General features: G+C 37.2%; 3 protein-coding genes across 3 annotated transcripts; 2 read left to right on the forward strand and 1 right to left on the reverse strand.

The window, feature by feature from the left end:
* The first annotated feature begins 6,770 nt into the window (after positions 1–6,770).
* On the forward strand, positions 6,771–34,107 carry LOC136253614 (ankyrin-3-like). Its single transcript, XM_066046280.1, has 19 exons — positions 6,771–6,906; positions 8,756–8,838; positions 9,549–9,833; positions 17,542–18,281; positions 19,372–19,485; positions 22,036–22,134; positions 24,368–24,466; positions 24,519–24,617; positions 24,681–24,779; positions 24,833–24,931; positions 24,983–25,081; positions 25,610–25,708; positions 25,797–25,895; positions 26,562–26,660; positions 28,739–28,837; positions 32,192–32,299; positions 33,687–33,771; positions 33,832–33,906; positions 33,999–34,107. The coding sequence occupies exons 2-19, from the start codon at positions 8,814–8,816 to the stop codon at positions 34,001–34,003; spliced, it is 2,427 nt and encodes an 808-aa protein (XP_065902352.1). The 5' UTR covers positions 6,771–6,906; positions 8,756–8,813; the 3' UTR covers positions 34,004–34,107.
* Positions 34,108–39,879: 5,772 nt separating this feature from the next.
* On the forward strand, positions 39,880–49,553 carry LOC136253416 (uncharacterized). Its single transcript, XM_066046089.1, has 2 exons — positions 39,880–41,633; positions 48,296–49,553. Exons 1-2 carry the CDS (start codon positions 39,909–39,911, stop codon positions 49,337–49,339), a joined length of 2,769 nt encoding a protein of 922 aa, XP_065902161.1. The 5' UTR covers positions 39,880–39,908; the 3' UTR covers positions 49,340–49,553.
* Positions 49,554–51,371: 1,818 nt separating this feature from the next.
* Positions 51,372–54,339, reverse strand: LOC136253418 (uncharacterized). The gene is made up of 2 exons (XM_066046090.1): positions 52,555–54,339; positions 51,372–52,506 (listed from the first exon to the last, which is right to left on the reverse strand). Exons 1-2 carry the CDS (start codon positions 54,295–54,297, stop codon positions 51,448–51,450), a joined length of 2,802 nt encoding a protein of 933 aa, XP_065902162.1. The 5' UTR covers positions 54,298–54,339; the 3' UTR covers positions 51,372–51,447.
* Between the last annotated feature and the right edge of the window lie 3,871 nt (positions 54,340–58,210).

A 58,210-nucleotide genomic window follows, 5' to 3' on the forward strand; every position in this document is an offset into this window, starting at 1 on the left:
GCAGCTTGTGTCTGGGACCCTTATCATGAATACTTAATATATGACATAGAAAAAATCCAACGACATGCTGCAAGATGGGTCCTTTCTGATTTTAGTTGGTACAGTAGTGTGACAGATATGTTGAACTTCCTTGAATGGCCAACCCTACAAGAGAGAAGACACATTAATAGGTTAAGCCAATTTCACAAAATTGTTCATCAGCTTACTCCTTTCATACAGCTACCATCTTATTTCTTACCAACTCAGTATCCAACTAAACAGCTTAATCAACATTGATTTATCATCCCAGTCAGTTCCACTGTATCATATCAGAAAAGTTTCTTTCCGAATACTTTAAGAGAATGGAACACTTTACCTAACAACTTTATTGAAGAGCAATCCACAGAAATTTTTACCAACCACCTTGTCATCACACAATAAATAATTTTATGTATGCATGTATCAGATGTATGTGTTAAATGTTTTCTTTTGTTTGTAATTACCTGGGTCAATTATCAGCTATGCTGTCTCGACCCAGTATATAATCATAAAATCATATTGAACAAGTAAAGCCTAATGTGAAGGGGGAGGGGACTTCAGCCCCCAAAGCCCCCCCCCCCCCCCCTTGATCCGCCCCTGGTTTGGTGCAACTAATTGTTGCCAAAATTGATAATCGTGTTAAAAAAAGAACTTGCAAATTCTGCCTCCGAGTACATCAAACAATTTTAGGTTATTCAAAGGCAGTGCGAGTGGAAGCATTCGGTGGACCCCGAGTTTTGCAGTTCAAAGAAGTGCCTATTCCCAAACCAGCTGACAATCAGGTGTTGCTAAAATAAAATCAACTCCATAGTGACTTACATTCATGCTGGAGCTTACACGAACAAACCTAGTTTACCTTTCAGTCCTGGGAAAGACTGTGCTGGAGTTATAGAATCTGTTGGTGGTGAGGTTACACAAGTTAAGCCATGAACCGGGCGTTTACGGGGGGGACCTTACTATAAAACATACATCCAAAAATTCAGTAGAAAAAAATCCAGCAGAAAAAGCAACTAGAATGATCAAATCTATAAGAAATCTTGACTACGAGGAACGATTGAAAGTACTTAACTTGCTATCATAGCATTATAGAGGTTACATGATTGCTGTCTACAATATGCTACATGATAAGTATGATATAGACTATTCTGACTTTTTTACTTTTTCACCCATTACCCATACTAGAGGTCATACATTTAAGCTATTTAAATATTTTTCAAGAACAGTTGCCAGGAAATATTTTTTTACAAGAAGAGTTGTTGAACCATGGAATAACTTACCCCAAGAAGTAGTATGTGCAGCGTCAGTTGATGATTTTAAGAAATTGATTGACCAGTATTCATCTAACACTATGTATAAGTGTATGTAATTAGTCTACTTGTACTTTTTTACCGCTTTTAGCCTTATAAACTACCAGTAATAAATAATAAAGCTATCACTGGTGCATATGCTGAGTATGCTACTGTAGATGCTAGTGACATTTACAATCTTTCATCATCACTCACATTTCAACAAGGGGCTGCACTAGCTGGCCCATATCTCACAGCATACAGAGGTCTGTTTCACAAGGGAGATGCCAAACCCGGACAAACTGTATTGGTCCATGGAGCTAGTGGAGGTGTTGGCATTGCAGCTGTCCAGCTTGCTAAAATACATGGTGTAACAGTTATTGGGGCTGCAGGAACAGACAAGGGTACAGAGTGTGTGAAAAGGGCAGGTGTTCACACTGCTTGAAGGTTCTTAGTTTACTAATTTGTTAAGCTGCTTTACTGTAGTTGTACTCAGTTATACTGACAGTAAAATGTCAGTAACTTAAAGTATATACATAATTGTTTTACTAAGTTTTAAACTCTCAGTAAAACATCAGTGAATGCGGGTTTACTGAAAAGCTACCAAAATACCAATCAATTAACTGTTCCATATACTGGAGATAAACTAAGAAACTTCAAGCAGTGTCAACCATCGTGAGGGAGACTACATGAAGAAAATAGTCGAGGCCACAGGTGGAGTGGGACCAAATCTTGTTTTTGAAAATGCCGAACACATCAATTTGGGTAAAGAAATAGAAATACTTGCACCTGCTGGACGTGCTGTCGTGGTTGGAAGCTGAGGTCCCATCGAGGTCAACCCAAGAGATACAATGAAAAATGAATCATCTGTGGTTGGGTAATGTTGTTTTGAGCTACCAATGACAAACTTGCTACAATGGTACCATGGTACCACCAGTTTCCATACAATAGCCTGACAAGTTTGTTTGACAATTACACACACTGTACACCTTGTTATTCCAAAGAGATGTGCTATTGTGCGGTATTCTGATGGTGTGACTAAAACCCAAAGTGTGATAGCCACACGCCTTGCTACTGACACAGGTCTTTTGCTTTTTCAGACTAATAATATAATGCTGTTCCCAAAACAACCAATACAAAGAATATCAGAACCGTTAAGTATAGTGAAATTTCCATTCTCTGGATCACAACAGGCCATGGTCCCCACACGTAACTGGCTTTCGTTCTTGAGGTATAAATCACACAGAAAAAGAATTTTGGAATCATGATAAATTGGTGTCATGTTTTTGTCCATCATAGAACCACCGGAAAAAGATTTGATACTATGCAGTGTTGTGCCTGTGTCACCAACCGGCTGCAAATCAATTTCTTTATCAACTTTAATTGTGAGGTTAGTAAGCACAGATCTGGAACACAATACTCCCTACATACACAGAAGCGGTATGTAATCTCACTCTACAAAATATACGTTACTTACCATGTGAGGAATCAAAAGATCTTCATGCAACATGTTGTACTGATCTTGTACTGCTCTGAGCTTGTCTTCACCTTCAATGACCTCTTGCTTTAAGGTTCTTACAGTATCAATCCATTGGGTATTGTTTTCTTCCAATTCACTTCTCTTGGCACAGAGTTGTTTATCTTTATTATCCAATTCAACCGACAGAGTAGATATTTGGGAAATCAATTTCTCTACGATGTCAGAAAGGCTTTCCTTTTCTTGTGTCAGCGCAAAGCAATGCAAGTTAGCCTCACGTTCTGCATCTATCAACTGCTGCGAAGTAGTAACATGTTTTTCTGTATGTGCACCACTGGAAGGTTTTTGGCTTTCATTTTGTTGATGTTGAATAACAGTACGCAATATAGCAACCTCTCACGCCAATTCAGTCTTTTCATCTTCAAGTAGCTTGTTGGTCTCTCTCAAATCTTTAATGCAAGAGGTTTCAATATTTTCCATCTGTAATTTCTTGATAAATTCTTCACTAGATTTTAGATCTCTAACGATGTCAGCCATTGTATCGATCACCATTATGTAGTTCCTAACATTGTATTGAATTTCCAAGAAGTTACCACCTTCAATATCATATTTGGAGGTTGCTGCTTCAACTTGTGCAAGAATTTCACATGCATTTTAGCATCAGATAAATTCGTTAAATTCTTTCTTCCTGTCAATGTTATGTTTCGAGCTACCAAAGATGAACTTGCTGAAAGCCATGCAGCCATTCAGGCTGGCATGAAAGCTGGTTGGCTGCAACCGATAGTACGAAAAGAGTTTCCACTCGCAGAAGCTGCTGCAGCTCATGAAGATATCATTAATGGACAAGGTGCTATTGGTAAACTGGTACTTAACGTATAGTAAATGGCTACAACTATTTAACACAAAATAGATTGTAACAACAAGAACTGTATATAATGTTGTGTTATGCCAGGTTACATAATCATGTGCGTTTATTACATAACTAAATGTCAACAATATCAACACTGATCACTTGAAAAAGCTATTCAAGTTGTCAGTAATATGTTTCCATCCACATCAAGCAGAAGAATGCTGGTGTAACCAGCCATGGAACCCTCTGGTCATGTCAGGAGTATTATTTTCTGTAATTCCATCGGACATCATGTTCTGTCAATGTATTAACTGGACATACATGTTGTCTGAACAGTGGTAGCAATGGCGGATCCAGGATGGGGCATTTGGGGCAAATTCCAAAGGTGGCCCCATGAATTTTGGTGACTGGTTTCCAAACTTTTGCTATACACAAATTTAAATCTGAGGGTATGGGGCAAGATTTTCCAGAAAATTATGTAATTTTAAATTGAATCTGGTAGCAATATTGACAGTTTAAAATAGAATTATGTTAAGTATAATGTAAGCTGCTTAATTGTGCTTGCTTCTGGTACAGTATCAGGTGCAGACTAAAGAATTAAAGGACAGAACAAATTTGACATTTGAAGCGTACAACAAACATGGATCGATGTTGTTCTAGGGGTCTGGGGCATGCCCCCAAGGAAGATTAATTAATACTCTGTTATAAGATTTTTCACTATTTTTCACTGTGTTGGGCACAGGTAAATAAAGTAGCTAGCTACGTAGCTACTTACAGTTCTTAAGAGAAATACAAAATGTGGCTGTTCTATTAGAGTGAATGATTGACTGCTCTATTAGAGTATTTCAATCTGAACTTTTGCACCATTGCAAATCGCTGTAAAATATAATTTTGATTACCTGAATACACTTGACCAGTTTCTGGAAACATCAGAAACTCCCCTAGATCCGCCCCCTAATTCCCCCCCTCCCCATCCCTCACCTTGTGGAGGAGCCAGCCATACTTCTGATTAAAATAGCTATTAAACGGCTTTATGTCATGCAGGCCAAGAAACTCATGAAAATATGCACATTTTACTAGCATTTATTACAAATTCACCTGAAACCAAAGCGAACCAAAGTCAAACTAGTGTGATCTAACTGCCAATTTACTTTCCGAGGTCTGTAACAATGTTGTCATTGAACCCCGCCTTCAGCCTCTTTCTGGTGAGACCCTTCAATACAAAACAGCTAATCGTGATGATAACGCAAGGCTTGACATTGCAGCTAATGGTTTTTGGGGAGGACGATTTGAGAGGTCATACTTTGATGTCAGAATTTTTAACCCTAGTGCACCCTCAAATCAACCCCTACACTCTGCATACTGACGTCATGACAAGGAAAAGAGACGTGAATACCAACAACGGGTTCTTGAAGTAGAGAATGCCTCATTTACTCCCTTAATTTTTACTACTACTGGTGGATTGGGTGATGCTGCTACTCAGTTTTATAAGAGATTGGCCAACCTTTTGAGTGCAAAGCACAGTCTTTCTTATGGAATAGTGATGGGATGGCTGAGATGTAAGTTAAGCTTCTCTTTGTTGAGGTCTGCAATTATATGCATTTGCGGTGCCAGGTCCAGTTTGCGCTGTCCCATTGCTGAGGCACCGATTGCTGTGCAGGTCGCTGAGGCCCATATTTAAGATAGCTTGTTTTTGTTTATTATGTTCTGTTTTATCTTATGTCATTAATTAGAGTAAATTAAAAATAAATAAAAATAAGTAATTGTCACCCAGCACCTTCGTACGCACTAAGCGCCTCTAAAAATAATTATCGTGTTGCGGTTGTTTAATCTATGGTTTAGTACAGCTTTTAAGACCTCACAACCATCTGGAAAAGGCCAAAATGGCAAAAATCAACAGTTACACACTACCAAGAGGTGATTATTTGCTGCTTCAAAAATGCAGCACTGAACTAGAGAATCTGGCTCTCCCCAACCACTTAGCCTGTTTGTGCCCCTCCCCTTGCCAAACTCCTGGATCTGCCCCTGGGTAGAGCTTAATGCAGATGCGCAAAAATGTAGCATGTACCTTTTAAGGTTTCTTGAGTTGTAACTTTCCTCTACTGACTTGGATAGTGCCTTGTAGTCTGGCGCCGCCCGCCCCTTCGCATAAAGTAAGGGTCTGGTGAAATACAGATACTATCATTTCTAGCGCCCAGATTCGGCGCTAGCCAATTAGTGCATGCCAATGACGTTCACACAGAAATCGCCTTGGCAACACAATGCTTTTGTTCGAATTGAAGTGCAATCATCTGACGTAACAAGCATTACAGTAATGCGCTGTCTAATTGAATTCCTTTTGAAATGATTAGGTATTTGTATTTCACCAGACCCTTACTTTTTGCGAAGGGGCGGGCGGCGCCAGACTAAGTGCCTTGATGGTCACCTGCATGGCCTTTTGTATTTGGCAATGGCGGATCCAGGATGGGGCATTTGGGGCAAATGCCCCCCCTCACTTTGTGGAGGAGCCATACTTAATTCTGACTAAACTTTATGCCAGGCAAACATCAGCTTATAAAACTCACGAAAAGATGTACATTTTACTAGCATTTATTACGAATTCACCTGAAACTAAAGTGAACCAAAGCCAAACTAACTACGAAACTGTCACCCAGCACCTTCGTGAGTACTAAGCACCTCTAAAAATAATTGTTGTGTTGCTGTTGCTAAGATATTCAGAGCCTTTAAACAGTTTTTAAAGACTTCACAGCCATCTGTAAAGGCCAAAATGGTAAAATCAATAGTAAAATACTACTAAGGGGTGTATTATTTGCTGCTTCAAAAATGCAGCAACTAGCTAACAAGAGGATTTGGCTCTCCCTAACCAACTACAACTTCCCTGTTTGTGCCCCTCCCCTTGCCAGGTGTTGGATCCGCCCCTGTTTGGGTGGGGGAATCCCCCACCCAAATGCATATCACAAAAGGAAAAGGCGATCTGGGCACGAGACTAGTCCGACCGCGGCACCACCCCATAAAAAAGAATCATAACCGGCAGGAAGAAACAACTTAATTGGTCGCCCATATCGAACGCATGGGCGGCTGGGGAAGAGACTACTGTGAAAATTAATTTGCTCTAGCCGGTATAGTCTATGTTGAAAAGGGTTTGAACTGAACAGGAGCTAACAAATACTCAAACATCGTGCAAAGTAAACGCTAGGCTTGTAGTTGGGAGAAGCAGTACTGAGCTGGTACGTATACGCCCAAGCTGGTAGATTTGGAGATCACACTAGTTTCATGTAAGTGTAATACTGTATAGCACAGTCTGTTTACCAGACTGATGTCTTGCCTTGATAGGCCACGAGTGGCATGTTTCACGGATACGAAGGATCAATCAAAAGGCAACCTCAAAAATAAATGTAAATCACGTGATCTCTTTAAAAGTGCTAATATGGCTGTAGACTGTTTAATATTGTATCAGGTGTGGTAGCAAAGGGAACGAAATGGAGACTTATGGATTTCCATCACTTTATTTTAGGAGGACATCGAGATACTCTAATAGAGCAGCCATATAAACTCTAACAAAACAGTCAACTGAAGCTGAAATGATTTAGCTACATTTCTATTAATTTTATTGTCTGACCTGCCGACAATCTGTGAAACATATGATTAATTTGGTATGGCCTTAGTTGTCTGGCTTTTTTCCAAATGCAATTATGGGATGCCGGTGTACAAGATGCAAGTTTAGTAGACCACTTTTTGTATATCGCATTATTATGTCTCACCTCCTAAATTTGGTCATCATTATGACATCATGCAAGTTTTCATCATTATTCCATCATCTCTTGTATAGAAGTTATAACTGCAAGTTTATAATAAAGATTGGAGTGCTCTAATAGAACATTCCACTAACTCCAATAAAACAGTTGGGTGCATGTAACTAATAATGAGCTGCCTGCCCACATTGATTTAAGTGAGAGATAAAATTAACGATAAATAGCTAACTGCTTAAACTATGAAGGTAGAAGTATACATACAGTAAAACTTGATGATTACAGGGCATATATAAACCCATGGTACAACCTAAAATGTTTTGGTGACCAATGGTAGGCTTAACTGAGCAGCTAAGAGCTTGCATCCTACAGGCTCTGTCTTCTGTGTCCGTCCTCTGCTGCCTAAATGACAAAGATGCATGACAAATAAATATATAAATAAATAGTAAATCCTGGCTGGGGTGAGACCCACCTAGTCACTTTTTTTCTTAGGGGACTTATTAAACAAAAAGTGGACTTTTATTAATTACTATGCACCAATTATCGTAGTTAAATCTATCTTGAATGTAAACTATTGTACTGATCCCGGTGGTACTATGGTTGAGACTGACTGCTTACAAGTACAAGGGAAAATCAGAACCACTTTATTCTTTCACTGCTTTTCATAGTTTCTAGACACAAAATACTACTGTTATAAAAATTTAAAAATGGTAGCTGTAGGTCACTCTAAGTGGTGCATATTTTTTGTTCCTCCTTTTGTCACTCTAAGTGGTTCATATGTTTTTGATGTATATATCAGCAAAATCCCTCGTAGCCAAGGTATAACTTATTACATTACATACATATATATAAATATATATATATTATATAAAGAAGTAAGGATTAATGTCCACTGCAGGTATACGTGACCTCCCTTGTTTCCTTATTTTTTGTGATCCCTAATCAAACTTGAAATTCCTCTTATACTTGTCTAATTTAGATTCTGTATTGTTTTTAATATTTGGCTTTTTCGAATCCAATACATCATGGAAAGGTACAATGTGTGATAAATATACTCTAATAGAACAGTCTTTAAGCTGTAAAAAATTAATACTCTAGTATTGAACCAATGCTAGAGTATTTTTATAGTTCGCTGCTCAATACTATTAAGAAGTTACTTTACTGTAACTGTGTCACTGAATTCTGCCCTCTCACATCTAAAACTGAATTTCATGGAACAGAAACGTAATAAGTAAATACCAGTTGGAGTGGTTTTATAGATTATGTGAGTCTCTATTGTATGTGCATGCTGTCATGTACAGTGTGTGTGTGTGTGTGTGTGCGTGCGTGCATGCGTGCGTGTGTGTGTGTGTGTGTAATGTTTTTCCACTTGTAGTGATGATGTGATTCATTGGAACAATGGCATATAACCACTGAACCATACACAGTGTAGCATGGCAGAATTTGGAGGAAAATCAAGTTAGTTGTGCATACATTGACAGTCAGTAGGATATGTTACAACTTGTTTGTACATATCTTATGTACTTACTATTAGGGACATGAAAGTCATGCGTGCTTAAACAGACCATCACACTGAAATGGAAAATTTCAAGAGTCACTTTGGCTATACATGCATATAGTCAATTCTAAATTGGCGGATGCTGTTTTTCAGTCAGATTTGCCTTCATTTAGTAAATATAGCACATTACATTATGTAGCATGAATTTCTGGTTTTAACACTATTTGTGTCAGTAAAGTTTATCCTGTAGACAAAAATGATCATTTTACATTAATTTTGTAATCAGATTTACACTGTACTTATCAATTCCATGAGCATTCAGTATATTAAGTATATCTACACATAAAACTGCATGCAGCTCATATGTATTATGCAACTGTCGATATATTGCCCTACTCAAGCATACGTAGGTGGAGCTTTACAGGGATGAAACTGTTGCCCCACATGCACCATGGAGCATTTGATAAGTGTCCAAGTATGTTTTGTCACTACCTACATCAATTCCCCATATTGCACCTGGCATATTTGACATGCTAGGTTTGTTCTATATGTATACTATAGGGCATTTGAAATTTAGGGGTGTTGACTCCCTACCATAGCGCCATATATGCTTGAGGGTAGTGAGGCTGTACATTGATAGGTACATTATATTTGTATGCTGTAATATCAGGCCAAGACAAACTCAGTTTAAAAGATCTGAACAATGTAATGCGACATGAAGCTAGTGGAGTAGCTACCAGATGGTATGATCTTGGAGTGGAGTTGCTGGATAGTAACACTGCTGTACTGGATGTGATTAAAACCAGCCATCAACGTGATGATGATCGGTGTAGTGATATGTTTAAAACATGGCTTGAGATGAAACCTGATGCCAGTTGGAGTCAACTAGTTGCAGCATTGACTAATATTGGAATGAGAACTGCAGCAGATAACATTCAACACAGGAAAATGACAGGTATACAATTACTCAAACATGTACTCTTTCTAATCATGTATCCTTCGGTACAGTAGTACTGTGTATTGGAAGTTAGGGTTTTTCTGGCCAAAAATATCATCCCAAAATGAGCTTCATCATCCTGGTGCCTTGGCAGTATTTGTTAGGTATTACCAAGTCTAAACATACCTCCAGTATGTCCCTAAATGCTTCCAATGGATTGTTACACAATATTAAAATATTTATTCAATGGAATTTTCTACGAGCTAATTGATGCCTTCAGGCAAGAATAATTTGATAATGGCTAAGGCTATGGGCTACTATTAGACATTACTTCATCCTGAGACATGCTTTAATATGCCATAACAAGAGTAACATGTTTGTAGGTGTCAATTTGTCAACATCCATAGTGTTAAAATGTCAATTAAAGGTAACGTTAAGTGTATAATACGTACATACAAGTACATGGTGGGCCATTAATCCCATATACTCCACCTTGCTTTCTGACATACTCTGAACCTTCAGGCACACAAAGTAATAGGTTTAACCAACAGGTATGCATTTCTTATATGCAATAACATGTTTGCCATAGTGTTGGTATTGTTGTGAGATTCTACTGCTTTGTGAATGCTACCACAGATTCATTTCAGGTGTAGAACTATGGAAGAGGTTACAATAGTGTAAAAGACCGACTATTGTTATGCACATACAGTGTGGGACTTAATAAAATAAACCATTAGTCCTATAGCACCATATCAAAGCTGGGCTCAAGTAAATGCTACAAAAAGTTCAGCTACAAAAACAAATCATTCTGTAGAGAGTTCAGCTACAACAAATCACCCTGTAAAGAGTTCAACTACAAGTAAGTCACCCAGTAGAGAGTTCAGCTACAAATAAGTCAACCAGTAGAGAACTCACCTAGTAGAGATTTCAGCTACAAACAAGTCACCCAGTGTAGAGTTCAGCAACAAACAAGTCACCCTTTAGAGCAATCAGCTACAAACAAGTTACCCAGTAGAGAGTTCAGCTACTCACCCTGCAGAGAGTTCAGCTACAAACAAGTTATCCTGTAAAATGTCAATCTATATACAAATAAGTCACCTAATAAGAGAGTTCAGCTACAAACAAATCACCCAGTAGAAAGTTCAGCTACTAAAAGTCACACTGTAGAGAGTTTAGCTACAAAAAAGTCATCTGGTAGAAAATTCAAGTCACCTGCAGTGAGTTCTGCTACAAGCTAGCCACCCAGTAGAGAATTCAGCTACAAACAAACAAGTCACCCAATAGAGATTCAGCTACAAACAGTCTCTTGTGGTAAATTCTGCTACTTGTCACCTTGTATGAAAGTTCAGCTACAATTAAGCCACCTGGTAGAGAGTGCAGCTACAAATGGACTATAGTCAACCTTGTAGAGGGTTCAGCTAAAAACAACTGAATTTGTAGGAGAGATTTTTTTTACAGTAGTAAAACTATTATCTACAAATAAAATGTCTGCTCTGGATCTCTTCCTTCATTCTGTGGTAAGAAAAAAGGTAAAAAAAAGTCCCAAACCATATAATCAAGACACACGGTAGTGTGTCGTGCGGCCCAAGAAGCCGGCGCGTAACACCCGTGAGTATATTGACAGGAAGAAAGAAAACACAATTTTCGCACCTCCGTAGCTCTGTGCTGCCTTGATGAAACAAGACGATTTTTGCTGTGGACACTCCCTCCACCTTCAGCACTCCACATTCCAAATTTGAGCGAAATCGCTTCAAGCGTTCCCGAGATATTCGACTTCAAAAATTGGCTTAGTTTCTTTTTTCTTCTTCTTATTTTTCTTCCTCTTTTCGCACACTTACAAAAACTGCTATAAAACGCGAACGCCATATCCAATCGCCTTGAAATTTGGCACACAGAAGGGGGGTATAAAGGCGCATCTCTGTACCAACTTTGGCTGGAATACGATAAACAGGCAAAGAGTTATGAGTGATTAATCACGAAAAATAACACCAATATGTTGTCACGCCTACAGGGTAAACCGCGTATGGGAAGAAGCTGAAAATCGGTGGGCGAATAGGTTAACTACTCAGGGGCGTAGGCAGGATTTCCAAAAGGGGGGTTCTGCCCTAAGTATAGAATCTCCACAGCGGGGATCTGGGGCCGTGTACACGTGTAAACATGTGTATTCTTATAAATTCATTCGCAATAGCGAGTAGAGGTACTTGAATTCCTCTGCCTGAAGACCTGTAGCTACCCATTTCAGTGGATTTGTGTAAGTTAATTCAGTTCTAGTTAACCAGTATCACGATTTAAAAAACTTAACTCTGAAAAGGGGGTTCGTCCGAACCCTTTGAAACGCCCCTGGCTACGCCCCTGCTACTGAACCTCAAACCTTTTGTGGTTTGAAAGAAATCGCGCTAAAAACCAGGAAGATACAACGAAAAAACCAACAGTGTGTAACAATTATGCAATCGAGATTAGCTAATAAAAAACGACTGCTTGCCAAGCCTACCAGTAAGCATTCCAGACTGATTTTAAAATTTTGGAAAAATGGGCTTTTTATATGCTCAATAGATAGAGTATTGATTGCCAATCTCAGAAATATATAGTTTGTTGGGTTGGAATTAGCTACTTTGGCATGCACAGTGCTTAAAAACTGAAAAAAGGTACATTTTTTCTCCAGGGCTCCCCATACATTTTACAGGGGAAGATGGCACAATTGAATCAGGAAGCCATTTAGCAATCTGGACTATCTTGAAACTGCAGTTGCTTCTAGCTGCAAGTTTGTACATGTAATGAGAGTAACTTCAGGTCTTATTGGATCTCAGCGATCTTTGTATGCTTTGTGGTGAGCAAATATGTTTCACCTACTGCACACTTCTCAATACAATGGTGTATGCCCATAGGCAAGTGGCTATCTCAAGTTGGTAAAAACATCAAGTTAACAACTTATAAAGGTAAACAACTAAAGTGGAGGTGCCACAATGATGCAACAATACTTAAGGTGGAGTTGTGGTTTCAATTATGGCATTGTTATGCCGACTTTGAAGTGGTTTATACTTTGAGCTGATGACACAACCATCAGAAAATTGCTCTGGAGCTGAAAATCGCTAACCCGAGCGAAGTAACTACGCACTTTAAAGTAAGCACCAGTGACTACCTTCCACCCGACCGTACGTTTTTCAAAGTTTTAAAGTATTCTACATACATTACAAGGCTTGAAAAGATTACAAAACAACACAAAACTTACTTATATGTAACGCGCACGATAAAACTAAGATTTTCATGATGATCAGCGTGTGGACAAACCCCACAGCGATTTTCACCCTCATTGGAGCTCGGACGACGGAGCAATCCCAAGTTCAACACGAGTTGTCATTTTGTACCAGGGTTCTATTGGGGAATATACGGAGAATTTTTTTATTAAAAAATCTCGGATACTGGAATGCCTACTACCAGGTAAACCGCTTGGGGTAATGCTTTGAAAATCGCTGTTAAGATGGAGTTATCATCTTAGAAAGGCTCTTCAATGGTGTAGAAGAATCAGACTTAAAGCCACGGACGAAATCCAACTTGGTGTAGCAAGTGCGAGATCGAGATACTCTAATAGAGCAGTCATCCTAATAGAGCAGTCATCCTAATAGAGCAGTCATCCTAATAGAGCAGTCACCCGAAGAGAATTCAAGAGATCAGTTAGAAACAAGTAACCTGTATAGAGATCAGCTACAAACAAATCACCCTGTAGAGAGATCAGCTAGAAGAAATTACCTTGTAGGGAATTCATGCAACTATAAAACGAGATAATTCATCTAGAAGAAATCACCTTGTAGAGTTCAGCTACAAAGAAACCACAATGTAGAGAGTTCAGCTACAAACAAATCGCCCTGTAGAGAGATCAGCTAGATGAAGTTACCTTGTAGAGAGTTCAGCTACAAAGAAACCATCATGTAGAGAGTTCAGCTGCAAACAAATCACCTGTAGAGAGTTCAGCTACAAACAAATCTCCCTGTAGAGAAATCAGCTAGGAGAAGTTTCCTTGTAGAGAGTTCAGTTACAAAGAAACCACCATGTAGAGAATTCATTTACAAACTAGTGACCCTGTAGAGACATCAGCTAGAAGAAGTTACCTTGTAAAGAGTTCAGCTACATAGAAACCATTCTGTGAAGAGCTCAGCTACAAACAAATCACCCTGTAGAGAGATCAGCTAGAAGAAGTTACCTTGTTGATAGTTCAGCTACAAACAAATCACCCTGTAGAGAGATCAGCTAGAAGAAGTTACCTTGTAGAGAGTTCAGCTACAAAGAAACCATCATGTGGAGAGTTCAGCTGCAAACAAATCACCTGTAGAGAGTTCAGCTACAAACAAATCTCCCTGTAGAGAGATCAGCTAGAAGAAGTTTCCTTGTAGAGAGTTCAGTTACAAAGAAACCACCGTGTAGAGAATTCGTTTACAAACTAGTGACCTTGTAGAGACATCAGCTAGAAGAAGTTACCTTGTAAAGAGTTCGGCTACAAAGAAACCATTCTGTAAGGAGCTCAGCTGCAAAAAAATTCACCTTTTCAGAATTCCACTACAAACAAATCACCGTATGGAAAGATCAGCTAGAAGAAGTTACCTCGTAGAGAGTTCAGTTACAAAGAAACCACCATGTAGAGAATTCATTTACAAACTAGTGACCCTGTAGAGACATCAGATAGAAGAAGTTACCTTGTAAAGAGTTCAGCTACATAGAAACCATTCTGTAAAGAGCTCAGCTGCAAACAAATCACCTGTACAGAATTCAGCTACAAACAAATCACCCTGTAGAGAAATCAGCTAGAAGAAGTTACCTTGTTGATAGTTCAGCTACAAACAAATCACCCTGTAGAGAGATCAGTTACCTTGTAGAGAGTTCAGCTACAAAGAAACCATCATGTGGAGAGTTCAGCTGCAAACAAATCACCTGTAGAGAGTTCAGCTACAAACTAATCTCCCTGTAGAGAGATCAGCTAGAAGAAGTTACCTAGTAGAGAGTTCAGTTACAAAGAAACTACCATGTAGAAAGTTCAGCTACAAACTAGTGACCTTGTGGAGACATCAGCTAGAAGAAGCTACCTTGTAGAGAGTTCAGCTACAAAGAAACCATTCTGTAAAGAGCTCAGCTGCAAACAAATCACCTGTACAGAATTCAGCTACAAACAAATCACCCTGTAGAGAGATCAGCTAGAAGAAGTTACCTTGTAGAGAGTTCAGCTACAAATTTAAAGAAACCATCATGTGGAGAGTTCAGCTGCAAACAAATCACCTGTAGAGAGTTCAGCTACAAAGAAACCACCATGTAGGGAGTTCAGCTAGAAGAAGTTACCTTGTAGAGAGTTCAGCTACAAAGAAACCATCATGAAGAGAGTTCAGCTGCAAACAAATCTCCCTGTAGAGAGTTCAGTTAGAAGAAGTTACCTTGTAGAGAGTTCAGCTACAAAGAAACCATCATGAAGAGAGTTCAGCTAAAAAACAAATCACGCTGTAGAGAGATCAGCTAGAAGAAGTCACCTTGTAGAGAGTTCAGCTACAAAGAAACCACCATATAGAGAGTTCAGATGCAAACAAATCACCCTGTAGAGAGTTCAGTTAGAAGAAGTTACCTTGTAGAGAGTTCAGCTACAAAGAAACCACCATATAGAGAGTTCAGATGCAAACAAATCACCCTGTAGAGAGATCAGCTAGAAGAAGTTACCTTGTTGATAGTTCAGCTACAAACAAATCACCCTGTAGAGAGATCAGCTAGAAGAAGTCACCTTGTAGAGAGTTCAGCTACAAAGAAACCACCATATAGAGAGTTCAGATGCAAACAAATCACCCTGTAGAAAAATCAGCTACAAACAAATCACCCTGTAGAAAGATCAGCTAGAAGAAGTAACCTTGTAGAGAGTTCAGCTACAAAGAAACCACCATGTAGGGAGTTCAGCTAGAAGAAGTTACCTTGTAGAGAGTTCAGCTACAAAGAAACCATCATGAAGAGAGTTCAGCTGCAAACAAATCTCCCTGTAGAGAGTTCAGTTAGAAGAAGTTACCTTGTAGAGAGTTCAGCTACAAAGAAACCATTCTGTAAAGAGCTCAGCTGCAAACAAATCACCTGTACAGAATTCAGCTACAAACAAATCACCCTGTAGAAAGATCAGCTAGAAGAATTCACCTTGTAGAGAGTTCAGCTACAAAGAAACCACCATGTAGGGAGTTCAGCTAGAAGAAGTTACCTTGTAGAGAGTTCAGCTACAAAGAAACCATTCTGTAAAGAGCTCAGCTGCAAACAAATCACCTGTATAGAATTCAGCTACAAACAAATCACCCTGTAGAGAGATCAGCTAGAAGAAATTACCTTGTAGAGAGTTCAGCTACAGTAAAAAGAAACCACCATGTTGAGAGTTCAGCTGCAAAGAAATCACCCTGTAGAAAATTCTGCCACAAACAAATTGCCCTGTAGAAAGATCAGTTAGAAGAAGTTATCTTGTAGAGAATTCAGCTACAAAGAAACCACCATGTATAGAGTTCAGCTAGAAGAAATTACCTTGTAGAGAGTTCAGCTACAAAGAAACCATCATCTAGATAGTTCAGCTGCAAACAAATCACCTGTAGAGAGTTCAGCTACAAACAAATCTCCCTGTAGAGAGATCAGTTAGAAGAAGTTACCTTGTAGAGAGTTCAGCTACAAAGAAACCATTCTGTAAAGAGCTCAGCAGCAAAAAAATCACCTGTACAGAATCCAGCTACAAATAAATCACCCTGTAGAGAGAACAGCTAGAAGAAGTTACCTTGTTGATAGTTCAGCTACAAACAAATCACCCTGTAGAGAGATCAGCTAGAAGAAGTTGCCTTGAAGAGTGTTCAGTTACACAGAAACCACCATGGACAGTTCTGTAATAAATATATGTATTATATATATAATTTGTACATTTACTGATTTAATCAGAAATATTTATCTGCTTCATCTTTTCTTCTTCCTGTGGTAAAGAAAAAAAGATAGGTTAAAAAAGTCCCAAAGCAGACCATAGGCCGGCTTTGGGGTATACAAATACAAAAAGAAGTGAAATCTAATCCAAAACAGCCAAGCTGTAAAAAAGTGTGCGGCCCTCAAAAAAGGCTATGGTGGAAAAAGATGTGAAATCCAAGGTGGCGGCCAAGAAATGGCTGTGATGGTAGGTTAATGGTAAAAATTTTAATAACGACAATTCAGGTGAATTTTGTGCCAATTGACCAAGTGGCACCAAAATTCGCCTGAATTGTTGTTATTAAAATTTTTACCATTAACCTACCATCACAGCCATTTCTTGGCCGCCACCTTGGATTTCACATCTTTTTTCACCATAGCCTTTTTTGAGGGCCGCACACTTTTTTTACAGCTTGGCTGTTTTGGATTAGATTACAATATCTCCATAAAAACAGCCAAGCTGTAAAAAAATAGGAAAAAAAACCATGGTGAAAAATGTAAAATTCAAGGTGGCAGCCAAGAAATGGCTGTGATGGTAGGTTATCAGCAAAAATGTGAATTCAGCTTTTGCCATTAACCTACCATCACAGCCATTTCTTGGCTGCCATCTTGGATTTCACATCTTTTTCACCATAGTTTTTTGGTAGCCACAGCTATTTGTTTTAGAGTTATCTGTTTTAGATATATATACACATATCCCAAAGAAACCCCAGTGATGACATTGAATACTTGCTGACATATCTGCACCCTTGCTGATTATTAAAAGCTGCACCTCCTGTAGGTTCCATAAGCAAAGCAGGTTCAGATGCTAAATCTGGGTCCTCTGCCAAGGCCATTTATACAACACCAGAACAAGCTAGTGTGGAATTTGGTATGCTTCTACTGGAAATATTGGAAGAGTTGCAGAAAAATGAAAGTAAAAATTTGAAAAGGCTAAAAGTCATGGCATCCACTTTAACTGTGAAAGACATGTCTGGGGTTAGAATGTTTAGTGATAGTGAACTTGAAGCAATACATGTTTGTAATGACATTGAGACACTTTTAACAATCAAACTACGTCACTGCTACAGATGGGATGACCACTCCATGTTGACTGTACTTATGTCATCGTTGAATGCAGAGAACTGTGTAAGATTGCTACATACATTTAAGATGAAAGTAGACATCAAGATGAAACTACAACAGATACATGAGCATTGCTTAAATGAAAGCCAACAATTTCCAGAAGAGTACCACAAAATGGTTGCAATTGTGGATAACAAAATATTTTCTGCCATCACAAAGAAGGAGTATGATGAGCTAAGGCAGTTTATTGCAGAACATTGTGGAGTGGAGCCCTATGTGATGTCTCCATTTTCCCAAGCATCGTCATTTAACTCAATTGTCATTGAGTGGTTTATACCAACAGCTGCAATTTCATACATGGTGCAGATAGCTGAAGCTAACATCGACAGCTTTAGTGAGAACACATTTGTTTATTTAAAAATATCATCAACAGTAATATTTGATCACAGGAGCAGTGTAAGTTAGGGCCAGGGTGTAATATAATGCTTATAAATAAAAGTAGTGAAGCAAGGGAGGTCGTCTACACCAGAAATACATTGGTGGACGTTTAATCCCCATATACTTCAATCTATACCTGTGACTGGTTATATCACAGCAGTAGAATACCTCAGTTAAGTCGCACTGAGGACAAGTGTTAATAACTAAGATATTCTGTGACTGTTGTGATATAATTGGCTTATATCCAAGTAAAAGACTGTCAATACTTTGATGTGGCTTCATATACAACCATGGAGACTGCTAATATCTATGACTGCTGTATTATATTGAAGTAAAAACTGTGGGCATTTTAACACCTTACTAGACAATATGTCCAAGTAAATTCTTTGAAGTATGGCTTTGCTGGGATATAATTAAGGATATCAAACGTTCACTAGTATATATGTGACCGGATTTGATAAAACCAGGCTTCCACACACATCCAGATTTATGGCTTTAAAAGTTCATAGCTCAATGTAGGAGTATGCTATCAGTTTCAAATTTGGATCTGTTATTATATAATGCAATGAAAGCATTGTGTGAAAATTGTCAGTCAATAGCATACTGCATTGTAATGTTACAAGTGATTAAAGTCAAAGAATTGGATGTGTGTGGAAGCCTGGTTTTGTCAAATCCAGTCACATATTTAGGTTATTATTATTATTATTATTATCAATTTTGTCAAAAGACCGGGTTGTACAAAAGGACAAGCCTGTAGGCGTACTTCCCACAAAAAGCACATACACACCAGAAATTACAAAAACAATGACATAAGCAAATACACCTGTGAAACAAAACTACTAGAAGAACAAAAATAAATACTAACAAAACAAGAACATTAAGTATACAGAAGATTCAAAAAAGAAAACGACACTAGGTGAGATGACCTCCTTTCTTCACTACTTTTTATTTCTATGATCCCTAATCAAACTTAAATTAATTTCTAAAGTTTTTCCTTGTACTGGCACTCGTACATAATAATATACATAAGCATATGTCTTGGAAAATTTATTTTGCTGGAATTTTCATGCTAGTTTTATCAGAATATTTTGTTATAATGTTTCTACAGCAATTTGAATATGATCAGCTACTATCAGCAGTTCAAAAGGGAGATACTACTGCAATGGAGAGATTGGTGAACATCAGATACCTTGATGTGAATGCCTTGTTTAGGCACTTTAAGGTTAGTAGCTATTTAAAATGTGTTAGTGTACATGTGTGCATGTGTGTGGGGTTTAACAATGCAGTCCTTTGGTGTGGTTAATTTAGTTATTGATAATTTAATTAATCCACACTAAAACATCCAAGCTGTGAAAAAAGTGCAGCCTTAAAGAGCCTTGGTGAAAAAAGTTGTGAAATAAAAGGTGGCGGCAAACAAATAGTTGCAATGATGTTAATGCTAATAAATTTTAACAGTGCAGACGGCCATTATTATAATTTATTAGCATTAACATCATTGCAGCAATTTGTTGGCTGCCACCTTTGATTTCACAACTTTTTTCACTCAGGCTTTTTTTAAGGCCGCACCTTTTTTCACAGCTTGGCTGTTTTTGTGCGGATATCACTTCTTTTTGTATTTGCAAGTTCCAAAGCAAGCCTATGGTTGGCCTTGATAATTATCTTTTTTTCCTTTACTACAGGAATTGTCGATGACTGCGTGGCTATAAAGAATTGAAATAAGATGAATTTTGAATGCATGTATACCCCCAATGATAGCTGAGCAGATTCAACTAAAATTAGGAATGGGAGATGCCCTATCCTGAGGAAACTTCCACAGCAGAAATGGTTAATTAAACCGTTCAAGCACTATGGAGTAACAGATGCATGAACACTTTTTTTTTAGATTTTTTTATTATTCCTGGGGTTACCAGCACCCCTTGCCACCACCCCTAGCACTAAAGATGTTAAAAATGCTAGACAAATATTAAGATCAAATTTCAATCAATGAACTGGAGCCACCTGACCCTCAGCTAGTGCAAGGTCAGGTGCTCCTAGTGAAAGTGGACAGCCCTGGTTGATGTGATCTAGCTCCTCTCAAACACATAACAGTAGAGTGTAACAAAGAATAGCTAATCCTGCAATGCTGCCATGACATCACAGAACTATATAACAACTCCTGGGCAAGTCTTCTGTACAATACAGCAGCAGCATGACCCATACCACCCCTTAATGTTGAAAATACAAGTGGGGTAAAGCAATCCATTTCTAATACGTTGTTCATACTTCTATTGTTTCCGAGGTTGTTTCTAAAATGTCGTTAAAGTGAGGATACTTGGATTGAATACTTTGACATCAAAAATGCCTTCTGATGTTACTTTCCCAGAATCCTGAAGCACAAACATCTACACGAGTTCCATCCTCATTATTAGCTGTTGCAATTTGAAGGGTCTCACACCTGCAACGGTTATATGAAAACGGTATTTTCTGGTTTTGTAAAACAAGTATGTCGCCCACCCACACTGTCTGTACTTGACCACACTACACTGTTGCTGTTTTCATAATTTTTGTATTACTCTAATAGAACACACATTTTTCTGAGCACTCACATATAGAATGTTCACTGATATGTAGATCTACGAGCTATCATTCTAGTATACTAAACCAAAACTTTGATATAATTATAAGGTAGAAACTAAGTGAGGTGAGCAACTGACAGCAGTGGCAGAGTGGTAAGGGCTTGGGTGTATAGGTGTGGAGGTTTCGATGTTTCTTGTGCATGTTTTTTTCTTCTCAGTGACTGTTCTATTAGAGTATCTTGCTGATCATGCTTTTTTCACATGTTTGGGGTTTTGTTTTATATCTCCTTAGCTAATACTCTCAAACTTTCAAACCAGAAAAAGTTTGCAATGTGATAGTAGCTTCATGCACAGACTGATTTTCAAGTTATTCCATCAAGTGGATTACCCTGTAGGCATGACAAAAAATCGCTTCAAGGTTGTGCATAATTCCATTATTCTTAGCTCGATCTGTATGAAAATTGGGCTGTAAATGTGCTGCATTATGCTCTTATGCCCTCCAAATTTGAAGTAAATCAACTAAAGCACGTACGCATTATTGCAATTTTTCTAAAGTGTGCAAAAAATTTACGGGAGGAGATTAAGAAGAAAAATATGAAGAAAATAATATGAATTTTGAAAGCGAATATCTCAGTGATGGCGTGGTGGATTTAGCTCAAATTTAGAATAGGAGTTGCTCTTCCCTGAGGGAGTTTCTGCAGCATAACTAGTACTTTTCCGTTCAGGCACTATTGAGCTACGAATGCATGAAAACAGCATTTTCTTGGTTCCTGCACACTTGTCTGTCGCGCATCTGCACTAGCTGTACTTGGTTGCACAACACACTATCGTGAGTCCTGATATCATTACTTGAGATTTGTAATATTGATAGAACATTATTTATGCTTGTATTTTACTGAATCCATTTGTCAAAAATTTGAGGAATTTTATGGTTGGATTTGCTATCAATTAAACAGTTTTTTTGCAAACCAGAGTGCACTCAGGATTTATATATTAATAATATTTATATAGTATCCAAGAGGCTGTTGTCTCAATAGTGTTTAGAAACTTACCTTTCAAATAATATTTCTTACTGCATGGTTGTAAGGGTACGATGTAAAGATTACTGATGCTGATGTATTAAATTAACTAGCCTGTAATATTCGTTAAATAGTTAAATTTTACTCTTCAGTAATTATGAAGTAACAATTTCAAAGTATACAATTGTTACATTACAGTGGAAGAAGACTGCTTTGCATTTTGCTGCTAAGGGTGGACATGATCAAGTAGTGGAAACGCTGATCAAGTTGGGGGCAGAAGTGAATGCAATTGATGAGGTTAGTCAGGAGCTATGTGTACTATAATACATACGTAACTGTGTAAATTGTATGGAACCAGGGTCAGCCAGCATTATAGTAATTGAAATAAAGTCTAATGTAATAGAATTCCATTTAAAATTTCATTTGATGTACATATTTTGTTGCTACAGATACAAATTTAGCCTTTTCCCTTTATTTTTTATTTGTTTATCTTATTTATTATTTGTAAGACCTTGTTTAATCATCCTTGTATCGTTCTTTAAACTTCTCTCAAAAACGCAATTTCCTGGTTTGAACCAACTACTTTGCTAGTCTCGTGCCTACAGTAAGTGTTTAATAGACTACAGCAAGTGTTTAGGCCTTTGTGAGAGATTTTGGCGAGGGAATTCAAACCATAATATTATGTAGATTTTGTAACAAAGGATATCACATCATCTGTGACTGTTACACACTGTTGTACTTTCACTCATAGTACCTTCACATCTTGTCCATATCACTTCTTGTATAGCCGGTTCCACTTTTGAGCCTTGTTGTAAGTTAGGCATGTCATCAACACAGCCTTTTATCCTTGCGTTGTACTGCTAGGGGGTTTAAACTTTTGCTAAATATGAAAGATACTTTGCTGTTTCTCCGAGCAACTGTTCCTGCATTGCTCTGATATTCCCTCTGGTTCTCTGGTAAGGAAGAAGCTTATCACAGTTAAAGGTACAGACTATATATTTGAGAAGAAAGTTATTGCTTTTTGGGCTTCTTTTCTCACTTTCAATCTCATTTTATTTTGCTTTGAGGGTTGGTACCATCCTAGTTCCGTCTATTACTTACTTGAGTTCATTGTAGCAAAGTTTCACAATTGTTGGTTACAAAGTTCTGTCGTTACAACAGTTTGTTTCTCTTTGGTCCAAGTGCAGCAAGCATAACGAGTATGTTTGTGATGTAATACATGGAATTCCAATAGATTTAGTGACATCACGTTATTTCACATGTGTTTCCCATCTCTTCTATGCACTTTATTATCTATGATTCAAGTAAGCATACAAATCTCTAAACCATACAGTGCAAATATTAAAATTTTGATGAATAGGATGATTGAGCATTTTAATAGATAAATTTTGATGTGTATAGAAGAATACTTTAATGCAGAAGTTGTGATGAATTGCAATGCAGATTGTCAAATTTACCGCCGTTGAACTTTTGCGCTATACCACACACTTGTTGCACATATTGAGCAGGCTAGGGTGTCACCACACATTCTCTAAAAGCTACATGTCCTTTTGTGTGAAAGTATTTGAAGCTGATAACTGTATATTTAAATATTGAAAGGACAACACAATTTGTGTGCATAAGACTGCTGGGCTTCCAGTACATGCATATAATTATTAAACTAGGTTTCACATGGTACGTACATTGTTTTTTCACAGCCTACTGTAAACAGGGAAAATTTCATTGAAAAAATTCACGTTTTCTGTGGTTTCAAAGCAAATTACAAAAAATTCCCCATTAAAGTGAAATAATGCTACTATGTATTATCAAGAGTTCATAATATATATACTGAGGAGAGTATGCTACTCTCATATACCCCTGTAGAAGGGCGTATCGTGAAATTATGATGTAACGACAAGATGTAGTGGTTTCTGACATACAAGCAGCCATAAAAGTGCAAGAATCGTTAGCACCGTTTCACACTCGCGACGCTTAAGATAGCCGTATTCGTGAATGGTCTAGCAAGAAGCGCCTACTAAGCGGTCTTAACCCATGAAGGAACAATTGTAGTTCGGTGAGAAACGCTTAGAGCTGGAGATGATTTGGTTGCTAGCGACGTTGTAGGCACACGTTCAATCGATACCATGTTCAACTAATGACATCATTAATTATACAAAGAAAAACGGGCGAACTCAAAAGTTCTACATCATAACTTCATGATACGCCCTTCTACAGGGGTATATGAGAGTAGGATACTCTCCTCAGTATATATAATATATATTATTATGAACTCTTGGTATTATTTACAATTTTAAGCTATATACTGCGAAAGTTTTACCATGAATCATCTTACCCGCAAAACTAGTTCATCCATTGTGTACTTAACCCAACATTACATCTGCAAGATTGTTGGCATAATATACAAGATGCCAATACTTTTCATCTTTCTCAATTCAGTTCAGTGACTTTTTAATACACTGTGCTGTAAAAGAATGGCACGAAAAAGTTACATACAGTATATGCTGTGCAAGTTTACTGCTTATTCTTTTAGCACAAGCGGACTCCACTACACCTTGCTGTAGAAAGTGGACAGGTGCGAGTAATACAAATATTGATAAAATTAGAAGCAAATGTTAATTCAGGCGAAGAGGTGAGGAAGTATTCCATACACACTTCATGTACGTAGTTATTGGTTGTTCTAGACTGAATGGACTCCACTACACATTGCTACACAAAATGGCCACTCTGAAGTAGTTGAGATATTGATTAAGTCAGAAGCAAATGTAAATGCCACTGACAAAGTTAGAACACTGTAATACTGTATGCTGTCATTAACTCAATATTTTCTTTGTTTATCATTGCAGGATGGATGGACTCCTCTACATGTTGCTGTGGATAACGGTTATGCTGGCATTGTAAACTTGCTTATTAAGTCAGAAGCAAATGTCAATGCAACTAAAGAAGTTAGAGTTGCACTTATGTGAACTTTGCCCTTTTAAGCACTTTTTATTATTAGGATGGATGGGCTCCTCTACACGTTGCTGCGGAAAATGACCATCTCCAAATAGTGGAGATGTTGATCAAATCAGAAGCAAATGTCAATGCTGCTGAAATAGTGAGGGACCATCAACAAACTATAGTTTAAATGCTTCATTTGTCACTGTAGGATGGGTGGACTCCTCTGCATGTTGCTGCAGCAAGTGGTCATGCTCGAGTAGTTGAGCTATTGATAAAGTCAAAAGCAAGCATCAATGCTATTAACAAAGTACGTATGCGTAAGTACTACTGTATAGAGTATAGAAAAGTGCCTGTCAACATCAATCATACTATCACAAAGCTATCACTCTCTCTTATACGCTGGGTAATTACTAACAGTTTCTTTGTCTTCAACTTAGCATATTTTTTTGTCTATTTGTAAAGCTGGGCTTTCTAAGTTTGCATATGGCATTAGGAAATTTATTGGTTGGTAAATATACTATTACACCTAGGCGCATGAATTTTAGTGTCGTGTTTATATGCAATGACACAGCTGACTACTTGGTTTTCTACTATATATACTCTCAGTCATCCACATCTAATCGAATGCAATATGATCGTACTCTTTACTCTAAACACATCCTTGTGGACAAGGGTCGCGAATGCATCTGGTGTGTAGATCTGATATTGTATCTATAACTGTGGCACAAGACAAACTTTATAAAATTTTCTACATTCAAAACATGCTTTTCATAATAGACGTAATATTATATTGTACACAGCTGTATATTTAAGTAGTGTTCTCTGGGTTGTATAGAATGAGGACACTCCCTTGTATACTGCTGCACAAAATGGCCATGCTTCAGTGACAGAGATGCTGATCAAGTCAGAGGCAAATGTTCATGGCAGTTTTAAAGTAAGAAAAAACTGTATATAGTTTACTCAACCAATACTAACTTAAGTAACAATAACAAAAACCACATTACATTGCATTGTATTTATAGAATGGATGGACAGCTCTTCATGTTGCTGCAGAAAATGGACATGTCCAAGTCATTGAGATACTTATTAAGTCAGGCGTAGATGTTGATGTTTCTAGTAAAGTATGTTATTTCACTTAATGAAGCATCATTGTAGGCTTGTACACAGGATAAGACAACTCCCATTTATGTTGCTGCACAAAATGGTTTCATTGTTGGGGGTTCTGGCCAACCTGAGATTAGCTGTATATGTGGCTGTACAGCTATGTGGTGTTAGAAAATGACCTGTACTGTGAAACTCATTTCAGGAGTTTCAGCATAGCCATTTTATGCCCTGAATATTCCTTAAATTGGAGTATTGTAGTTCAGCTTTACAAATTCATTTTTCTTTAGCCACCGTTTACCACCCGTCCTTACTGGAGCTCGCCTGATTTGCTATTCACCCTGTACTATTCCATCTAAAATGGATGTTGTTGGCTAGCTACTTGTAAAGTGGATGTCTGGTGTAAAATGTGTGAAAATTTGGTACACATAGCTTCAACCATTGACAAGCTACAATGATTTGAAAAATTTTTGACTGCTCTATTAGAGTAGCTCGATCTTGTGTAAAACTTTTCGTGTAAGAAATTTTCGTACAAATTTTGCATACAAAATCTATTTTACAATTAAAAAAAGCAAATTATGGTAAATATACAGCTAAACTCTTAGACCTAGCCAAACCCTGTATGTTTGCTTATGTAGTTTCTTAATTAGCACATTTTCATTGGGTGCCTTTTATACATACTGTAGGATGAGTGGACCCCTCTACATGCTGCTACTCAAAATGGTCATGAACAAGTTGTGGAGATGTTGATCAGTTTAGGAGCAATTGTCAACACTACTAATAATGTGAGTGACTATAAGCTCCAAAGTATACAAATAATAAATAAACAGCAGTGGCTTTAATTTCATCACAATAATTAAGATTGTCATGGCCTGATATCATATAATTTATACAAAAGTTGTGCATGAGCTTATGTATACAAGTAGAAGGAAAAGTTATAAAATTTTAAGTTAGATTAGGGATCAAATAAAAATGTAGTGAAACAAGAAAATATCTGTAGCTAAAAAGTAGTTAAACAAGAGAATTAAGTTGTCTATTCCTGCAGATACACTAATGGACATTTAATACCTTACTTCAGTCTATAACCATGACTGAATTAGAGATTAAATATCCATTAGTTTATCTGCAAGTATAGACCCTATGTGCACTATAGCGTGATCTGGTAAAAAGTTGTTACAGATTCATATTTCATGTTGATTTATGAAGAAAAGTGAGGGCAAAAGTATTGAGCATTCTATTGTAAAAACCTTCCCAAGCAGAATAACTTACCATGGAACAAGTATAGTATGTTATGTACTTGTACCTAGCACTACTCTGTTTTTCAGCATGATTGCTTTGCAATACATTTTAAAATATTTCCTAACATAGAGCACATATGCTTTATGCCATCACAAAATGGCAGATGTACCATTTTAATGATGTAATAAAGCGCCACACCTTTGATCCCTAATACAACTTCTAATTTCCTAATTTTTCCTTGTGCCTGCTTGTTTACAGTTTTAATAGCATGATTAATAATGGCTACTGAACCTGTGCATACCTCATAAAAAGAAAGAATGGTTCCAGGCATTCCCAAAAGCCAGGGATATTTACACAACGGGTGTCAATAAGCACCACCAAAAGCTATTGACACCAACCAGTAAAACCTTTTGTAGAAAACAAGTAAAAAATTGGACTACCTGACCATTGACCGCTACCTATATGCTCTAGTCTACCATGCTAACCATTCAACTATCAGTACCTACATACTAACATTTCTACCTTATAAAAGAGAGTTGAAAATGAAAGAAAGTTGAAAAGGATGCTATATTCAAGGAGATCAGCGAAGAAGAAACCAAGGCTGAACCCGACCCTAGCCAACCCTAGCACTAACACTGAAGTTTTCCTGTTTAAGCATGACGGTGTCTTTTACTGTCTGTTTGACATGCTTCCTCCAACCCTAGCTCACCTCTAATTTACCTTCATACAACTACTGTGTTTGATGTTTGAATTGCTTGGTCTTTGTCAATAGCTTTAGGTGGTGCTTACTGACACTGATGATTTATATCAATAGCCACTGTGTAAAAATAAGAGGAAATTTGTGTCTGAATGTCTATGCCCCAACAATCAATCACTGAAAAAGTGAAGTGGCCATTATGCTTTATTTTCAGCTATGTTCCACCCATTGCACAGCGTTACAAGTGAAGAACAGTACGAGAAGCACCTCTGCAATCAGTCCATGCAGTTGTTATGGAAATACAGATGGAAGCCATATTACATTATCACAAATCAACACCTTGCGTTGTCAAGAACTGGGGCACAAAGAGGGTAGAGGGAAGTTCATGATGCATGTATTGTATGTTCTGCAGTTGGCAAAAAGTCACATCTCAGAATGAAGCAATGTCAGTCGAACAGTGAAGAAATCAAACCCAGTGTAGCCTTATCCATTGTCAAATTATGCTTGTCAGTTAGTCAGTCGGTCAGCATAAAAATAACTATAAATTTTATAGAAATTCATTGGAAGAGTTTAGAGTTGCTCTGTAGACCTTTATGGGCTTGAATGTCTATAACCAATACTGCCAAGCTGTTATGAAGGAAAGTTGAGGTTGAACAACATTGTCTAGCAAGAAAACCTAAACCTCCAAGATCCCTATTATTATACAGTACTACCATAATGTATGGTGGCATGTAGTAAGCCACCTCTTGGCTGGTGTGCGTATGCATATCAAAATAATTATTATATAGTCACATGCATTTCCTTAATACTGTATTACTGGATGCCTAGGCTTCGCATGTGACATACAACTTGCGTTCACATTCTTGTGTCATCATGCAATATAGCTATGGTTGAAAATTTTCATTCAGATCGATCCAATAATTATAGGGTGGTGATGTTCCCCTTCACATTGCCTCAAGGAAAGGTAATTGGAAAGTGGCCAAGCTCTTAGTAGAAGCTGGAGCTGACATTTATGTTACCAACAAAGTAAGTCACTGAAAACAATTAATGCATTATTACCTATAATTGATTTTGTATGCATGTATGTATATGTATGATAGAAATTGTGCTTGTTTCATTTTAGTAACTGCATGCACATGTAGTAAGTATAATGTGCTTATGTTGATAACTGTAAAAAGTTAGTCTTAGCATTCTGTATATAATTATGGAATCTCATAGTAGTTTGCTATTCCATGCAGGTTTTACATAATAGTTAGACATCAAAACATAGGGTTCTACGGAATTTAGAAATCCAAAAGGTCCTGTGTTGTGGCGCACAAGCGAAATGAGGGTGCTAATACAAGACCTGAGGGTTCTAAATTCCATAGAACCCTCTGTTTCGATGTCTAACTAATTTAGACCACAGCTCATTGTTGTACCTTCGCTGCTGCTAGTTGTATCTTCACAGCTGCTTGTAATGCGAGAAATGTAGCGTTTTAGTGTAGAACAAGCCCCTGTCAAATTGTGGTGCCTGTTATCCAGTTAAACGCCCATGCATTGCCAATGTTACGGGCATGTAATTTCCTTGTTTTGTATTGTCCCAGAGACAGGGATCTATTGAGACATGAACAAGGGATCTACAAGGTTTAGATACCTGTAGGTAGCCAATGAAATTCGAGTATTTCACCTTGCTGTGGTCTAAAGTGAGCACAAAGTCCATAAGCTATTAAATTATCACTGTGTAGACAAATATTACTGTGTGATTTTTAAACCAGGAATGTGCCCACAGCTGGCTGATGTGGGCTATATATGTCGGGTTTCCTGAAATTGGTGCATATATGTGCATGTCTGTGTGTCTATGTGTTACATGTCTTTCCATACACCCACAAGCATCAAGCTTGTGAAGACTGTTTACATACTGTCTTGAAGGTTGGCTTTCTTATTATCATGTTTACAGCTTGGCCCGTCACTGAAACCACTTTATGGCGATTTACACCAATGTGTTGCATCAGGCATTTAACAATTAAGAAACAACATTTCCTTTTGAGTACAAAGAGTGTGTGTAGAAATTAACAACAACCTTGGGGGTTTTGTCTACAGAATTTGTGTAAGAAACATGACACAAAACAGTTGAGAAGGTACTTCTGTGGTTTGTTCAAGTTACAAACAGTTTTGTAGCAATGCAGAGCAATACTTGATAAATTAAAATAGTTGGTGACTTTCAAATAATTTGCATGTTTCAGTACAAAGCATACATACTTATAGATAGTTAACTAATTCAAGGGATAGTAGTTAACTAGCCCGGACACTTCGTTTTTAAAAGTATTATAATGCAGCATCAACTTGTTTATTTCCAAGTGATGGTGGAACTACGTATTCAGTGTTAGTGGTACATGTGCATTATAATTCCACATTTTACAACCAAAAAGAGATTACACCTAGTAGCCTGCACTGCAGATGGTATACACATTTCATGTGGGTGAGCAGGTGAATATGGCCCACGTTATGAGTGTCTACCTGCAGAATGTGGGAGAGTTGGAAGAGTACCAGGTATTTGAATAGCTGTTGAGTTGTAAATACAATGGCGGATCCAGGATGGGGCATTTGGGGCAAATCCCCCCCCCCCCCCCCCCCCACACACACACACACACACACACACACTTTGTGGAGGAGCCATACTTCTTTTGATTGAAATACTAAGTCTGGTCAGTCCATGATACAGTTATAGCATGTATAAATTACTACCATTTATTACAAACTCACCTAAAACAAGTCAAAACAGCTATCAGACTGTCACCCAGCACTTTCGTGTGTACTAAGCGCCTCTAAAAATAATGATCGTATTGGTGGTATTTAAGACATTCTAGCCTTTAAAACAGCTTTTAGACTTTACAAAGGCCAAAGTTACAAAAATAAGGTGTAAGACAATGCTAAGAGGTAATTATTTGCTACTTTAAAAATACAAGAGAATCTGCTCTCCCCAACTACCTACAACTTAGCTTGTTTGTGCCTCTCCCCTTGCCAGCTCCTGGATCCGCCCCTGAAATAAGTTGGTGTGTTACATATTATGCTCACATGTGTGTGTGTGTAAAATGAAGAGCCAGCATTATTGCTTGGTTAAACGTTTTGTGTTAGAAAGCACAATAGACAAAAATTAATACCAATTTTAATTTTCAAAGAATGGTTATGTATGTAAGAAAGCACAATAATTTCAAATATTTAAAGTATAAGAAAATTTACAATTGAGAAAGTATCTTAGAAAAAAAAAGCTATGAAACAAGGGAGGTCATCTACACTTGCAGTTGACATTTAACTTCTACTTCAGTCATACGCAGCCTGTCCCATGACTGAAATACTGTAGGGATTTAATGCCCTAGATGACTTCCCTTGTTTCATTGCTTTTACCCTACTCAAATTTAATTTTTCTTTACACCTGTTCGTTCACTTTTTTTATGTAATAACATACATGTACATGTAGTTCATTACTGGTGGACCATCTCATATCACAGCAAAGGAAATAATGGTGCTAGACGCATTATAAAAATTATTACGTATACGTGGCTGAATGTGCACCCCAACGATCAATTATTACTGAAATATGAAGTGGTCATTCTGCTTTGTTTTTAGCTATTTTCCATCCCATAATTTACAGTATTAAAAATAAAGAACGTATGAGAAGCTCCTTTGCAATTAATCCAGTCAGTATGAAAATCATGCACACCTCAACTATCAATCACTGACATGCAAGGTGACTATTCTGTTTCTATTTTTCGCCTGTTATTTAGCAATACAAACAAAGAATGTACAAGAAGTACCTCTACAACTGATTCGTGGAAATTAAACACTGAAGCCATATATAACACATTATCACCAATCAGCACCTATAAAGGAAGTGAAGAAAGAAATGGGGGAGAAAAGTAAGTCCATAATGCATGCTTTGTAGCTGTTGCGGTTGGCAAATAAGCACATCTTGGGTCAAACTAATGTTGAACTGTGAAGAAAGTAAGCACGTAGCCTTAAATATAGTCAAGTTATGCTTGGCTGGAGTGGAGGCATCAGTCAGTCAGGCAGTTAGTTGGTAGAAAATTATAGAAATTTGTTGGAAGGGGGTTTGTGGTTGCTCTGAAGGCATTTTTGGGCTTGATTATGCCCAACCAATACTGCCAAGCAAATGTAAACAAAAGTAAGGTAGGTTTTGGGTGCTATTGTTGGGTAGGAATGTAGGAATTAAAGCCCAAACCTTCATGATCCCTTGTTTTTTGAAGTGAAATAACCTTTCATATATGTATGTTCTGTAGCCTCCCAGAAAGCATCTAGGCCTGCATATAGCAGTTGCATTACACTTTTTTACAGTATTATGTATGTAGCTTGTATATGTTACAATTAAGTTTCTTGCTTTAGTTCAACAGGATGCCATTACAAGAGGCATTACGATGCAACCAAAGTCATATTGTTCATTATTTTGTGAAGGAAGTGAAAATGGATACAAGTATTACTCATATAGACAAGGTATGTATTATGATTCATCATAATATAATAACCAATTACAGAATAGAATATTAATAAAAATTATTGGACAGTAATATTAAATCTGCCAGAGCTATCCCACTATCCTACAAAGTCATAAATTACAGGGAGTTAGAATCTTGGAACAGTGGATCCTCACTAATCAGTTCTCAAGATTACAAAAGTCTGTTCAGATTAGTGAAGTTCTTTGGATCAGCAAAGCCCATTGATTTGTGACTGGATTTGTGAAAAGGTATTCCACACACATTCAATTCTTTGAACTTGGATTGAAGGAACATAATTTTAAGTCTGAAAATTCCTCCTTTTGATGATGCTTACTACTTACCAAATTTCAAGTCAATATATAGCCTTTCACGATCTGTAGGTATAAATTGTCAAGTTGGTAAATTGGATGTGTGTAAGAACCCTTTTTCACATCACATACAGAGCCTAGTCTAATAGAATTACTCGAATAGAACATATTATACCTGTTGACACAATACTGTAATAGAATAGTCACTTTATTGGTAAGCGTTTGGATTTCTGGAATTCAGATTGGTACTGCATTAAAAGTTTGAATGCAGAAAATCTCAGAGACAGTGGTGAATTGATCTGCCAATGCCAAAATAATCTAGTGTACATAGTTTCATAAATGCAAAATTCTACTACAGTATGTTTATAACTTAGCTACTGTAGCATGCATTAGTGACATTCTATTATAAATTGTGTTAGACAGCTGGTGACACATTTTTCTAAAAATTAAAATTTTTCAGTTTTTGTGATTTCTTAAATGACACAAACAATTTTCAATTAATAATATCATTGGCTCTTTAAGTCCTTTAAAGCAGTTCAGTTAATTATAACTCACGTCTGTTCATGAGGTACGTGTGTTGGTGTTTGTGGATCTGGATCCAAATGCGTATATCCAAACTCAATGCAATCAGAAATTGAAAATCTCAATATATAGCAACTGAGTTGTTTTACTTCTCTATTATTGTAGAGTACCAAAATCTTCACAGAGTTTCTTCCTCGTGGTTACATTTTTATTCATGTCCTGCTTCTGAAAAATCAATAAAAGTTTCCTGTTCACTACAGTGATGTTTTCCTTTTCTGTACTTTGGAGTTGCCAAACTTTGATCATTGGATGTCCTATTGCAAGGTTACAAGTTCACATTACAAGTCAAGTGGGATTTTAGAACCACAAAGTCCCTCCCCATGTCCCTGTAATAGTTGTTTTGCTGAGTGGCCTCCCCCACTTTAAAGTATGTGTATGCTATAAAGGTACTGACTAATGTACTTTGCTTGTTTATGCTGCACTATAATATTAACATATGTGCAGATGTTTATCATTATTCTATAGCTACAGTTTAAACCATTAATTCTGTTACAGGCAACCCAACTACAAATCAAGCGAACTTTAAAGGAAATTAGAATTATGTCTAAAAGATCTCTTGGACAGTTGGCTGCAGGTTTTGGTATGTATCTGATGATATAGTGGCATGATCTTACATCTCTCTGACATGTGATACATACAGTAGATACAGACTCTGATCAGTCATCAGACACTCACTCTTCTGCAAGTTCAGGTCATGAGTCAAGTGATACAGATGGTGAGATGTGTTGTGGTATAGACACAGTTGCATATAATTTGTATCAATTATTTTAATCCCACATATTCACTGACTTTGCCCTCTTTTCACAGAGTAACTATGTACCAAAAGAAGACCATTAACAGTGCACATGTACATGTATATTTAATAAATTATTCTGTATTATGCAATATTATCTTCAAATATCAGGAAATCCTAATTTGAGTATTAAGCATCAGAATGATAAGAAGGGAAATCACACACAGCTATATACAGCCATCCTAATTCAGGCATATAGTATGCCTGTAAGTGAAGGTAACTCCCTGGCTTGTTTCACTACATTATTTTTATTCTATGATTCCTTTACTCATATTAAAAATCCTACTTATTTTCTTTTGCTTTTTTGTTGATTTTTTGTTGTATAATTCATCATTGAAGCATATGAACTCATCTACTACATTAATGAAATAATGACACACAGGATATTCTATTGTACGTGTGTGACTAAAGCTTGCCCCAAATCTTGATTGATGATAAGCATTTTATTGTTTCTGTTTCAACTGTGCTGTCCCAATTAGTACAAGAAGTGTCACTTCATCTATTACGTGGTAGCAACATCAAATTGTGAACAAATTGAATGTAGTAATAATTGTCGTTGAGTTACATATGTGCACTGACTCTGCAGTATAACTCATAGCCATGGATGAACAAGTTTTTGAATTTTCTGATTTGTATATAGTACTGCTTGACCTGCTAAAATCTTTTCATTGAAATGTGTGATGCTTAAGCTTTCACCAAAAAATTTCCTATGTGGAAGTGCTTAATCTGTATGAGTCGTGAAAGTGCACAGTTTGTTAACCATTTCCCAAACTTGTGATGGAGCCAAACTGTACATGCATGTCTGCTCTTGACACTTTTATTGTCATCACTTATCATCTGGCATGGATGGCTGAAATAAGAAAGAAAACTATTTTTTGGCAGGACTCAGCTCAACTTGTACATACTAATAAGTAGAAAACCCAATACAATATACGTACATGCATGCGGTATGCTGACGTAATTTTGGACATATATTAGATACCTGAAGTATATACATCCATAATGTTAGCATAATACTGTACAGGGGCGTACGCAGGAATTTTGAAAAGGGGTTTCCACTACAGCTAAGTGACTGTTATATTAGAGTAGTTTATATTACCTGACTGCTCTATTAGAGTATCTCAATCTCTTCACTAAAATCATAATTCAGAACAATGCTATAAGTGTTGCTATCATGTTAGAAACTATTATTTAACTAAGATAAAAATTTAAAATATGTCCTGTTCCATGATAGATTCCAGATTCTGGAAACCTGAAGTTTCATTTCTTACTGTTTCAAGTAGTGTGTAAAATCCAAAGGGGTTTCCTGAATCCCCTGGAAACCCCCCTCAGCATACCCCTGCTGTAGCTACCCCTATAACAGATGTCATGAATGGAAATGCTTTGTTAGAACAGTCAGTAACTACTCGACATAAATTTTTATAAAGCTTCTAAATGGATGGTGTTTCCATGGGCAAAAAAGCTAAAATTTATTCATTTAGAAATAAAATTTGTGTGTGAAATAATTATGAAGGATAAGGCATGAATTTTGATCTTATGATGATTGATTGAATTTTGAAGCGCTGTGTACAGCATTGCAAATTAAAAGCAAGCACATTAAGCTTGTGAGGTAAGCTAGCTAATTGTGATCACTATTAGTATAACCGTACTAGATATAGCTAATAGCCTGGACTTTTCATCTTTCATTTGCAACCACATAAGTCAATGTTTATAGTTTTAGAATGTGCACGTGTGCATTGTTTAATTTCATAGTGTAGGAGTAGTACCCTTCATGGTTGTGCAGTACTAGTACCCTACACAATTATTGTGTTAGTATTACCAGTTTGATCTGCAGTGTGTGGCCCTAATAAGGTGGCCTTAATCACGAAAATTCACAGAATACTTAGTATCAAGAGTTGATACCACATTATATTGTTAGTATGGAAGATACATCTGGACTTTCTGGACCTGGCCATTATAACAAGGTGGCCTTATTAATGAGGTGGCCACTAACTGTATATGTAGCTATGCCCAAGTATAGCCCAATAGGTAGTGTAAAAGGGGGCTCTAGTCCCAGTCAAAGAGAATGTGTATGGGTTTAGCCCTATAGCTATAGGCCTACGTCAAATATGCCAGCATAAAGAAAAGCATGAGTGGTACATAATGCTAGCATATGCATATTAGGTGAATATTTCAAATATGGAGCCTAATTCCATGTATATTCCCTCGTACAGCAGTCACTAGAAACTACACATTGCAATAGAGCACTCAACTGCATTGTACATAACTCCTTAAATCAATACTCTCTAATAGGACAGTCACGTTGTAGTGAAATACTCTTAAATAACATTCACCGAATAAAATGTTTCATAAGAAATGTTACTAACCTAGGAGCATAATGCAAGCATACACTGAATGGGAACACTGTGAAAAAAGTGGGATATAATATGGTATTTCCAGTGGCTTATTGAATACATATAAGCCTTAATATAAATCCTGTATTATACTCAACTTATACTTTAGTATAATCCATACTATACTACTGCATATATGGTTTCAGTTTATTTACCACATTACCTGAAATAGCTTATATCTAATATAATGCCCACACTATACCATCACATATATGGTTTCAGTATGTTTATCATATTAACAAAAGCTGTGCATGTGATTGTTAATATACTACAGGTTATATCAAGCTTTTTTGTATTCAATAAGCCACTGGAAATACCATCTTATATCCCTCATTTTTCACAGTGGAACACTGAAGAGCATAATAGGTATCTTAGGTGAAATTTTAGGGAAATTCCTGAAAGCATTTTGGAGCAAATTTGACTCAGGCCGATACAGTTAGCCCCTCTAAAATTATTCTAGCTAACATTGATCATGAACTATATTAATTGTGCTGATTGTACATGTATTACACCAAATAGCTAACTATGGTATGCAAATGCATAGAATCAACTATCTGGATTTTACTATAAATGCATCAAGATCGATACACCCTAATAAAGCAGTCACCCAAATACAACAGTCGACAAACATTGATGGTACATGCTGAAATCACTCTCAGATTCAAGTTTTGAGAGTATAGATCTAATGTTCAAAAATTTTGGGGGGCATGCCTCTATACCAGTAGGTCATTGGATACTAATATAAATTAATGCCCCAAGATCAAGATACCCCAATCGAGTCAACAATCAAGCTAAAGTATATATACCTTGTAGTATTTTATTTAATTAGCAAAAAACCCTTGGGGGTAATGTAAGCTAATGTAGAATTACTAGGTAAGCATGACTTAAATGTCTCTATATGTCAATCTCATGTAAATCAGAATAGGGTAGAGAATTCCATTCGGGGACAGTCTTGGGGGAAAGGAGTTGCGAAAAGGGGTCTTCCACACACATCCAATTTACCAACTTTGACAACTCCGAGTTGTCAAAGTTGGTAAATTGGATGTGTGTGGAAGACCCCTTTTCGGCATAACTACAGATTGGAAAATGCTATTTACTTGAAATCTGGTCAGTAGTGAGCACCAGCATAGCTTAGTACATGAAGAAATTTTCATGCTACTGTGTTACTTAAGTACTTAGGTATGGTCTTTTGAATTCATAGAATTGGATGTGTGTGGAAGACCCCTTTTCGCAAATCCGGTCACATATGTTTATGGTCTGGCTTGATAGTGAGAGAATTTCTATAATATTGATGATTGACTATGATATTTGGAAAATATGGTAATGATGAGGAACAACTAGTTTCTGATTTGGATAAAAGGATTAATCTATACTACTGCATGTTCTTTCATTAATCTAGTAGTTTAACTGGTCTAATAATGCAGTGATACTATCATGATGGTCTCTTCACCATGGGTTATAAATTGTGCAGCCCTATGTTGAATCATTTCATGTTGTTTAATAGTACTAGTGTTGTGAGGGTATGGATCCCATAATTTATAGGAGAAGCAGTAATCTAGCATTCGTAGAATCAGTTGTTTATAGCTACGTACACAGAGGTATCTTGGAAGATTGTTCATGTTGCAGTTAAGAAATCTCAGTGTACGGTTGCCTTTATGACACACTAAGTCAATGACAAGATAGTTTATGATCTAGTGTTATACCAAAATGAAACAACATTATAATTTTAAATGTAGTACCGTTCATGGTATATTCAAAGTACTTATCTGATGTTTTGCAGTTATTCATGCTATACTTTTCAATATTGAAATTCCATATGCCAATTTCTTGCCCATGGCCAGGCTGTTAGATTATTAAGATCCTGCTGAAGAATATATATCATGGTCCTGTGGTGTGTGTATCACTCTGTATAGTAAGCAATTAATCATCAGCAAAAATGTGTATCTGCATGCAAGTCTTCTGATGCTATTGCTAACATTGGTTATGTTTATACAGAAGAAAAATCCTAAATTATAGCACTGTAGCACAGAGCCTTGAGGGTGACTCTACAAGAAGATGAATGTACTCCTTCAACCAGAACTTCCTGGGATCGGTTATGCAGAAAAATGATTGTATAGCCAGTTCTATGCACACCTTGTTCCATAGCTTGTGGATGAGCGCTTGGTGGTGCATGACAGACTTTGTCAAAAGCTTTGTGAAATCTGAGATTGCAGCATCAACTTGTAGTGAATGATCAATGGCTTTGGCAAAGTATAGTGAGGAGCAGTGTGTCTAACTTGGCACAGAAGTTAAACTGTGTGTGAATTAAAACATGGTGATGGTCCAAGTGGTGAATGATTTGACTAGAAAATAGAAATATTACGCAGGGCCGCCCAAAGGGGGGGGGGGGGGGCAACTGGGGAATTTTTCCTCGGGCCCCAGCCTGAAAGAGGCCCCACGAAGGGCCCCTTGAATACCTGTTTAAAAGATCGATATACTCTAATAGAGCAGTCAGATCTAAATACTCTAATAGAGCAGTCACAGTATTCTTCAGAGGAGCAGTGTAGCAAGCTTATAAATAAGGAGAAATGGTTGGTAAGGGTAGTTATTATCACTGTCAGCATGAAATGGCCCCTTTTTTTTTAGTCTTCAACTTACAGCATGGGTGAAGTTGTGATTCAGAATGGAAACCTCCTTGCCCCTGGGGCCCTACTTTAACTCTTTGCCCTGGGCCCCTTAATTTCTCTGGGTGGCCCTGATATTATGTAACCAAGAATGGGTAATAGTTCTTTGGGTCAGATTTGCTATATACCTTGTAGATAGGTGTAATAAACAGCATGTCTTCAATCTGATGTGTTGAAATTGTCACTCTGATAAACTGTTCGGTAAAGTTGCTCTTAGATTCAATCTTCCATCTTGATCACCAATGGAAAATATCTACCAACAAAATTAATGCTCACATTATAGAGCAGTAATTTATTTTGCTATCTTACCAATAGGAAAGTAATTCCGTAAAGAATTAGTTTCATTTGCCATAACATGTACATGCGTAACATTACATCAATAGTATTATAGGCTATATCTAGATCTGTTAAGCTACTGCATGTACATGGTTTCTATAGCACATCCTTCCTTATAAATCCGTTTCAATTGGTCAAAGATATAGCCTGCTAGCTATACTATAAGGCAAGAAAAACAAATGAGTTGACAATATTTTTGCAAGGGTGAGTTAGCTTGTCTGGCCTATATTTGATTATGCACATTTAATTTGCTAGTAGGCTATTTTTCACATGTTATACACCTTACTTGAAAGATGCATATGGTTGTGATTGATAGCTACCTGCATGTGCGCCCATGGGATGGTGCTGCATGTATGATGGTTTTCATGCTATAAACTGTGTTTATGTGTTATAGTATGCGGTGACTGTTCTATTCTGTGCCCTAGACTGTGTGTGGCATGGACTTTGCCGACTGATGCAGCTCACGTGCACCATAGACATGTGAACAGTTTACGGTACATAACCGGACGCATGAGTACGTTATGCTATTAAAATGGCAACTGTTTCGGGTGTTTCATTGCCTTTTCACCAGCGAGTGGAGTTTGCCTCGTACGTGTTGACCAAAGGGCTGATCGATGAAAGGGAAAGTACAAGAATAGGCTCTGGAGCTTATGGAACTATCACCAAGATCAAGTATTGTGGGACACCGTGTGCAGCTAAAGAAATACATACAGCACTGCTACCTGAAATTGTGAACTCAACAGTACCGTCTACATCATCGGATGAATTGGATTCTGTGATTGTCGAAAGGTTCTGCGCAGAAATAAAATTGCTTAGCGAAATACGTCATCCCAACTTCGTTCGTTTTGTTGGCGTGTATTTCAGGGATGTTTCACCATTTCCTATTTTAGTAATGGAGCACATGTTTACCAGCCTTGCACAGTGTTTGGCGCAATATAAAACAGATAGAAATAAATTTCCTGGGCGGACAAGGTTTCTGGTCCTCCAAGATGTTGCTAGAGCAGTTGTGTACTTGCACTCACAGAACCCTCAGATAGTTCATCGTGATCTCACAGTAAATAATGTTCTGCTGACATCCAACATGACCGCAAAAGTGGCTGATCTGGGTGTGGCCAAAATTGTAAACATCAATCCTTTGAAGCTGTCATCGACACAATGTCCTGGAACCATGGTATATATGCCTCCAGAAGCATTAACAGAGCACCCTCGTTATGGAACAGAAATTGATGTATACTCTTACGGAGTATTGGGTTTTCACACATTTTCTGCTAAGTGGCCATTACACCCAGGGGCTCGCAAGAAGGATGGTTCTCTGTTTTCTGACCTTGAGCGGTGCCATGCTGACATGATTAGTGATGGCATTTGTCTTAAGGAAACTTTTGAGAATTGTTTGAAGTTTGATCCACAATTGCGGTTAAAAGCAACTGAAATCCTTGCAAATATCAAGGAAGTGATCACAAGTTTTAAGATCAAGGAACAAAATTTTTTGGATGTTCAGTACAACGAAAGACAGAAAGCAGACCAGGTAATTGAGTTGCACCAGATGATTGCATCTCATGAAGAGGATATAAGAATAAAAGAAGAATCTATCAAGGAACTGAAACTGAATGAACAGAAAGCAAATACAGAATTACAATTACTACGTTGTGGAACGCAGGAATTTAAATCTGCTATAAAATTGCTTGAAGAAGAAAAAGCTACCTTAGCCCAAGAAGTACAAACACTGCATTCAACCATTAAGCATCAGGAAAAAAATGTCGAAGATCTTACAAAGCTACAGGGTAAGCACAACTCCATTGACTCCCTTAAAGATCTCGTGGAAACTGAACGTCAAAACTCTACACATGGTGAACTGTGTTTGGTGCTGGAAGGTGAAAAAGAAAGCTTGTCAAAGTCTTTAGAGTCATTACAAGGCATTGTTTCAAACCTCACTGCTGAAATTAAGAACAAAGATGAGCAACTGAATATCAACCAAATGAGTGCAAAAGCCAAAGAGCAGGAGGTTGAACTATTGAGCGAGAAGAACAAATTGTTAGAAGATAAGATAGAAAACCTTGAAACAAGACTAGAAAAGAGTGCTGAAAATGACAAGGTGTCTTTAGCAGCTTCTGTGAATATTCAGCAAAGCAAGAAAATCTTTGAATTGACTGAAACTATAGTAAAATTGAAGGAACAAAATGCAGAATATGAAACTACATGCAGAAACATACAATGCCGATATGGAAAGGTGCTGCAAGACTTACTTATTCCACACAAGGTATGTTATGTACTTATCGATTTTGCTTGTAATTTCCAGTGTAGTTTAGACATTTTTGACCGTCTCAGCAAAACCTGCACAACTTTCATATTTTTGTTAGTTTTTGTAGCATTATCTACAGTGTCCAAAGAATGGATCACCAAAGTTTCAGCTTATTGTGGTGAGTACTTTATGATGGCAAGAAGAGCAAGGAAATCAATTTGTAAAGCTATATTGAAAATTAACTACAGGCGCTTACATTTGCAGCCGTTTGCATTAGTCTATAGCAAAATCTTTTCAATGGATTGGCAAGTCAAGGAAGGTATGGTTTTAGACCTGTAGTCACATATTAAGGTGGTTTTATTGAAGAAATGATGATGGTTTTGTTTATGTCAACCGGATTATAAACACATGTGACACATATACAGAAATGAAACAAAAGATTTTTTGAACTCTCCATGAGCGGGCGAATAAGATGATTATAAGTTGAATTGATTTGAGGCTGCATGGTTTCCCTGGTTAATGGCTTTATTAAAGCTTATGTATTGTTTCTTTATAATTTCACTAGTATGTTTAGACTTCAAACTGCTATACTGCCACCTTAAGGTACAGATGTTAGTGTTTCTGACAAGAAATTATGCCAATCAAACTCTATAGCCTTCATTGTGCCACTCCCTGATGGCAAATGCATCATGTGAGCTGGGTCATGTGATCTTAACGAGTACTCGAGTATTTGCAGTATTTGTTCTTAGCCCTAATTTTAAATTATCGTCCATACGTTTTCACAACGAATCCATTTCATACTAAGGATTAAAATAACAAAACGGGGAAGCCAATTTTTATCAAAAATAATAAACAAGCAAACCTTTCCTAGCTATATCTTAGAAAACAATCAGCAACTCTTTTCCCTTTAATTCCAATAAATGTTAAGGTGGCTGGGAACAGTTTCCGTATGGCTTCACCGTGAAATTTACAGGGCCTAAAACAAGCAAGCTATCTTCACGAAGTACATTGAACTAACAGAAATCTATGAAGCAGTTTGTTCTCTACCATTTACAACAAACAGGACCTCTCTGGGATGCGTGTAGCGTAAGTTACATATTTAGCCCTTCAAAGTGAACTCTTCCTCTGCGCTTGACGCTATGGGGCTGGATTCGCTGTTAGACACTGTTTACCTGATTATCTATCATCGTGCAGAGCTACTTTTCCTACCAGGTCTTTAGTTCACGCGTTAATTCTACCCATGTCACACAAAGATTTGAAACGGGTTTTTTTTAATTCGCCACTGCCAGGTCGAAGCGAATACTAAAAATCGGCTTCCGCACAATTGCAGCTTATTTACTACTGCTTGCCCATCCAAAATTCGACAGTCGTATCTTGAAAAACTGGCAACTAGTTCATTTTTGTATAGAGGCTTGTAATAATAGCATGCGGCGATCTTGTTAAATGCTGTGATGATGTGTGCTTACACAAACATAATTATATTCATTTGCAAATGACAGGAACTGGTGGTCAACCACAGTATTGATTATATTTAAGCCTCATAGCTAATGTGATTGCTTGCATAACACTGTTGAAACCTTATGAAAACTGTTCTGAGCCACCTTAACAGTTATTAATCTTCCCCAATGAATAAACTTTTAATTGATATAATTTATCACCAGAAGTGTTATTCATTGGGATACTTGGAGAAGGTTAACAACAACGAGGCATGGACCAATGCTCCTGCTATGTAGAGAAGACTAATTCATCTTTGGCGCTATGTTAGACTGTTTCATATCAAATTTATAAACAAGTGTGAAGCGATAATTGTCCCCCTTTTGACAAACGGTAATTTTTAACAGTGTTCTTGTTCCTACTTATTATCGTCAACACTGCCACTACAGAATGCACAAATTTCACACTAAGCTTGGAAAAGCACATAGTGACATAATTGTTTTGTTTAATTCCTGGAAAGTTGGACTTTTAGTAAAGTATCTTAATACTTATGCAAAGACAATCTAAATATTATATAATGAGCCCCTGTAACCTCACTATTTGCTAGTTTCACTACTTTGCAAATGTTTTTAAGTAGCTCTTCCAACCTCCTCTGGCTTAATTTTAAAGCCCTTATAGTCCCATAAAAACTTTTGAAGAATGCGTGAAAGCTTGCTTAGCTGGAAGTCAAGTGGTTAATGGGTGCCCTGACTATTAGAAACCTTATAAGTTATAACCTATGAAGCCACTGTTGTGTAATAATAGCCCACAAATATGCATGGTTAGATTACCAATGCCAGCTAGTCAGGACGTGGTGATAATACTTGCTGAGGTGTTTCATGTGTAGAAAATACATTGTAATAACTCCTCAGTACAAGCTCTTATAGAATGGAAACCCTCACAGAATGCTATGTTGAACAAGCCACTGTGAACTCCGCGTTGATTATGTAACTCACGCAACTGAACACCTGTTCTATCACTACACCTGCTAAACAAGTTTTTTCCACAACGGCTCATCGTAACAGGCTAAAAGTTTGAATGTTAGTTGTGGACAGGTCAAGGAATTTTCCCTTGTATAACTATCATGCTGTGGTTAGGGATTTTAGCAGTAGAGCTGTTTTATTTCATCTGCATAATTTATTTTTAATGACACTTAATTGCTTCTGACATCCCCGGCATGCGCTGTATACCTTTTGTAACAAATGTGACAGTCTCAGAAAAAAACCCTGCCTAGTTCACATAAGCATGCATTTCAAGATTTAATAGTTATGGCATTTAGAAACCCTAGCAATTATTTACTTAATTATTTTAATTCACTTATGGTCATGTCATATGTGGGTGGTTACATCATAACTGCATGATAAAATAGGTGGTTGAAACCTCAGACGCGCACTAAATGCTATAACTAGGTAATAATGGTTTTGTCAAGAAAAAAGCAAAAGCTACGAGCAGGGACAACTCCATGTAACCAGAAAGTCGTGGTGTGATTTCGTTGTGTGGACTCCTTCAGAAATCTCCATTGAAAGGATACGATACAATGACGAACTGTGGAGAAACAAGATGTATCCAAGACTACGTCATTTCTTTATGACTGCACTGCTACCTGAGATCGTCAGCCCCCGTAACAAGATCGACAAGATTAGGGAGAACGTTCCTTTCGATGGATCCACTTGGGAAACTTTATAGACTGCTTCACACCTCTTTACGCATCGCATTTTACACTTGAATGCTCACAATAATAACATAATAGAACTTATTGTTGTCCACCATGTAATGCTGAGTCATAATGTGTCACGCACACAAATGCCGCACGCTTTCGCAGTTTGGGTAAACAAGTAATTCTTCAAATCTATGTTTCTAGCAAGTTGATGGATGAAATACAGTGAAATTCTGGAGGAATATAGTTAAATACTAACATTATAAATCTATGAATTCACCATGTTGATATCTTTGTCCTGGCTAGTGATGGCAATCTTGGCTTCTCGGTGAAGAGCGGTTCAGTTGTTTCTGTTATCCCTATGAAAAAAAGAAATCCATAGAATTGTTACTACCATTTTACTAACCTAGTGTGTGAAAGCTTGTTGGCGTGAATTACTTAGCGCATCGTAAACATTGCTGGGAAATAAGTGGCAATGGCCATCACTGCCCTTCCTTCGTGTAACGCAGCAGCTTGAAAATTGCTGTGACAATTATAATCATGGTGGGTACTAAGCATGCTACTAAGGAAAGTTGTAGCGTTTCACACACGTTTTGCTTTGAGGGCCTTTAGATTTTCATTCCATGTGTGGGTTACTGCTAGACTGCCACCTTAATACAGTGTGTGAATCTTGAAAAAGCTGTAAACTGCTTCAAATCAGTATATAACATGTCAAATGGGTATGACTACAAGTACCTAGTATTCGTGAGTACTTGATCGCTAACTCTATAGAGAGTACTCGAATACTATAATACCATGATCATTCAGCCCTATTTAAAATACTGCAAAATATTTACAGCCGTGACTGTATTGTTCACTTTTTAAGAAGTATAGTGTACATTCCTAAAAAAAATGTATATTGTACTAATAACAGAACTATCTATAGATTGATGCTTATGAGTGTTTGACATACTATATGGTTGCTAATAGGACATTATAGTGCTGCCACGATATAGAAAAACTCTATATCATATATCACCAAGGTTTATGTCATGATATGAACATATATCACGATATATACCACTTTAGCGTGGGAGTTCAAAAGCGCCACTCGGGGTTTAATTCGTATATTTCCCGGGTAATATCATGGGAAAGCGGTTTGCCAATGACTTTGATACCCAGCCAGTTCAAAGAAATGATGCGCTTTGACTCATTATATTGAGCGACATAGACTTTTGTATTGTGGGACTCATTTTTGTAGTGATTGCTAAGCTGGGTATATTTGCTAAGATAGACTAGTTGGTTGTTACGAATGGATAATAAGGCATAAAATAATTGTTTGGGCGATCATGGATGCATATTTCTACCCACTGTGTATCAGCCTTTGAACAGACCACAGAACAGCAAAGTTACTACTGCTACGTTGAAATAGGTTAGTAACTTACAGTCCTAAGTACTTAATATAACAACTTACTTATTGTCCCAATAGCGAAGTTAGTTGGCTTAACTTAGTACAAAAATGATAACAATAATTATAAACTCCATCCCACAATCACAAGTTTTCTAACATTGCGCGTTGAAGAATAGTAACGTATTGATGACGTTTTAACGTATGGATAGCGTTCTGATGGCTATTATCCCACACTATTAAAACCACGATCAATCTTCAGATGCTACTGTATAAAACAAATGGGATGAGTTTTCGTTAGTTCTTTCACCTATTAGGTGAGTGCGCCCCAAGTGATATATATCACTTATACCATGGCTGCTTGGTATTTGCTGATATATATACACTCACAGCCCTCGGGCTGCACCCTTGGGCTTTGGGTGTATATATCAGCAAATTCCTCGCAGCCATAGTATAACTATTAAATAGAACTAACTGTAACATTTGCAAGGCAAGCATATGTGACTGGATCTACGAAAACCCGACATAATGGTGCATTTTCCAAATTCTTTATTATCGAATATTTATAATCTACTTAGCCGCGTGCATGTTCTGGCCAAGTTTCAGCTTTGTATGCCAACAACTTTTGGAGTTACAGCCCTACAAAGTAGCAGCAACAGAAAGATCGATTTGTACAGCAAGTATTGGGAAAATAAATTACAGGTGCTTACAAAAACGACTATAACTTACAAACGCAATGCAGTACAGAGTTGCAACTTGCACCATCATGTTCGCCATGAATAGGGGAGTCCATTACATATTGAGTTGTTTCTTCTACCACCTTTCTTCACTATTTTTTTCATTTACGCAAATATTTTATGCATTGCAATCAATAGGCTATATACTGAAAATTTAAAATTTTCGCAGATCCGGTTACATATACATACTCTTCACTGTAAGTTTAGATTTAAGTTGGATGTATACCACAAGCAAAAGCTACTTTTGTTTATCAGGTTTTAAATGCATTTTGCTACTGCTTTACAGTTGAGACAAGTGGCTGGCACTACATAGAAACCTTAAAACCTCCCAGTTTACTTTGGGGTTGGCTTGTTTACCACACTCAGTGTTGGGCAAGTTACTTTTTAAAAGTAACTAGTTACATATTACATATTACTTGCAACTGAACTATTTAGTTACAGTTACATATTACCCATAAAATAAAGTAACTATAATAATTTTACATATTATATTACTTTGTGTCCACAGCCTTAAGCTGTCACATGTGAAACTACCACCTTATCACGTGGCATGATTGCGTTGTTGAACAATGTGCAAATATAAGTAAGAAGGTGGCGAATAAGCTTCATTCAGTAGGCTTCATTACTTCGTTGTGGCTAGGTGTTACTCAGTGGATTACAAATGAGATTAGTAACTTCGTTACTTGTAGTAATAATATTATGTAATATTAGACTCATTACAGTAAATATATTACTTATGTAACGTAGGCTTCATTACTTCGTTGTGGCTAGGTGTTACTCAGTGGATTACAAACGAGATTAGTAACTTCGTTACTTGTAGTAATAATATTAGACTCGTTACAGTAAATATATTACTTAGGTAATGCATTACATTTGTAAGTAAAGTAACTTGAGTTATATTACCTGTTTTTATAGCGTATTTCGTTATATTACTTAGTTACCACAAAAGTAATAATATTACATAATGCGTTACATAAGTACACGTTACTCCCAACACTGACCACACTATATACACCATTAACACATAACTGAATTAAATGCCAAATACCATATGTCTGACCTCCCCCACATCATTATACTAAGCAGTGCCACTATTGTGCAACCATCGATATAACTGATTGGCTATATCATATCATATCACCACCTTGTTATGCTGTATCGATATATCGTGGCAACACTATAGGACAACGACACTTAGGTCCAGAAAGTGGCCACATGGTACATACATAGTCCAGTACTGGTTACTGCATGTAAGTTGCTATGCTGATCTGTTAGATGTACAATTCCAAGATAATACTGTTATTATTTTGTGTTACAATTTTTGAAGTAGAGTTCTCCAGCTATATTTTGTAATATCAAATGTCTTTTTTGTTGAATGTTTCTTGCTTTTTATGATTATCAACATCTTGCTTATTTTTTTACTTAGGGTGTTCTCTGTTCCAGTTCACCATCTGCTGTTCTTGACTGGGAGAAAGTTGATTCTGTTGAACTGCAGCCAGCCAGCCAGATTGCAACATCACTGCACAGCATTAAAAAGCTTCCAGTCAGCTCTATGCTTGAAAAGAATGTACCTATTATATATAGTTTTCATAGTTCCAAAATCTTTTTCCTTACTGACGTTTACTTTAAAGGAGCGAAGGAGCTTTACACTGGTGCTACAGTATGTTATGATCCACTTAGTGGGGAGTTTAATGTGATTAAAGGTCCAGGAGATGAACTTGTTAAAGTGCTTTGCATTGGTCACCTTGCTGACAGCATCCTTGCTCTGGAGAAAAGTAACCGATTTTTACTACTTTCTGATTCTAAATGGACCGTTTCATCTATTCCACCGCTCCCTGTTAATCAGTTAGAGAATCCACTAATTGTCACATACCAGTCATTCCTGTTAGTGCTTGATGGCAGTGTGATGTGGGTGCATGACAATGGTATTTGTAATTGGATGAAGTTTCAGCTGTTAACACCAGAGGGTGCCTTAGAGAGCTCACCCAAAAACTGCTTCATTGTTTTAGCAGGAAAGTTGTTTGTGTGCATTTCCTCTCAGAAAATGGTGTATTCTGTAGAATTACAGCAAGTTGTTGATGCTGTATTAAGTACTCAAATGGCAGCTCAAGATGCAGTAGAGTCACATGAAGGAATTGTGCCAAAAAACACTCTTGCAAAGCCATTGAATCAACTCACCTTGCAATTGAATCTAATTCTAAAAGGTGCAAACTTTATATTTCTTCATGGTAACAACATTCTGGCATTTCACACTACAAAGCTTACTCGTGTTTCAAGCACATACATTGACCGAGTGTGGTACTATGATGTTCAGTGTTATCACTGGCATAACGTGGAATGTGTTAGTCCTGACATCATCAATGGATGCTGGTTATCCATGGCTGGCTGTGCTGGGATTGCAGAATTTTCATCTGCTTGGAAAGGATGGGGACATGCTAAACTTTATAAAATAAAGCTAACCAAACGGTAGGAATACCCCTAAATTTTATCACATGCAGGAGTGTAGTAGTCTCTTTTATACAGTTTAGAAGTTTTTTTGTAGCCTTACATTTTTAGGTTGCAAAGTGAATTCATGATACAGTTTTTTTACTTTTGTAAGCATGACTTCAATTATCTGATAATGTATCACATTACAGCATTGTAATTGTAGAAGAGTCCAGTAAAGGAGAATTTGTAACATTTCATTAACTCCTTTTTGGGTAAGTGGCCATCTCCAATTCTCCATAATACAGCAGATAGGCAGAATCCTCATGCAGGTTTGCATTATTCCAGGTGTACTGTAAGAATACCAATTAATACTAGGCATAGATTACACATTTATAAAAGCAATCCAGATGCATGTGTTGGATGTCATCATAAAGACCTAAAACTTGAAGTACCCAGGCCAGTTGCACATGATAGCATCAAACAATTAAATGAGATACAGGGTTTACTCTAATATTATTTCAATAGTACTGTAGATTGCTAAATATTGACAGTAACTACATGTACACTTGCATGAAGTTTAACAATACTTATGGATGTTTTGTTTCAAGAGCAACATCTCATGCACATGCTAAACAAAGTACATTAGGAAAGAGCATTGGAAGTTTGAAAGGTTGTATGGACATTGCAAGTGTCATGATCAGAACTCGGAACAAAAATACTAGACACCAAACGGAAATCCTGAAACTGATATAATTATATTGTTGATGTCAGTTGAAATAGCATGCACTGTGACTTGTACATAGATTGTAAGTGTGGACATGTACAACCAAGGGATAATATACATTTAGTGAAAATGTTATGGGAATTTAGGTATGGTAAAACAACCATACATGCAATTTGATTAGAAATAAAACAGTACAGTATTATTAGCAGTGTTGGGAAAATAATACATATATTACTGTGTCCGCAGCCTTTAAGCTGTCACGTGTGCAACTATCATGTGACATGTTAGACAATGTAAATCTTGGTTACAATTGTATCCAAGAGAAGTAAGCTTGAGGTGGGCTTTGTTACTTCATTGTGACAAGTGGATTAGTAACGAGATTGGTAACTTGGTTACTTGTATAGTAATAAAAGTACTTAATATTTGATTCATTACAGTAAGTTCATAACATGTTACATTTGTAAGTAAAATAACTTGAGTTATATTACTAGATATTATAGCTTATTTCGTTATATTGCTTAGTTACCACAAAAGTAATAATATTACATAACTTGTTACATAAGTAATGCATTACCCCCAACACTGATTTTTAGTATAGGGTTCCGCCAAAGTGCTGCTATTAACAGATCATCATAGAAGCTCATATCACTTTTATGGAAGTCTTAGTGCATCTAACATCGAATACTGTGTTAAAAAAATAAAACATTATTTAACAGACAACCAAATTATTGATTATTTAAAATCCCAATCTATAGTCACTTGCCAGCCTGCAGTTGCAAGGCTAAACCAACCACAGTTGACAAGTGTCTGCCTTTAGCACTTTGCCTTTGAAGGTCTTAAATTGCATGATCTTCACATAAAGGTAAGCATACCGAAGCATTAATCAACACTTCATAGCTAGCTGGCGGAGCAAAGTGATACGTACATCACTAAACTAACTTGTATATACCCTACTATAAGAGGAATTTATTATGTGAGATATGGGATAATCCCTATATTTTTTGTATTGAACAGATGGTGGTGCCATGGCATAGCTCCTCTGGTCTGTATCGATACTAGCACTTGGTGCGAACTGCAAGAATAGATGCGGTACCAATCAGCTTGCAGCATTTTCAAAATTCTCTGCAACGACTGTGGCAACAGCTTCTAGTTTTAATCCTATTCATGAGTGAGATCATTACCTGTAGCAGGACATGGCGATCATGAATCTAATAACACTGTTAACTACAGACCAGATCCTTGTGGAACAAGGGTCTGGCATATATAGGGATAGTCCCACATAGCTATGCTGTCATGTGCTTTCACTACTTTTTATTGCTGGAACCCTACTTCATTTTTAGTACACTAAAAATAATTTGTAACTACAGTAAAAAAGGAATCATGAACCATTACTATATAACAACAATTTATTGCAAATAATGTTCTAGCTAGCTGTGTTTTGCTTTCTGTTTCTTAAGCTGTACTTTGCTAAGCTTTGCATGTCCCCATCCTGACCAAGTAGAAGAAAACTCGACAATACCAGCACATTCTGCCATAGATAGCCAACACCCATGGGTCAAGTCAGAATCATCACACTCTATGTTATGCCAGTGGCAACAGTTGACACTATAATACCATGCTTTGTCTATGTACACACTTGACACTAGAGATTGGGTAGTGTGGAATGCCAAAATGTCATCACCACGCCGGTAGATGAAGTTTGCACCTTTTAGGATCACGTTCAGCTGCAAAATCTGTACATCATGATTAGAATCATTCGATGCAACTTCTTTCCTTTGCAAGGTTTCAACTGTAGAATCTAAATCACTGCATTTTGACTTTGTGATGGTATCAATAACCTTCTGCAATGCCACAAAATACACCATTTCTTGAGAGGAGCAACATATGAAGAGATTTCCTGCTAAAACAGCAAAACAGTTTTTTGGTGAACTTTCCAAAACACCTTCTGAAGTTGACAGCTGAAATTTCATCCAATTGCAAACACCGTCATCATGCACCCACATCATGTTACCGTCAATTACTAACAAGAGTGACAGATAGGTCAGGATTAGTGGGTTTTCCATGCGACCACCTGGAAGTAGTGGAATGGATGAATGTACCCATTTGGAATCTGCAAGCAACAAAAAATGGTTACGTTTGTCTAAAGCAACTATGCTATCTCCAAGATGACAAATGTTAAGAATTTCACAAAGCCTTTCATCTCGTGGGCCTTCAATTACATCAAACCTTCCACTTAGTGGATCATAGTACAAAGCTATGCCACAAAACAGCTCGCTGAACCCATTCAGGTACAAATCACTAAGGAAATAAATTTTGGAACTTTGGAAATTATAAACTATTGAAGCATTCTTTTCAAGCATGGAATTGCCTGGAAACCTCTTTATGCTGTGTAGTGTACTTGCCATATTTCCCACTGGTTTTAAATCAACAGCATCAACTTGCTCCATATAAAGATTAGCACACAATGAGCAATTATGGAGAATTCCCTGTAAAATTAAAATTAGAACAATATTATACATGGACATACAACATACCAGATGAGGAATAAGTAATTCCTGAAGTATTGCTCTGTATCGGGTTTGTACCATCTGATGTGTCTCTTCAATTTCCACATTTTGCCTTTTTAGTTCTTCAACAGTTTTCAGCAAATCAACCATTTTCTTGTACTGTTCTAAATTTAGGGAAGCAGTTAAAGAAGTACTGTCTCCTTCAGAGCTGGTAGATTTTCTATCTAACTTTTTTTCAAGTATATCTACTTTCTCCTCAAGCAATTTGTTTTTGTTCGTAAATAGTTCAACTTCCTCCTTTTTTACTTTTAAATCTCTTTTCTTGTTAGCAAGTTGCATTTCCTTGTTCCTTACTTCTGACGAAAGATTTAAATTGAGAGCTTTTAATGATCTAACGTCTTCAGACAGGTCTCTCTTTTCACACTCCAACGTCAAGCACAGTTGACTGTGTGCATTAATTTGTTCTTCTGCTTTAATCAGATCTTTCAGTTGAGCTGTGGGGTCTTCTAGATGCTTCAAACCGGAGTAGACTTCAATAGTTTTTTCCTGATGGTGAATTGTTGAATGCAACCTTTTCACTTCTTGGGCTAAAGCAAACTTTTCTTTTTCAAGCATTCTGATGGTAGATGTACACCCTGAATTGTTACTACGTAGCAGTTGTATGTCTGTGCATAGCTTCTCCTTGTCGGCCATAAATTTTTTGATGTATTCATTTTTCAACCTTAATTCTTCTGTTTGAGATGTAATAGTCTGATCCATTTGTATTACCAAGCCTGATTTATGCTTTTCATTATAAAGAATGTCCAGGAAGTTATGTTCCTGTACTTTATGACGTCTGACTACTTCCGTAATCTTATCACGAATTTCAGATGCTTTTAATCGAAGTTGTGGATCAAAGTGTAAACAGCTTGCAAATGTTTCCTTTAGAAAAACACGATTTTCATCAATCAGATCAGCGTGGCATCGTTCTAGATCAGTTAGCACTGATCCATCATCTTTGCGCACTCCATGGTGCAAGGGCCAACTGCCTGTGAATATGTGAAATCCCAAAACTCCATAAGAGTACACATCAATTTCTATACCATACTGAGGGTGCTTCTTCAATGTTTCTGGGGCCATGTAGACCATAGCTCCTGGACAAATCGTTGACATATATGAAATATCCACTATTTTGGCCACCCCAAGATCAGCAACTTTTGCACTCATGTTTGATGTCAACAAAACATTATTTACTGTGAGATCACGATGAACAATTGGAGGATTTCTGGAATGCAAGTATGCTACAGCTCTAGCAACATCTTGTAGTATTAGTAACCTGATCTGTGGAGGAAATTTTTGTTTGTCTGACTTGTGTAGTTTCAGGCACTGGGCAAGGCTGGTGAACATATGCTCCATTAATAGGACAGGAAAAGGCGAGCTCTCCCTAAAATACACCCCAATAAACTGAACAAAATTTGGATGTCGTATTTCGCTTAGCATTTTTATTTCTGCGAGGAAATTTTCTAAGATCACACAATCCACTACATCCTTGCCTCTATCGTAATCTGATGTTGACACGGCACCAGCTGTTGACGATCTTACTACTTCAGGTAAAAGAACCGGGTGTATTTCTTTGGCCGCACACGGTGTACCGCAGTATTTGATCTTCGTGATAGTCCCATATGCACCGGAACCGATCTTTTCTTGTTCATTTTCGTCGATCAAATCTTTGTTCAGTACAAAAGGGGTCATCTTCTCCCGGTAACGCAAAAACAATGATACAGTAGCCATTTTAAGAACGAAATTGTTACAGTAGTATAATGACTCCTCCGTCCCACGCTCGTGCAGTAGATATTGTATCAGCGCATGCGCACTGAATAGATCTAGATGACAAAGCTACAAGCCGGCGTGCTGAGGAAATGGCAAATTCGAGTAACTGTGTGTGTCCTATTACTTGTAAATGTGGTGAAACTATTACTCACTGTGTTGTTGTGACTCTTAAAACGTAAAGAGGTTTTTTGGTTACTCGTCATTTAATATCCCTCAGGAATGGAAGGTTCATCTAGTTGTACCAGTGTATAAATCAGCTGATTGATCATCCATAAAGAAAAACAGACCTATTTCTCTTCTTTGTAACACATCAAAAGTTTTAGAAACTCTTATCTACAACAAAATCATTGATCATGTACTTAATAATATCACTACATGCCAATTTGGATTCCTGCCTGGTAGGTCCACAGAGCTTATAATAGCTATCACGTCCTAAACGGTCCTATCACTGTGATGGTTCCTGTGGTTTATATTATGACAATGGTGATATAGACCCATCGGCGGATTTACATACTGTTGAGTGGTGTTTTGCTGGCCATTACCATAAGAACTTTTGAGTTGATAAACCCATTAACACCCAACTTTCAGCTTCTGTTAGTGAGGCTTCTGCTGAACCAAAGACTTGTTCCTCTAACTTGAAGTACACAATGCAAAAGGTTTTACGGATGATTTGCAGGGGCGAATCCGGGTGGAGGGTGGGGGTTGGTAGGTCAATGCCCCCCTCCCCTTCCTTCAGAATTTTATTTGATAGTGTTGCTTATTGAACATAACTAGGCACCTTAGACATAATTCAAACATTTTTGATGCAATGTATATTATAATAACTCTGTCTCTAGCAAATTGTTATACCCATATAGGCATAGCACAAGGGGAACTAGGTGAGTTAGAGCCCCCTCTACATTTAGAACTCTAATAGAACAGTCATTTACTCTAATAAAACAGTCAAGAGTAGCATAATTATAAAACACCTTTTTAAACAACTAGAACACCTGTTCTAAATTGAGTTATTGACTCTATCCACACCCTATAGTGACTATTCTCTGGAGATGAAAAATCATGCAGCTGCACACCACGTTCCAGGATTATATATGTTTAAATATTTTATGATGCTTGTGCAGGGGACATTATGCTCATTCTGTTTTGTAGTTCGGTAATATTTGAGCATTCAATCAAACTTTTCAACTTAATTTCAGCCAAAATTAGCACCGAAATCATTCTCAAAATCTCAATTTTTCCTTAAACTACTACCAGCTCAGTAGCATTTATGCTTCCAGCATTTAATTTTCATTAACATTTACAAATTTTTAGTCAAAATTGCTGCCAAATTCAATACCAGAAGGTGATTTTTCAAAATTTTCTTCAGGAAACCTAATACTATACTAGGCAATTCTTTCTAGCTCAGTATGTATAGCTATTATTAGCATTCAGTGTTGAACTCAGCAAATATCAGTCAAAATTGCCACCAAATTCAATCTCAGAATGATAATTTTTCAAAATTTTCTTGGGGAGCAGCCTATAAGCCTTTACACTGCCCACCTTTTCAAACACAAACAACTTTAGATAGGCCGTAGGACCAGGTGTCCTACAGACCTTCAGCACTTGTGCTATAAAAGCCTTAATATAAAAAAAACTGTACTATTTCTGATTTTTAACTCAGTAACTATATATATAATATTAATTTAACATTCAGCCAATATTACCAGTACTTCCATGTTGAACTATCAACAAAATTTCAGACCTCATTTCAGTCAAAATTGCCACCAAATTAACATTAAATTTTCAAAATTTCCTGGTGGGGGGGGGGCATGCCCCCAGACCCTCCTAGAAAGCTCATACTTCACATTTCGTGAAGCACACTATGGAGTGACTTCTACCTGTGTGACTCCCCACCCCATCACCTTTAGCAAAAATCCTGGATCTGCCCCTGATTTGACTGTACTTCACTTTCATCTTATTGTGAAGAGGCTTACAGTGACATCCATTCAATCCACCCAATCATCTGTGCTGAAGAGTGGTTAATTAAAGTTGCCTCACAACTGCACTCTAGTAGAGTGGCATAGCACCAAAAAATGGGCATTTCATGCACTTTGTGATACAATTGTGAAACTTTCCACACAAATTGTGCTCCTTGTGTCATATGTTTTTTGATATAGAGCCATCACAGATTTGACCTTTGGTGACCTTTAGAGCCATTTTTTCACTGAAAATTAATCATTTTTGTCTTTATCTCCTTGAGGCATTATTTTATACTATTAAAACATGGTATCAAATTAAAGGTGTTGATCTAAGAACTATATTGACTTTTGTTTGAAGTTCGTATCTCATTCCACTACAGAGTTATGATCATTTTTGTAAGTTACAAAATTCTTTACCCTTGGGGTATAAATTACTAATGGGCAAGTGATTCATAGAATTTTATGGTTAATATAAATGATCATAACTTTGGAATGCAATCACCTATTGACTTCAAATAAAAGCCGAGTAGTTCATTTTAGCAGCACCTTTAATTTGAAATTGTGCAAAATGATGCCCCAGGGAGATAAAGACTGAATTTTCAATACAAAATGGCTGCTAAGGTCACCAAAAGTCAAATATGCGATGGCTCTATTTCCAAAAAAATTATGTCACAAGGAGTATAACTTATATGGAAAGCTAGTTTCATAATTGTATCAAAAAGTGCATAACTATCGCACCATGCTGCTCTACTGATGTTTTAGACCTTCCATTTTTGCCTCATCTCAAGAAGTCTGCTAAGCTGTCTTATATCCTGGCTCTGTTGACCTGATCATTGTTGAATTGCACCAGTCTCTTTTATCTACTGACTTTCAGGATGCACTAGATCATCAGTATTGCTTTCGATGCACTTTCTGCTGCTAAGGCATCAGTTTCTAACACCCGTTCATCTACTTTTAAGAGCAGGGCTTGTAGCAGTTTACATAGCTCTCATGTTAGATTATTGGAATTCTACTCTCGGATCATTGACTGTGCAGAATAAATTTTACTCTAGAACAAGAATCTCCCCTGTGGAAAAAACTGATGTATATGCATATATGGTTTACCTGAAAAGCAACTTTCTTAGTGCGAGCCGGTTGTGACACCTCACCAACACCATTGAATCTGGCTTGCTGGAATATAATCGTTAGTCCGGTTTTTAACCTTTGTCACTCTACTCAGCCTACAGCCAACCATGTTTTAACTGGTTGCTCCATTGCACTTGATCAAGGGAGATACACATAGTGTCACGACTCCGTTTAGCATGCAAGTTGTTGTTCAGAACTTTAAAAAAGGATTTAGCTACCACGTAGTTATAAGCTTTATACTGATCTTCGTCAGACTTCCTAGCTACCAGACTAGTGTTATATAGTCCCCCAAGTACTATTCCTCCTCATATCACTTCTACTCTAAGCAGACCTGATCTGTGCTGGTTTCCACAGATTCCATTGTGCTATTAAAATTTATTGTGTACTTAACATCACCTTCAGCTGCAAGGAACCTTAAAGAAGATTGCTATGGTTCATTACAGACATTACTGGCTGGAGAAGGTCGTGGTAATCTGCAAACCTTCTGTCCTAAGTTTAAGACTCCACTTAGATCATCTCAGAGGTTGCGTGGCTTTGATCCAGCCAGCCATTTACGTTTCCAGAACCCATGCAACTTTCATACTTTAGACCGTTTTCGTTGCAGCTGGCAGGCAGCAGTCGTTGACCTATGGGATTCATTTCCACCAAATATTCTATTAGAAAGTCACACAAATGGATGGCGGACTGTTTTACAGAACATACAAAGATATATTATGACTCTATAATAACTGTGTATATAGCTATGTGTTGTACTTTTCTACAGCGAGGTTTACAAAATGTAAAAAACAAAAAAA

The sequence above is a fragment of the Dysidea avara genome, chromosome 4, assembly GCF_963678975.1.
Source record: "Dysidea avara chromosome 4, odDysAvar1.4, whole genome shotgun sequence".
In the NCBI taxonomy this organism is placed as follows: Eukaryota; Metazoa; Porifera; class Demospongiae; order Dictyoceratida; family Dysideidae; genus Dysidea; species Dysidea avara.

Excerpts from the sequence above, each read along its gene's own strand:
- LOC136253614 (XM_066046280.1), top strand. The coding sequence starts at position 8,814 with ATGGCAGAATTTGGAGGAAAATCAA. Across the intron at positions 22,135-24,367 it reads AAGTGAATGCAATTGATGAG|CACAAGCGGACTCCACTACA; the intron begins GTTAGTCAGGAG and ends TTATTCTTTTAG. Across the intron at positions 25,082-25,609 it reads GCATCAATGCTATTAACAAA|AATGAGGACACTCCCTTGTA; the intron begins GTACGTATGCGT and ends TGGGTTGTATAG.
- LOC136253418 (XM_066046090.1), bottom strand. The coding sequence starts at position 54,297 with ATGGCTACTGTATCATTGTTTTTGCGTTACCGGGAGAAGATGACCCCT. Across the intron at positions 52,507-52,554 it reads AATTACTTATTCCTCATCTG|GGAATTCTCCATAATTGCTC; the intron begins GTATGTTGTATG and ends TTAATTTTACAG.
- LOC136253416 (XM_066046089.1), top strand. The coding sequence starts at position 39,909 with ATGGCAACTGTTTCGGGTGTTTCATTGCCTTTTCACCAGCGAGTGGAG. Across the intron at positions 41,634-48,295 it reads ACTTACTTATTCCACACAAG|GGTGTTCTCTGTTCCAGTTC; the intron begins GTATGTTATGTA and ends TTTTTTACTTAG.